Source organism: Gigantopelta aegis, chromosome 9 (genome assembly GCF_016097555.1).
Source record: "Gigantopelta aegis isolate Gae_Host chromosome 9, Gae_host_genome, whole genome shotgun sequence".
NCBI lineage: Eukaryota > Metazoa > Mollusca > Gastropoda > Neomphalida > Peltospiridae > Gigantopelta > Gigantopelta aegis.
This window is the reverse complement of record NC_054707.1, coordinates 82,442,079-82,514,167: the sequence shown is the minus strand read 5'-3', so window position 1 is coordinate 82,514,167 and position 72,089 is coordinate 82,442,079. Positions and strand designations below refer to the sequence as shown.

The 72,089-nt window shown below is 37.7% G+C and overlaps 1 protein-coding gene and 1 long non-coding RNA gene across 2 annotated transcripts; both read right to left on the bottom strand.

Annotated features, from left to right (window-relative positions):
* Positions 1 to 28,409: 28,409 nt before the first annotated feature.
* LOC121381003 lies at positions 28,410 to 29,123 on the bottom strand. The gene is made up of 2 exons (XR_005959030.1): positions 29,045 to 29,123; positions 28,410 to 28,546 (listed from the first exon to the last, which is right to left on the bottom strand). It is a non-coding gene; the product is annotated as an uncharacterized LOC121381003 (long non-coding RNA).
* Positions 29,124 to 47,716: 18,593 nt separating this feature from the next.
* On the bottom strand, positions 47,717 to 68,287 carry LOC121381002 (myomodulin neuropeptides 2-like). Its single transcript, XM_041510074.1, has 2 exons — positions 67,961 to 68,287; positions 47,717 to 48,687 (listed from the first exon to the last, which is right to left on the bottom strand). Exons 1-2 carry the CDS (start codon positions 68,013 to 68,015, stop codon positions 48,113 to 48,115), a joined length of 630 nt encoding a protein of 209 aa, XP_041366008.1. The 5' UTR covers positions 68,016 to 68,287; the 3' UTR covers positions 47,717 to 48,112.
* Positions 68,288 to 72,089: the final 3,802 nt, after the last annotated feature.

Genomic DNA, 72,089 nt, shown 5'->3' with positions numbered 1-72,089 from the left:
ACATTTGATAGACGTGTCTAGGACCCCATTAAGATCTTGCTTACACTGGTCCATAATTCTCTGTTTTATTAATGACAAATGAAAATTATAGTTTAATGTTTCTTGGTTACACCACAGTTCATATAAACCTAATGAACACAGTATTTGCCTTATTTGTCTTGCCCAGTTATTACCTGTATCACATTTTGATCTAAGTTCCACATATGCAGAGTACAAAATACAATTCTTTGTGTTCAATAATTTAAACCAATATTTTATCATACGGTATTTACGAGCATGATACCGGCCTCGGTGGTGTCGTGGTAGGCCATCACTCTACAGGCTGGTAGGTACTGGGTTCGGATCCCAGTCGAGGCATGGGATTTTTAATCCAGATACCGACTCCAAACCCTGAGTGAGTGCTCCGCAAGGCTCAATGGGTAGGTATAAGCCACTTGCACCGACCAGTGATCCATAACTGGTTCAACAAAGGCCATGGTTTGTGCTATCCTGCCTGTGGGAAGCGCAAATAAAAGATCCCTTGCTGCTAATCGGAAGAGTAGCCCATGTAGTGGCGACAGCGGGTTTCCTCTCAAAATCTGTGTGGTCCTTAACCATATGTCTGACGCCATATAACCGTAAATAAAATGTGTTGAGTGCGTCGTTAGATAAAACATTTCTTTCTTTCTTACGAGTATACAAAAGGGGATATGTACCTAATTCAAAATATGACCACAATTAAAAAGTGTTTTCACAGCGGCGTTAAATAAAGCATTCCTTCTTCTCCCTTCTTGTTCGTTATTTGACATTTTTCTTCTTCACATATTGTCACGTGGAATTTATTTCTGGACGTATAAATTCGTCCGGTACTTGTAACTGTTTATGTTCATCGCCAGTGGAAATGTTTTGAATGTAAATCCCTTGACAATGCAACAGAAAGTAGTTCTAAAAGGTAAAACCTTGCATTGTCAAATCATTGGAACTCGTCAAGTTCACTTTTACATCAAAAGAAGGAAGGAAATGTTTTGTTTAACGACGCACTCAACACATTTTATTTACGGTTATCTGGCGTCAGACATATGGTTAAGGACCATACAGATATATAGAGAGGAAACCCGCTGTCGCCACTTCATGGGCTACTCTTTTCGATTAGCAGCAAGGAATCTTTTATATGCACCATCCCACAGACAGGGTAATACATACCACGGCCTTTGTTACCCTAGTTGTGGATCACTGACTGGAACGAGAAATGACCCAATGGAACACATTAGGAAACCCAGGATCTAAATGGACACAATACTTTTCGACCGGAAATACAATACAATGTTTTTGAGAGCCATTCCATTCTGTTACCAAGGACTCCAAAACTCTATTAGATTATTTAGCTTTCTCTTCAAAGAGGGGCGGGACATAGCCCAGTGGTATAGCGCTCGCTTTAGCGCGGTTGCTTTGGTATCTATCCCCGTCGATGGCTCCATCGGGCTATTTCTCGTTCCACCACGACTGGTATATCAAAGGCTGTGGTATGTGTTGTCCTGTCTGTGATATGGTGCTGGGAAAATGTAGCGCGTTTCCTCTCTAAGACTATATATCAAAATTACCAAATGTCTGACATCCAATAGCCGATGATTAATAAATCAATGTGCTTTAGTGGTATCGTTCTCTTCAAAGAGGTGGCAGTTAAACAGAAATTTGACTGTATTTGACATGGTGGTCATTGTAGTCGTGTTTACTCGCACGATTTACCACCGTCTGTCTGTATCTAGAGCTGATGAAGTAACAAGACCCAAAGTCCATGTTCATTACATTAAGGAGAATCCATCATGTGGTTTGGGGCGCCAAGAAGCATAAACCGTTAGACTTTTAATACTGCATCGATAAACACATGAACAGACGATAGCAGGGCTAGAGGGTAACGCTACGATCTAGTTTTATGTGTCTTTGCTTTATTTTACACCTCTTTCTTTACTTTGCGTTTTATATCTGTTACGAAAATATGTCGCCACAAAATGTAGATTGTCCGAACATTTTGATTAATTTAAAAGTGTACTTAGTGTTACATTGATCAGTACGACGGAGCCATTAACTTGAAGACATTCAATGTAGTTTAATGGCAGTTTTCACACTATTGTGATGGTATGTTCACTGTCACTCCCCACGCCAAAACATCTGTCCTACTTCGTCGTTTTGAAGACTGCCTTCTCAAGATTCCTAAACTGCAAAAAAAGAGGAGTTCAATGGATATTTTGGCAGCTGTGGTGGCACGTACCCTTAAATTCCTGTCAAAACAACAATGATATAGTTATGATAACATTTAACTAAGTAGGCCTTATCGTATATATATATATATATATATATATATATATATATATATATATATATATATATATATATCTGTTCAAAACAAAGAAAATATACATTGCAGGTTTGTCTAAAATGTTAGGGAAGAAAGAAGCCTACGGCCGTCACATAGGCTAGTCTTTTCCAGTTACAGCAAGCATTCTTTTATATACACTTTCCCATAAACAGAACAGCTCATACAAAGTAACTTGATATACCTGTTATATACTCTTCAAAAAAGGTAGGGGAACTCTAATAATAATGTACAATTGCCAAAATTGTAAGGTATATTAGCTGTGGGGAATGGTTATACGATAATAATAAATTAATTGGACAAACATTACAACCGGTAGTTCAGTATTACAATAGGTTTTATGACCACCAAAGATCTTGAAGGACGATTGGGGTCAGAAGTGAAATTTGAAAGCTGACGTTTTTTTATCAGTAAATCGCAAATTCAAACAATAAAAATGATTAAAAACAATAACAACTGTATGATCAAGAGAATGAAAAAGATTGACAGAAATAATGTTCCACCGTAATTAATGGACCTTCCTGGAAATTGTCAAAATCGAGAATGACACCCCACGCACGTGTACGGGGCAACTGTGTGATGCACGTGCAAACTATGGAATGTGTTTCGGTGTGTTGATAAACAGACCTGAACGTTCTTTACTAGGATGTCTGTGGTCAAAATGTATGTCCGATCTAATAGTTGATATTAACAATATTTCAGGTTCCCCTACTTTTTTGAAGAGTAGAACAAGAGCTAAGAAGGAATTAAGCCAATGGTTCTAACAAGGGGTCGGTTGTTGCTCCTACTACCCATCGTATTCTAGACAAACGTCAGGGGTGTACGCAGTCTCCCGTCACATCCCGTACGTGGCACATGGGCACCCTCACCACCACCACCATCCCCGTAAGTGAAACCTGGACAGAAACCTGGACATCCCACCCCCACCCCTAGAATACTAAAACAAAAATATCTAACCCACTATACTACACTGCAAGTATTGATATTGTCAAATATTGCTTACAAGCAACAGCAACAGTAAACAAGAGAGTTAAAGTGTGTTTTGTTTAACCATACCACTAGAGCACATTGATTTTATTAATCATCGGCTTTTAGATGTCAAACATTTGATAATATTTGACATATAGTTTTAAAAGAGGGAACCCGCTACATTTTTTCGATTAGTAGTGAGGGATCTTTTATATGCTCCATCCCAGAGACAGGATAGCACATACCACGGCCTTTGATTAACAAGTCCTGGGCCCAATTTCACAAAATATCGTAAGCCTAGTTTTGCACGTAAATGTAAATCTACGACTAAAACACAATTCCTATTACTATCATAGTACAACAAATCTAGTTTTAAGTACACATATTTCATTTTCTTTTGTCATTGAAATGCTCCATCTTCCGTAATGTAATTTTCAGTGTGAAATTGATGCCAGACACGTGTAAACGTATGCCCGGTATAACTGCTAGTTGCAGACGTAAACTTACGATGTTTAGTGAAATAGATGCCAAACACGTGTAAACGTATGCCCGGTATAACTGCTAGTCACAGACGTAAACTTACGATGTTTAGTGAAATAGACACCAAACACGTGTAAACGTATGCCCGGTATAACTGCTAGTCGCAGACGTAAACTTACGATGTTTAGTGAAATAGATGCCAAACACGTGTAAACGTATGCCCGGTGTAACTGCTAGTTACAGACGTAAACTTACGATGTTTAGTGAAATAGATGCCAAACACGTGTAAACGTATGCCCGGTGTAACTGCTAGTTACAGGCGTAAACTTACGATGTTTAGTGAAATAGATGCCAAACACGTGTAAACGTATGCCCGGTATAATTGCTAGTCACAGACGTAAACTTACGATGTTTAGTGAAATAGATGCCAAACACGTGTAAACGTATGCCCGGTATAACTGCTAGTCACAGACGTAAACTTACGATGTTTAGTGAAATTGGCCCCTGGAACAAGAAATAGCCCAATGGGTCCACCGACGAGGGTCGATCTCAGACCAACTGCGCATCAGGTATTAATTCCACAGAAATAAATGGCTCATCTACCATGACATTGTTTGGTGCACTGTGATGAACGTCCATAGGATCCAACCCCGTTGGTGGACCACTGGGCTATTTCACGTTCCAGCCAGTGAACCACAAATGGTGTAACAAAGGCCGTGGTATGTAATATCCTGTCTGTGGGATGATGCATATAAAATATCCCTTGCTGCTAATCGAAAAGAGTAGCCCATGAAGAGGCGACAGCAGGTTTTCTCTTTTAATATCTGTGTGGTCCTTAACCATATGTCTGACGTCATATAACCGTAAATAAAATGTGATGAGTGCGTCGTTAAATAAACCATTTCCTTCTTCCATAGGAGCAACTACAAACCAAGTTTCATTGACCTAGAACTTATAGTTTGAGAGAAACTGATCTAAACGCGAAACGTTAACGTTGAACTTTAACACAAAAGTTGACGCCGTTGTCGCCGTTGACGCCATTGTAACCGTTGTTGCCGCCGTCGGAATAATAATACCTATATCTTGCCTTTTTACTTTGTAAAGTCGAGACAAAAGGTGCACTGGACGTTCATTGACGTTGAGGAGACAAAACGTGTACTGAACTTTTATTGATGATGAAGCCACCGACGTGTCGTCGTGTTAACAGAGTACAACCTTCAGCTATAGTCAGCTAGATTATTGTACAGTCTCAATGCTCAATATTACGTCTGTGGGGGCTTACTAACCCCCATCATATAACTAAGTTATGCTAACCTAAGGCGAGTTTTATCAGTTCTCTACCACACGTTAATACCTCGGCGGCTGCAAGGCTGTCTGAGGATGGTGATAAAAGACTATTCGTATGCCTTGCCAGTATCCGGGCAATATTTCCATAAACTACGTCGCATCGACTCCAGTCGTAAAACAAGCTGAAATAGAAATATGTGGTCTCAAATATTTGCAATATGGCACCACTCATCGTTATTATTCGGGATCAGTATATGGTTGGACAAAACAGAGGAGGCTGGTGTGTGTGTGTGTGTGTGTGGGGGGGGGGGGGGGGGGGGTTGCATGGTAGAACATTTATTCCCCACTTCAAAATAAAAATAAAAACTGTCTTAAAGGACACAGAATGCAGTTTTCGTAAAACCGTGGCCATTGGACCTATCTACTCATGCACCCCCTTCCATTCTACGAAATACCTAAACAGCGTGCGGCCTTATTAATATTTTATTAAAACCGTTATTACTCTCGGTATAATATTTGCAGAAACCAAAGTGAAAATGTGTTTGTAAAAGTGTACCATAAACGGGGTTTTCCCGGGCGTCTGAAATGGTGTAAAAGTCGAAAAAATTGCGGTTTGTGGTTCTTTGAATCAGATTTAAAACAAAACTCGGAGAGAGAGAGAGAGAAAATTTAAAAAAAAAATTAATCTTTAGACCATCCCAGAGGGAACGCTTTTTTTCATGCTATGCAATTTACTATATGTTATTTATTTCTGAGCTGATTGTTTTCCAAATTGCACACAAAACTAGTTGGTGTGTGGGTTTTTTTTTTTTTTTTTTTTTTTGTTGTTGTTGTTGTTGTTGTTTGGGGGTCCAGCTCATTTTTACTTTTCTTCTTACGTCAAACCCAACTGAAATTATTTACGAAAAAAAAAAAAAAATTGTAGGAGTATGTGATGAACTGTAGTAAAATGTGTAACAGTTGATGTATCAGTTGAATTGTGCAGTGTAGCAATAACTCTGCAGTAAGTTCTCTTTGTGGTTCTCATACCCCGGGACGGTTCCGGCAGATGCGGTTGTAATTTTATTTGAACTTTCCAAATAATCGTGGGAGGGAATTGAGATTGCTGTAACAATACTGAGCAAACTGATTAGGCTGTTCGAAATGCTATCGGTCAGATGGTTCGATGTTTATACTGGGTACATTTACGTAAAGGTCTATTAACATTATTATTGAAGAAAAATAGTTTAATTTCACGTTCTGAGGGTACGTCTTTCATCGTGGATTTATGTGTGGTGTTTTTTTTCACTCACGAAAAATAATCCAGAGAAAGTGACGAAGTATTGAATCAGATAGAGCTCATTTCCAAGGCAAGCGAGTCTTATCAGCTCGTATGCAAATCTTTAATATTTTCCAAGCCACTTTGCGTAAACGTTATGGAACGCGGACTGAAAGACGTGGGTGAACTGTGGTAATTAAACAATATCCGGCGTTCTCAGATGTATGTTTCTCGTCGCGTTACGCCAATAATTTACTAATATTAGCTTCATAGCAACGTAGCTTGAGACTGGACTGGCAGGAATTAATACAAATCTAATACTCCTTCGATTAAATCAACAAGTTAAAAACGTATATGGGAATCACGAGTCGCGCGGCGTGTTATTGTTACCAGTATGTTTGTTAGCGTAACAATCGTCTGGGTGCGGGTGTTATCATAAGCCTCATCTATGTCCAAGATAAGAACGGACGTGACTATGCACCAGTCAAAATAGACTGACGCCAAAGTTTATGGCGCATTTATTTCCCTTTCAAATGAATGCACGGCTTCGAGATTGGTATCAAAACTGATAGAGATGTTTGATAATTGCCCTCTAGAATGTACACCATCATCTTCTACTGGAAATTTGCTATTTTGTCCACGTGTTTCGCAGCATTTATGTTCGTGTTAAGTTTCGTAGGAACATCGTTATATTGTCGCATAGTCAGTCTGACGCCAAAGGGCAAACAATAACATGGCGCCTTCTTGCCAAACAATAACAACCACAAGAACTTTGAATTTATATTTTCATTTTCTTTTTTTTAACTTACAGTACATCCCGACCCGCCGTGGTACTGCGTTTCTGTTGAATTTATTGTGTTTATTCGGGGCGAGATGTAGCTTCTAATAGTTCAAATCAATTCCTATAGCCAATAGTGTTAAAGCTGCAGTGTCTGGAATAGTTTTATTATTTAAGCATCTAGAACAGATGATCCAGTTCTGTTTGGTACATAAAAAGCCCACCACATCGCTATAGTTTCGCAATGCTCGCTTTTCTACATTATCTAGTTCAACTGCAAACCCAATGGCCAGCTTGTTTTTCTTCAATTAGCGGGACGCCAGTAGAACTGGGACTTTACTTGATTTGCGCAGGCGCTGAGCTTCTCGCGTGATTTTGAACAAATTTAACTGTCTTGATTGAGGGGTCGTCTCATACCCCCAAAATATATTTATATCCATAGAGGTATGGTACAATACCTTTCCAGGGGTCGGTGGGGGATTTGCCTTGAAATTTTGACAGTGACCAGCGGTTGGCATACGCGTTATATGTAAGGGGGTGTTAATAATTTACTACGTAACGCTCTTGGGGTAGAGGAATAGGGCGGTATGTTCGATATACGTAACATTTATGAAGACTATATGTTATTTCTATTCATTACTTAGACCTAAACATGCGCGGTCGGTCTAGGATCGATCCCCATCGGCGGGATTGTTCCAGCCAGTGCGCCATGACTGGTATATAAAAGGCCATGGTATGTGATATCCTGCCTGTGGGATTGTACATATAAATGATCCCTTGCTAAAAAAAAAAAAATTAAAATGTAGCGGGTTTATATGGGGCCATGTTCCCCCAGAAAATATATATGTCAAAATTACCAAACGTTTGACATCCAAAAGCAGATGATTATTAAATCAATATGCTCTAACACTGATGTCTTAAACAAAACAAACTAACTTTACCCTTTCCAAACGAAATAATATTTATTTGAATATGTCGATTTTACCACACGTAAAATTAAAAAGTGAAAACGGTCATTTTCTACTTTATTATATTTTATTAAAAATATATACATGATCAATGTGTTATACAAACTAAACTTTGAAAGTTCTACTAACACTTTATAAAATATTAATTCTTAAATAGGAAGGTACGATTGTCGATAGTACGTTGTCAAGATCAAAACCGGTTTTAACGAAATAATAGTACGTATCCTCAACCGAACGTTCTTTGTATAGCACAAGAATTCTCATTTCATTTTTTGAGACGAACCCTACAATTTCAAATCCGTAAACACACCTGTTAACTGAAACTGACAACAGGCTGTCGTTTGTGGTTTGCCGAGCAATGGCCGCACAGGCGACGAATCGAGCGTATAGTTTGACGTTCTCCGTTCATAGCGAACACACGATTTTTTTAAAAGTGCAGTTGCACTTGTATTTCATATTTGTGCATAATATTATTATATGGTAACCAGACACTGTAACTTTAACGTTTAGTAATAAAACTGATATAAGCAGCGTATCAACACACCCATGAAGTACAGCAATAAAAAGTGTGGCATCTTACAGCTTTTAAATACTACGACGTATATTTCACTATTAAAGCCGTTTTTGATAATTTAAATTAGATGTATATGTACTTACATTTTATTATTTAAAATATTCCTTTCTGTACACCTGAAGTGGTTCTGGTCAGACAGGTTTTGGTAATACCCCAAAATGCACTGTACATAATTCTAAAACCGCACGTTCGTCTGAGAAGTAATGGTTATCAGGACAAGTTCTAGTTATTTTTAGATTGTATTTTTTCGTTTAAATATCACAGACTTTAGCTTCTATCTGTTATAACCTTATCCAAATGAGTGTTGCAGGCTTGTAGATTAACTACATTTAGTGTCCATTTTCACGGGCTCAAACTTGGGTTTGCGTCTTTAAGAGATGTAATTAATGTTTTTATTAGAAACCGTCATTTTTGCTGAAAATAACAGTTTCATATTTTGGGTACCCTGCAATAATTTCAACCTCTTGTGTATACTTCATAACAACTGTATAACAAATAAAAGTGTATTTATTTATTGCCAATAGATCATAGTATTTGCACAAATAATCAATGTCACATATTACTACCAATCACAGCCATAGCTATTTGTACTCCGTTAATATGTGAACTTTGACACGGAACTCTATTGTTTGGTACCATGCAACCTCTAACTGTCGACAGAGCGCACGTCTGAACTGCTCGTGTTATAGAGTCGAACCCTCTTTGTAGACACTACCACTGAATCACGATTGGTATATCATACGTAATGGTATGTGTTGTCCTACGTAGTGGTATGTGCTGTCCTGTCAATGGGGAAACTGCATATAAAAGAGCCTTTGTTGCTGATGGAAAATGCAGTGGGTTTCCTCTGAAGACTTACTATGTAGTACACTGTAGGTATACGATATAGTTGCGACAATCACTGAAAATGCAGTGGGTTTCCTCTGAAGACTTACTATGTAGTACACTGTAGGTATACGATATAGTTGCGACAATCACTGAAAATGCAGTGGGTTTCCTCTGAAGACTTACTATGTAGTACACTGTAGGTATACGATATAGTTGCGACAATCACTGAAAATGCAGTGGGTTTCCTCTGAAGACTTACTATGTAGTACACTGTAGGTATACGATATAGTTGCGACAATCACTGAAAATGCAGTGGGTTTCCTCTGAAGACTTACTATGTAGTACACTGTAGGTATACGATATAGTTGCGACAATCACTGAAAATGCAGTGGGTTTCCTCTGAAGACTTACTATGTAGTACACTGTAGGTATACGATATAGTTGCGACAATCACTGAAAATGCAGTGGGTTTCCTCTGAAGACTTACTATGTAGTACACTGTAGGTATACGATATAGTTGCGACAATCACTGAAAATGCAGTGGGTTTCCTCTGAAGACTTACTATGTAGTACACTGTAGGTATACGATATAGTTGCGACAATCACTGAAAATGCAGTGGGTTTCCTCTGAAGACTTACTATGTAGTACACTGTAGGTATACGATATAGTTGCGACAATCACTGAAAATGCAGTGGGTTTCCTCTGAAGACTTACTATGTAGTACACTGTAGGTATACGATATAGTTGCGACAATCACTGAAAATGCAGTGGGTTTCCTCTGAAGACTTACTATGTAGTACACTGTAGGTATACGATATAGTTGCGACAATCACTGAAAATGCAGTGGGTTTCCTCTGAAGACTTACTATGTAGTACACTGTAGGTATACGATATAGTTGCGACAATCACTGAAAATGCAGTGGGTTTCCTCTGAAGACTTACTATGTAGTACACTGTAGGTATACGATATAGTTGCGACAATCACTGAAAATGCAGTGGGTTTCCTCTGAAGACTTACTATGTAGTACACTGTAGGTATACGATATAGTTGCGACAATCACTGAAAATGCAGTGGGTTTCCTCTGAAGACTTACTATGTAGTACACTGTAGGTATACGATATAGTTGCGACAATCACTGATGGAAAATGCAGTGGGTTTCCTCTGAAGACTTACTATGTAGTACACTGTAGGTATACGATATAGTTGCGACAATCACTGAAAATGCAGTGGGTTTCCTCTGAAGACTTACTATGTAGTACACTGTAGGTATACGATATAGTTGCGACAATCACTGAAAATGCAGTGGGTTTCCTCTGAAGACTTACTATGTAGTACACTGTAGGTATACGATATAGTTGCGACAATCACTGAAAATGCAGTGGGTTTCCTCTGAAGACTTACTATGTAGTACACTGTAGGTATACGATATAGTTGCGACAATCACTGAAAATGCAGTGGGTTTCCTCTGAAGACTTACTATGTAGTACACTGTAGGTATACGATATAGTTGCGACAATCACTGAAAATGCAGTGGGTTTCCTCTGAAGACTTACTATGTAGTACACTGTAGGTATACGATATAGTTGCGACAATCACTGAAAATGCAGTGGGTTTCCTCTGAAGACTTACTATGTAGTACACTGTAGGTATACGATATAGTTGCGACAATCACTGAAAATGCAGTGGGTTTCCTCTGAAGACTTACTATGTAGTACACTGTAGGTATACGATATAGTTGCGACAATCACTGAAAATGCAGTGGGTTTCCTCTGAAGACTTACTATGTAGTACACTGTAGGTATACGATATAGTTGCGACAATCACTGAAAATGCAGTGGGTTTCCTCTGAAGACTTACTATGTAGTACACTGTAGGTATACGATATAGTTGCTACAATCACTGAAAATGCAGTGGGTTTCCTCTGAAGACTTACTATGTAGTACACTGTAGGTATACGATATAGTTGCGACAATCACTGAAAATGCAGTGGGTTTCCTCTGAAGACTTACTATGTAGTACACTGTAGGTATACGATATAGTTGCTACAATCACTGAAAATCAATGTGATTAGAGTTTGTTTTGTTTAACGACACCACTGGAGCACATTGATTTATTAATCATCGGCTATTGGATGTCAAACCTTTAATAATTTTGACATATAGTCTTAGAGACGAAACCCGCTACATGTGTCCATTAGTAACAAGGGATCTTTTATATGCACTATCCCACAGAGAGGATAACACATACCACGGCCTTTGATATAACAGTCACGGTGCACTGGTTGGGAAGAGAAATAGCCCAATGGGACCACGGACGGGGATCGATCCCAAACCGACCGCGCATCAAGCGAGCGGCCCCCCCCCCCCCCCCCCCCCCCCCACCCCCACCCCCCACCCCCCACCCTACAATGCTCTTTTTACGCTTGCCCCTTATATTTTTACACTGGATAACATTAATACTAATTTGACACAAAAAGAAAAGAAAAAAACCACGTTATTTTATTCTGTGAGTGAAAAAAGTGTTGTTACTCAGTTTTAACCTCATTCTTAATGTCTGTTTTATTTGCAGTGGATGATACATTTCCATGAACAGCGACAACGACGGCTGTCACTTAAAAATGTTCAACTAAAGTCTCAGAACATAAAGTGGAAATCAGACCACCTAATTATTCTTTAAAATAAATTCCCACGTAGGAGGTCGTTGCAGATACGGGGGTGTGGAGTTTGGAATAAAAATAAACTGTTAGTACAGAAATAGTAGAATTGGTAACCACAGACGTGACAGAGATTGATCGATACGAGATTTAAAAAATCTGAGAGTAACCTTTCTCTGTGGGTTGTTTGTTTCTTTGTTGTTGTTTTTTGTGGGTTTTTTGGAGAGGTTGTTGTTGTTGTTTTTCTAAGTTAGGTCAGTTTTATTTCTTCTTGTTGCTCTGAAGTTGTTGCTACTGCTGCTTCTGTTGTTGTTTTTTATTTTTTTTAAAGACATTTTGCCATGAATTTGGCCCCTGAACAATATGATTATAATTCTATAATCTAACTATGTGAAATGATGCGCTTTGAGCTATCGTAAACAGATTCCTATTATCTATTTTCCTACGAAATATGGACAACATCCAGTCCTATATATTCAAATAATCACATTCAGAAGGCGGATAACTGCCGTAATACGAGCTCTGAGTGATCACATTGTGTTACATTACAGGATGGTTCAAATTTTGCTAAATAACGGAAACATAATATTTTACTGCATAATGGATTACAAAATGGGCATTTATTCCCATTTTGTCATTTTCTAAAATTATATTTTAAGGATCTATTACAAAATAAGTCGTCATTACTAATATTTGAACATAATGAAAACGTTTCTCCCGTTCAACAAGACAAGACAAGACTTTATTTATTCTCTGGCCGTTGCACAACGGCGAAGGAGGAATATATACATAATATTTCTATAAACATGTGACAAGATGAAAGAGAAATACAAAAGTTAAATTACAATGATTGTGAATTAATTCCTATGAACATTTGCATACAACATAAAGCTGTGAATATTCATAAAAATACAAATATATAAACTGTTTAGCCGGTAGAACTAGTTAAAATTGTTATTGGTAAATTAATGTTCAATATATATATAAAATGTACTTCTGGGGGTTGGGGATGTGAAATATCAAGGATGTTTAAATGCATTCATAATTACTTTTATAAACTTTGCTAAATTCTTTAGTGTACTGATTCGTTTGTTTTGCATTAGTTCTTTGAATTTATAAGTACTTGGTCGAGTATAGTAATAGGGATGTAACAATTGAGTCCTAGAATTACTAAAAAAGTGGCAAATGAAAAGATAGTGAAACTCCTCACCAATTTCACTTTCATTGCACAGGGTACAAATTCTATCTTCTAATGAAATATTATTCCAGCGTCCTGTTTCTACCGGTAAATAATGGTTTGATGTTCTGAATTTTAAGAGTGGTTTCCACAGTTTTTCTGGAAGTATATTAATGTATTTTTCTAAAATTAGTTGTTCCTTATATAATTGGTAGGTTTTGCCTCTCGAAGATAATGATATGTTACTTCTCCATGTTTGTGAATATTGATCAGTTTGTCTTTGTTTAATTTGTTGCGAGAGACAATTAACTGATCTGAAAGTATGAGCTACCCAGACATTACCCATTCCCAAGTTTTCCAAAATGTTTTTAATAGTAATGACCCATTTATATTCTGTTCCGTTAACAATATAGTCATTTAGCATTACTTTATACAATAACGTCGAAAATTTTGACTGCTTTCCTGATAAAAGCCTTGCCCAGTAACATACCATTCTTCTATAAATTATTAATTCAATAGGAAGTCTCCCTAGCTCTCCAAAGAGCATAAAAAATGGTATTGCTTTCTTAATAGGTAAAATATGTCTTAAAAAATGTATTTGTACGGAATTAAATATATCAATTTTCTCATGTCCCCAGACTTCACATCCGTATAACAAGATTGGAAGGACTATTGAATCAAACATTTTTAATTTACATTTGGTTGATAAATGATTATCTCCAAGATATTTATATTCTTTTACATTCTCTAGAATAGTGTTTCCGATCTTGAAAGTATGTTTATAATCTCTAGTGGTTCCATTAAAAATTAATATTTTCGTTTTGCTGCAGTTTATTTTAAATTTCCATTTTAAAGAATATTGATAAAATATATTTAAGGTGTGTTGTAAGTCGTTTGCGGAGGTTGATAAAAGTGCGGTATCGTCTGGATATAACAAACAAAACATATGTAGTACAATATCTAATGGTGAATTTTGATTATCGGACAATTCCTTGACATCCATGGTTAGTTAAGTAATCTTCTATATCGTTTAAATACAGGGAAAATAAAATTGGGGATAAATTTTCACCTTGACGGATGCCGATATTGCATGGGAATAAAGCCGATTGTTTATTATTTATAAGAATAAGTGATTTTAGGCCTTGGTACATTTCATAGATAATTCGAAAGAATTTACCGTTGATATTATTTTGCAGAAGTTTATGCCAAAGTAGCGTTCTGGGTACCATATCAAATGCCTTCTAAAATCAACAAAAGCGCAATATAGCTTTTCCTTTCGTTTTTTAAGGATATCTATTAAGTGATGTAATGTAAAAATATGATCAGTAGTTGAATAGCCTTTCCGAAATGTGGTTTGGGCCTCACTAATTATATTGTTTTCTTCGATAAATTTATTTAAACGGTTATTTAGTAATGTTGTGAATAGTTTAGAGCAGCAGCAAAGTAATGTAATTGGTCGGTAATTTTCGGGATGTAGTCGACTTCCTTTATTTTTGAATATTGGTATAATAATACCAGTGTGCCATTCTTCAGGTAAAACTCCATTATCAAAGATTGTATTAAAAAGCTTAACGTAAACTGGCAGGAGCAAGGTGGCTGTTGATTTAATGTATTCATTAATTATTTTGTCTACACCTGCCGCCTTGTTTAATTTTAATTGTGATATAGCTTGCATTATTTCATTTTCAGTAATTTTTTCGTTTATAATATCATTGTCGGTTACTACGTTTAATACCTCGTCCATATTAAAATCAAATACATCATCGTTATTGGGCTCTCCTTTATTTAAATGGCTGAAATAATTTTAAAATTCGTCTGTCGAAGGAATCTTTAGGATTGTCTGATCTTAGCTGTCGCATTTCATTTTTTTTTTTTAATTTGTACTGAGAAAAGGCTTTAAAAATCCATTTCTTGTAAGACTTACTGGCATTAATTAATTGCATTTTATTATCTATACTTTTATTTTTTGCATATAATGTTTTAGCTTCATGATACTTCCGTCGTACTTTTTTACACAATGTCCCAAACCAAGGTTGCTTGTTGCGCGCTGACCTTTTATTTCTGTTATTGTGTGCACGCACGTGACCGAATGTCGAGCCCGCAGTGTCTAAAAATAGATTTTTTAACACGTCGGCTGCGTTAGTCACACGTGTTTTCGAATTAATCTTTTCGTCGTCAAGAACTAAGGATATCTGTTGGATTGTGTTCGTGTCAATGTTTTTTATAAATTCTTCACGTTTATTAGGAACCTACTTGCGAACGGTATCTCTATTTAAATCATTATTATTATCAACAGGGTTAAATGGGTCATGGTTGTATTTACATAAATAGGTAAGTGTTACTGCACAATGGATATCTGACAGAAGTGGGTCAAAATCACAGATTTGAAAACTTGTTACATTTTTGAAAATATGGTGAGTAGCTATGGCATAATCAATTAAACTACAGTCTTTGCTTGTGGTTTTGCCAACATGTTTGTCAATTCCACATCTACCATTAAGGATATACATATTATGTACTTTACACAGATTTAAAAGTTTAACACCATGCTGGTTAACCCTGCCTTTATCTTGGCTTGCTCTTTCTCTGGGGATATTAAGATTGTCAAGGTTTGAGATGTCATTCAGGAAATTATTTAATTCTTCATCATCAATATAAACATTATCATCAACAGTAGTGTAATCAGGGGAGCAACTGGTTCTAGCATTAAAATCACCAAGCAGGAGCAATGGGTTTCCAGATGTTACATTTTGAAATATTTAATTCTCAACAGTCTTAAAAGTGTCTTCTTTATAGCAGGGTGAGCCAGCAGGTGGAATATATACAACACCAACCATTAAACTAGTATCGCTATTCTTGGTTTGAGTGTCTGTGATGCTAAACCAGGATATGAACTCTGAATTGTTTGTTTCACTAACTTTTACGGTATTAACTAAATCATTTTTTACACTAATAACAATACCACCAGAGGGTCTAAAAGCTTTTCTATTATTAAAATAACTGGTATATCCTGGTATAAGATCAGGCTTGTTGTCAGTTTCATCAGTTTTGCTTTCCACAAAACACAGAATGTCATATTTTGATATAAATAATGAGAAATCAGGTACAATTAGTGCACTTCTCAAACCACAGACATTCAAACTTAGTATGTTCAGCTTGGTATGGTCACTGTTTATATCACTGTATACTATTTCATCATTAGTTAATGTGTTAACTTCCAGCATGGTATTATGATTGTTAACTGTAACATAGGCCTGGGGATGTAGTGATCTCATTTGGATTTCAGGGGATGGGTTTGTTAAATTATTGTCCGAAAAGGTAATATTAATATTATTTATTAGGGGCTGTTCAATTAAGTTGTTTTCAAATATATGCACATCATTATTGTAGATTTGAGGTGGCTTGTTTGCATTTCTATTTAGGGTTATGACTTTGGGTTTATATGAGTTTGTAATTTGTTCAACATGATGGAAGTTGCCGGTATGGTGAGCTTCACAACTTACAATATATTACTATAATTACACATTGATGACTTACTATATACATTCGTATCTATTTGTACAACATTTTTTGAACTACATGTAGTAACAGGTAGAGTATTAAAGGTCTTATTTAGTACGCTAGAATCTGAGTCACTGTTTCTGCAGTTCAGGTAAGTGGTAGACAGTATCGGTTGCACCCCACCACATAGAACTCCATTGGCAACAATATTATTATAGGTGGCTAAACATACTTACCCGTTAAGACTCCCAGCAACACCCGAGGTAACAATTATGTCTTTGAATGCTCGTAAAATAGTAATATTGCATGACACTGATTGGTCTGATTAGCGGGTCGCCGACTAATAAGCAGAGACCATGTTAATGTTTAGATGGCAGACGTCAGATTACCAATTAAATTTTTTAAGGTTTTCATGTGTTCATTGTTATAATGCTGATACGTTGTAAAACTTAACGCAATAAAAGTAAATTTGTTTTGTTAACGACACCACTGGAGCACATTGATTCATCAATCGTCTGCTGTTGGTGTCAAACGTTTGGTCATTCTCACTCGTAGTCGTCAAAGAAAACCCGTTACATTATTTCCTAATGCAGCAAGGGATCTTTTATATGCACTTTCCCATAGACAGGATAGCACATACCACGGCCTTTGATCAGTTGTGGTGCACTGGTTGGAACGATAAAAAAATCAGCTGAATGGATCCACTGAAGTAATTCGATCCTGTAACGCAAGCACCTCAAGCGAGCACTCACCCGACTGAAGTAAATCCCGCCCCTAAATCCTGTTTAATGTGCATGTAATAATAAATATATAAAGTGTATTGTCACACAGTTGAACGTGTAGCACTGTGGCAGCACTATGAACCATACATACTGTTTAATGTGCATGTAATAATAAATATATAAAGTGTATTGTCACACAGTTGAACGTGTAGCACTGTGGCAGCACTATGAACCATACATACTGTTTAATGTGCATGTAATAATAAATATATAAAGTGTATTGTCACACAGTTGAACGTGTAGCACTGTGGCAGCACTATGAACCATACATACTGTTTAATGTGCATGTAATAATAAATATATAAAGTGTATTGTCACACAGTTGAACGTGTAGCACTGTGGCAGCACTATGAACCATACATACTGTTTAATGTGCATGTAATAATAAATATATAAAGTGTATTGTCACACAGTTGAACGTGTAGCACTGTGGCAGCACTATGAACCATACATACTGTTTAATGTGCATGTAATAATAAATATATAAAGTGTATTGTCACACAGTTGAACGTGTAGCACTGTGGCAGCACTATGAACCATACATACTGTTTAATGTGCATGTAATAATAAAAATGTATAAAGTGTATTGTCACACAGTTGAACGTGTAGCACTGGCAGCACTATGAACCATACATACTGTTTAATGTGCATGTAATAATAAATATATAAAGTGTATTGTCACACAGTTGAACGTGTAGCACTGTGGCAGCACTATGAACCATACATACTGTTTAATGTGCATGTAATAATAAATATATAAAGTGTATTGTCACACAGTTGAACGTGTAGCACTGTGGCAGCACTATGAACCATACATACTGTTTAATGTGCATGTAATAATAAATATATAAAGTGTATTGTCACACAGTTGAACGTGTAGCACTGTGGCAGCACTATGAACCATACATACTGTTTAATGTGCATGTAATAATAAATATATAAAGTGTATTGTCACACAGTTGAACGTGTAGCACTGTGGCAGCACTATGAACCATACATACTGTTGAACGTGTAGCACTGTGGCAGCACTATGAACCATACATGTGCATGTAATAATAAATATATAAAGTGTATTGTCACACAGTTGAACGTGTAGCACTGTGGCAGCACTATGAACCATACATACTGTTTAATGTGCATGTAATAATAAATATATAAAGTGTATTGTCACACAGTTGAACGTGTAGCACTGTGGCAGCACTATGAACCATACATACTGTTTAATGTGCATGTAATAATAAATATATAAAGTGTATTGTCACACAGTTGAACGTGTAGCACTGTGGCAGCACTATGAACCATACATACTGTTTAATGTGCATGTAATAATAAATATATAAAGTGTATTGTCACACAGTTGAACGTGTAGCACTGTGGCAGCACTATGAACCATACATACTGTTTAATGTGCATGTAATAATAAATATATAAAGTGTATTGTCACACAGTTGAACGTGTAGCACTGTGGCAGCACTATGAACCATACATACTGTTTAATGTGCATGTAATAATAAATATATAAAGTGTATTGTCACACAGTTGAACGTGTAGCACTGTTTAATGTGCATGTAATAATAAATATATAAAGTGTATTGTCACACAGTTGAACGTGTAGCACTGTGGCAGCACTATGAACCATACATACTGTTTAATGTGCATGTAATAATAAATATATAAAGTGTATTGTCACACAGTTGAACGTGTAGCACTGTGGCAGCACTATGAACCATACATACTGTTTAATGTGCATGTAATAATAAATATATAAAGTGTATTGTCACACAGTTGAACGTGTAGCACTGTGGCAGCACTATGAACCATACATACTGTTTAATGTGCATGTAATAATAAATATATAAAGTGTATTGTCACACAGTTGAACGTGTAGCACTGTGGCAGCACTATGAACCATACATACTGTTTAATGTGCATGTAATAATAAATATATAAAGTGTATTGTCACACAGTTGAACGTGTAGCACTGTGGCAGCACTATGAACCATACATACTGTTTAATGTGCATGTAATAATAAATATATAAAGTGTATTGTCACACAGTTGAACGTGTAGCACTGTGGCAGCACTATGAACCATACATACTGTTTAATGTGCATGTAATAATAAATATATAAAGTGTATTGTCACACAGTTGAACGTGTAGCACTGTGGCAGCACTATGAACCATACATACTGTTTAATGTGCATGTAATAATAAATATATAAAGTGTATTGTCACACAGTTGAACGTGTAGCACTGTGGCAGCACTATGAACCATACATACTGTTTAATGTGCATGTAATAATAAATATATAAAGTGTATTGTCACACAGTTGAACGTGTAGCACTGTGGCAGCACTATGAACCATACATACTGTTTAATGTGCATGTAATAATAAATATATAAAGTGTATTGTCACACAGTTGAACGTGTAGCACTGTGGCAGCACTATGAACCATACATACTGTTTAATGTGCATGTAATAATAAATATATAAAGTGTATTGTCACACAGTTGAACGTGTAGCACTGTGGCAGCACTACGAACCATACATACTGTTTAATGTGCATGTAATAATAAATATATAAAGTGTATTGTCACACAGTTGAACGTGTAGCACTGTGGCAGCACTACGAACCATACATACTGTTTAATGTGCATGTAATAATAAATATATAAAGTGTATTGTCACACAGTTGAACGTGTAGCACTGTGGCAGCACTACGAACCATACATACTGTTTAATGTGCATGTAATAATAAATATATAAAGTGTATTGTCACACAGTTGAACGTGTAGCACTGTGGCAGCACTACGAACCATACATACTGTTTAATGTGCATGTAATAATAAATATATAAAGTGTATTGTCACACAGTTGAACGTGTAGCACTGTGGCAGCACTACGAACCATACATACTGTTTAATGTGCATGTAATAATAAATATATAAAGTGTATTGTCACACAGTTGAACGTGTAGCACTGTGGCAGCACTACGAACCATACATACTGTTTAATGTGCATGTAATAATAAATATATAAAGTGTATTGTCACACAGTTGAACGTGTAGCACTGTGGCAGCACTACGAACCATACATACTGTTTAATGTGCATGTAATAATAAATATATAAAGTGTATTGTCACACAGTTGAACGTGTAGCACTGTGGCAGCACTACGAACCATACATACTGTTTAATGTGCATGTAATAATAAATATATAAAGTGTATTGTCACACAGTTGAACGTGTAGCACTGTGGCAGCACTACGAACCATACATACTGTTTAATGTGCATGTAATAATAAATATATAAAGTGTATTGTCACACAGTTGAACGTGTAGCACTGTGGCAGCACTACGAACCATACATACTGTTTAATGTGCATGTAATAATAAATATATAAAGTGTATTGTCACACAGTTGAACGTGTAGCACTGTGGCAGCACTACGAACCATACATACTGTTTAATGTGCATGTAATAATAAATATATAAAGTGTATTGTCACACAGTTGAACGTGTAGCACTGTGGCAGCACTACGAACCATACATACTGTTTAATGTGCATGTAATAATAAATATATAAAGTGTATTGTCACACAGTTGAACGTGTAGCACTGTGGCAGCACTATGAACCATACATACTGTTTAATGTGCATGTAATAATAAATATATAAAGTGTATTGTCACACAGTTGAACGTGTAGCACTGTGGCAGCACTATGAACCATACATACTGTTTAATGTGCATGTAATAATAAATATATAAAGTGTATTGTCACACAGTTGAACGTGTAGCACTGTGGCAGCACTATGAACCATACATACTGTTTAATGTGCATGTAATAATAAATATATAAAGTGTATTGTCACACAGTTGAACGTGTAGCACTGTGGCAGCACTATGAACCATACATACTGTTTAATGTGCATGTAATAATAAATATATAAAGTGTATTGTTACACAGTTGAACGTGTAGCACTGTGGCAGTACTATGAACTATACATACGCACAACACAGTTAATGGATTTACCTGAAGAAAGAGAAAACCTTTCATGGAAATAAAAATAGTGTACGGTGAGAGGATTGACAGGTTCGTGATAACGATTTGTTTTACGTTGGTATCTCAATAGACAGAATGGCTGTACGTCTCTCAAAAACTTACAATCAGGCTTTATGTAAATAAATAGGTCAAAACAGCCAGTGCACGTCTTAAACGTTAGATCACTACAATAAAATAGTCTCATTTTCAAAGCAATCCAACATTTCATTGCTGATAGCAAACGTTTTGACTGATAAAACCGTTCACCTTCTCCTTTACTCTTCTTGTTTCTCTTCTAATTTACATACAACTATTTATATTTTAACAGGTTAAAAATACAATACTTTACTTGTTCAACACTAAATGCACATCTTGTATTTGTCTCTACATGTCCATGTTGAACAGTTGTTACTTCAGTTGTATAATGTAGGGAATGGTGTTTAGGCTATACCTGTTAACCAGTCCAATTTCTTCATATACGAACAGAAATAAAAAATGTTTACAATAAACGTTTGAACGACAAACATCGAATTGTCCAACTCACAGAATGGGCCATGCACTTTGCTAGCCCGAGTACTATACTGCCTTTCGAGAGTTAGACGGACAATTGGATGGTTATAATCTCTCTCTCTGTCTGCCGAGTATATCCGTCCCAACTGTTCGTCTGGCTCTAGAACGGCGGAGTGCTCGGGCTAGTACTTTGTATGTGACTAATGCAGTAACGGATCCAGAGGGGTGTTCATGAACTATTTTCCCTTTGAGACATTTTTTAAAACAAAAATATAGAGAATGGTTCTTAAAGGGGCCAGTGGTAAAGCGATCGCTTGATGCGCGATCGGTCTAATATCGATTACCGTCGGTGTACCCATTGGACTATATCTCGTTCCAGCCAGTGCATTACGATTGGTATATCAAAGGCCGTGGTATGAATTAAAAAGTAAAGTTCGTTTTATTTAACGACGCCACTAGAGCACATTGATTTTTTATCTTATCATCGGCTATTGGACGTCAAACATATGGTCATTCTGACACTGTTTTTTAGAGGAAACCCGCTGTCGTCACATTGGCTACTCTTTTACGACAGGCAGCAAGGGATCTTTTATTTGCGCTTCCCACAGGCAGGATAGCACAAACCATGGCCTTTGTTGAACTAGTTATGGATCACTGGTCGGTGCAAGTGGTTTAGACCTACCCAGTGAGCCTTGCGGAGCACTCACTCAGGGTTTGGAGTCAGTATCTGGATTAAAAATCCCATGCCTCGACTGGGATCCGAACCCAGTACCTACCAGCCTGTAGACCGATGGCCTAACCACGACGCCACCGAGGCCGGTAGGCCGTGGTATGTGCTATCCTATCTGTAGGATGGTGCATATAAAATATCCTTGAAACTAATGGAGAAATGTAGTGGGTTTCCTCTCTAAGACTGTATGTCAAAATTACCAAATGTTTGACATCCAATAGCCGATGATTAATAAATCAATGTGCTCTAGTGGTGTGGTTAAACAAAACAAACTTGGGGGGGGGGGGGGGGAATTCATACAAGACGTTACTTAAATGTTATTTAGTACCCATATGGTTAATAAATATCTTGGTTCATAACAAAAGTGTTTACGTCCCGCTAGAACGTAAAGTTGTACTGTCACCTCGACATCACACTACGACATTATTGGGACGTCAGTAACACGAGTTCAGTGACTTAATTAAAATCGATTATGGGTAATAAATAGGATATATAACTCACTACCATTTCGTATCATGTTTATGTTCCTAGTGAAATAATTTACATTGTCATCGCTAAAGAAAGAAAGAAATGTTTTATTTAACGACGCACGCAACACATTTTATTTACGGTTATATGGCGTCAGACATATGGTTAAGGACCACACAGATATTAAAAGAGAAAACCTGCTGTCGCCTCTTCATGGGCTACTCTTTTCGATTAGCAGCAAGGGATATTTTATTTGCGCTTCCTACAGGCAGGATAGCACAAACCATGGCCTTTGTTGAACCAGTTATGGATCACTCGTCGGTGCAAGTTGTTTACGCCTACCCATTGAGCCTTGCGGAGCACTCACTCAGGGTTTGGAGTCGGTATCTGGATTAAAAAGCCCATGCCTCGACTGGGATCCGAACCCAGTACCTACCAGCCTGTAGATCGATGGCCTAACAACGACTCCACCGAGGCCGGTCTTGAAATCGCTACAGATTATAACACTGATTCGTTTAATATTCTATAAACATTGCCAAATTTATCAAGACTGTTTGAGACATACACGCGTGTAACTACATACATCTACAATGCTTACATACCCGCGTTTAAAAAAAACAGGCATTGTAAATTTGGCCCATACTGTCGTCTGACTAGAGATAAGAAACTACCCCCACCATCCTTTGACATCCTCTCCACCCACTTAGTAACAAACCAGGAACCGCTACTGCTTTGGGTAAACACACTGAAGTATCATTAGTGAGATTTGTCTAAATCATTAGAGTTTTGTTCGAGTAATCAAGGTGGAAAGTCCCATCTATCGCATTTCCTGCCCAGATTCCAATATGACGTCAACAGACTGTTCGTGTTTTGAAAGTTAATTAGAGACTAGGAATAAAAGTGTATATACTCTTCAAAAAAGTAGGGGAACCTGAAATATTAATGACCGAATATACGTTTTGTCCACAGACATCCTAGTAAAGAACTTTCAGGTCGGTTTATCAACACACCGAAACGCATTCCATAGTTTGCACGTGCATCACTCAGTTGCCCGTACACGTGCGTGGGGTGTCATTCTCGATTTGACTATTTCCAGGAAGGTCGATTAATCACCGTGGACCATGTTTAAAAAAAAGTTTGATTGGGGTGCCATGGTCCCCGTGCAAGCACCCCCCCCCCCACACACACACACACATACAACATATGCACACACACGCACGCACACACACAACACATACACACACAACATATACACACACACACACATACACAGCATATACACACACACACAACACACACACATATACACACACGTACACACACACGTACATACACACACATACACACAACACACACACATACATACACACATACATACACACATACATACACACAACACACGCACACACATACATACACACATATATACACACACATATACACACACAAATACAAAAACACATACACACACATACACGCACATACACACACAACACATACACAACACACACATACACACAACACACACATACACAACACATACACAACACACACACATGCACACACACAACACACACACCACACAACACACACATACACACAACACACACACAACACAACACAACCACACACACACACACACACCTCTCTATGCCACTGTCCTGATACCAGCTCCCACCCAGGGTAAAAGGCTTAAGACCATTATACTGAATTCCCGCTCATTAAGCACTAGCTCAGCTACCACCAAACCCGGGGTATTGCCGGGGTAATATGTATGTTTATTATAGTCCAATGGGGATCGATCCCAGACCGACCGCGCACCAAGCGGGCGCTTTACCACTTAGCCCCCAGAATGAATAAATGCTGTACTTAGTGGTAGACCACCCGCAGAGGTTAAGATGGGTTCCTGACTGTAAGACTGAGATTCGTAACGAGTACCGACCCAATCGTGACATTTCCCAGATCACTTGGGAGGTGTACGGCTATTGCACCGACACTTCTATCAGTGTGCGTCTGTCTCTCTGTCTGTCTGTCTCTGTCTCCGTCTCTCTCTGTCTCTGTCTCTCCGTTTTAATTCAGGGTTTTGTCATATGCGTTATAACTTTTATACTAAAAAATTTAATACTTTTTACATACATTTACCAGGTGCGAGTGTTCTTAGGTTTAATTGTATTACATTACCTATGGATATACTGACACATGACTAAAGTATACATTACAGTATCGTTTACGCGTTTATGAACGTACGTGTTTGGGTTTTTTTGTTGTGGGGGGGGGGGGGGGGGGGTCTGTGGGTTTTTTGTGGGTTTTTTAACCATTAATGTTCTACACTAAAGCACACGAGAAAGTAATGAAATTTGTGAAATTTAAAACGCGAAGTATGATGCAATGTTTTATGTTCAAGCTAGGGTTGTCAAAAATACATCAAATCTTGAGTTCGAAGAAATAAACGAGTTTGTAATCTTACATTTACCAGCGAATGGGTGGCCCATATTGTTAAAGTTTGTTTTATTTAACGACACCACTAGAGCACATTGATTTATTAATCATCGGCTATTGGATGTCAAACATTTGGTAAGAGGAAACACACATACCACGGCCTTTGATTTATCAGTTGTGGTGCACTGGCTATAAAGAGAAATGGCCAAATGGGCCCACCCACAAGGATCGATCCCAAACCGACCGCGCATCAAGCGAGCGTTTTACCGCTGGGCTGTATTAGTTAATTCATCCTCTTGAATATGAACTGTGTCCTTGAATAGGTTACCTTGGGACTTTAATGTAGGTTGGTTTCTTGTGTATTTTTGTTTGTTGTTGTTTCTTGTTGTTTGTTTTGGGGTGGGGTTTTTGTGGTGGGGGGTGGGGGTGCCTGTGCGTGTTTTGTTCATTTGTTTGTTTGGGGGAGGGGTTAAATTTGTAAAAAAAATTGTTCTTGTTTGTATAATTTGGGTTTTTTATTTTGGTTTGTTTTGTTGTTTTTGTTTGTTTTGTTTCTTTGTTTTATTTCTTTTTGTACCGCAGTAATATAGAGTTGTCGATATTTATTACCGAAAGTGTACGCTTACAATTCTTCTGGTTCTGGAATAAAATAGGAACTAATGTCACAACCAGGTATGACCAAGGGATGATTCAGTTACTACTTGAACTTCTCAACAAAAATAACAACCCAGTTAGATTTAATATAAATATCTACTCAAAAGAATTTAAGGGTCAAAAATGTATAACCAATTAAGTTTCAGAGTATTAGATTGATGATGTAAACTACACCAATTTTTTTATTTATTGTTCCATATTTACAAAAAAAACACATAAACGTCACTGTATACAAGAAAGTCACATGACATGCTGAAAGTTGAAGGTTGTCAAACATGGATAAAACACATTAGAACATTCGTTTAACAGTGTGTGAATCCACCCCTGGCGCGAATACACTCGACACATCGTTGCCTCATGCTGTTGATCAGACGTCTGAAGAACTCTTGGGGAATGGCCTGCCACTCTGCCATAAGTTGACCCAGATCATGAAGGTTGGCCGGAGGGGCATGGTTATCCCGAACTCTCCTGCCTAATTCGTCCCAGGCGTGCTCTATTAGGGCCAAGTCAGGCGAATATGCTGGCCAATCCATCCTGGCGATACCTTGTTGTCTGAGAAAGTCCGTTACCACCCTGGCGCGGTGGGGTCTGGCATTGTCATCCTGCAGAACTGCCCCGCCGCCAATCTGCTGAAGGCCTGGGAGAAACAACGGCCGGATAATCTCATTCAGATAGCGGATTCCATTCAGATTGCCATCCACCACATAGAGGGGGGTCCTGTGGTGGATAGAGATGACGCTGCCACCACCGAACCGGTGACGTTGTCTAACGTTAACGTCAGCGAAGCGCTCCCCAGGACGTCTGTAGACACGAACCCGACCGTCGTTGAACTGAAGACTAAACCTGGACTCCGTGAACATCACTCGACCCCAATGAACACGTTGCCACCGCAGATGAAGTGTGCACCAGTGACGTCTGGCCGTTCTGTGACGTGGTAGGAGTGGTGGTCGAACAGCCTGGCGACGGCAGCGTAGATTATTGGCTCTCGGACGATTGCGTATGGTTTGATCACACACTCGAGTTCCAGTCGCAGTCCGCAGATTGTCACGTAATCGGCGTGCAGTGGTTGTGCGTTGACGTAGAGCCATATTGGTGATGTAGCGGTCCTCTCTATTTGTAGTGCTTCGGGGTCTTCCCGAACTTGGACGATTTCGAACAGAATTCGTTGCTTGGTACCGTTGCCACAGTCGGCCAACGACACTGACACCAAGTCTCAGAGCAACATTTCTTTGCGTATTGCCATCCTGAAGCCAAGCAATAGCCCTTCCTCGATCTTCGATAGTCAGTTGACGTCGTACCATTGTCAAATTTGGAGTGTGCACCGTACACGAACGCAAGCTCCGATTATACGGAAATTCAGCATTGGGAACATGGAATACACGTGCAAAGCGTGCAAATGAAGCGCTTTGTGGAAAAGCAAGCTATGGGCACTTAGCAGACCTTTCGCTTTCGCCCTAATTTACGTGCAAATGTAAGCATGTTTTCGCCATTAGAACTAGTCGACAGTGTCAATGACAGTTGATTTTAATTCATTTATGGGTTGCTTAGACCCACTTTCGTCAAAATGGAACAATACCATGCGTTCCATTATGGTCTAGCTAATATAATTGACATTCAGAAAATAATGTCGAAAATATCGTCTGACCCTTAAATTCTTTTGAGTAGTATATATATTACAATAAAATAAACAAAATCAGGTTTAACAAAGCTTCATGGTACCAAATTACAAAGTTATGTTCCCCTTTTAAATTGACAATTCTACAACATCAATTTCAACCTTTCACAATCAAACATAAATAGAGTTAATTAAATTCAAACAATGCTCTTATTCATAGTTCGCTGGTTTAAAATTAACAGCTGTCAAAAGTTCACGATAAATCCCAAGTGTCCTTCAAATGCTCATGTTGACGTCATGGTCACAAATCTGTTCCACTATTCCATTTTCCATGTTTCACCAAATCAACGACAGTTCTCGTCTCAAACTGCAAAATCACTAATGGCTGTGACGTCTGTTCGTCTCTCGAACTCGTCTACCTCTCATGGCTATGACAACCATCTCAGCCTCAAAACACCAACAAACAAAACTAAAACCTACAAGAAAAATGGGTCAACATACAAATGTTGTGTTAATGACACGACCCCTAAATCAACTGTCGGGGACAGTTCTGCAAATGTGCACACATGAAATAAATTAATTTCATAACCAATAGTTACCTTTAACTATTTATCATACACCTTAAATACTAGCCATATGCTAGTCACAAAACGATTCTACTACTATTTTGTAGGCTAATACACAGTGGAATCTCGGAACATAAATTGTGAACCACTATCCTAACACAAGTTCTTAAAATACCTCATTATGAACATTTGATACCTCCAATATTTTCTATATGTTGTAAAACTTTTAAATACACGCTAATTAAATTCATAATATTTAACTACATATATTTAACTATTACCTAATTATATACAACAACTGGTTTCTTAACTACACCATACAAATGCTTAAAGTGGCACAATTTTGATTAAATGCTATTTACAATATTCTGCCCAATAAACCAATAAAATACAAAAATCAATACTCACCCCAGCTGTCCACGCCAAATCCTACACATCTCTACCACGTTGTCATAACTTTCCAACACGTGCAAAGCCTGTAGCTATCAGGGTCCATCTGACTGAACAATGCAACCCACACTGGTTTTGTCACAGCAGCCAGAAATGGAAAATTCCATGCACGGATTACACGTGTGGCCTTAAACATCAAACTAAACAGCAGGGTATTTTATACTGAGCAGAAAAAGTAACGCACCACTATGAGTAAAACATATATACAAATATACACAAGTAAATCGACTTGTGACAACTAAATGTTTTGTCCTGATTTGTTTCTTATTGTTTTTAATACATGGTAACACGATCATTATAGTATGTACCGTGATAACATAGAGTTTTCTCCGACGTTAGGGTGTTTATCTATTTTTAAAAGACGTAAATGATTTTCATATGATTGATATATCTAATATATTTCTATTTATTTTAAAGGGACATTCCTGAGTTTGCTGCATTGTAAGATGTTTCCGACTAATAAAATATTTCTACGAATAAACTTTTCTTGTTTAGAATATCAGTTTCTGTATATTCAATGTGTTTCTGATCGTCTTAATATTTGTAAGAAGCCCAAACTAGATTTTGTCTTCAAATAATTTCGTACGTACGAAAAAATATTTTTTAGGAAATAAAATGAAAATTAACCTAGTACAAATATTAGAACGATAAGAAACACGTTTAATATACAGCCACTAATATTCTAAACAAGAAAATATATTTAATATGTAAGTTTAATCGTAGAAATATTTTATTAGTCGATAACATCTTAAAACATTGCAGCAAACTCAGGAATGTCCCTTTAAATGTCGATACTTTGTATTTGTATTACGTATAATATGTCTGTATGTTTTATTATTTTAATGTATTTTTAGTCTCTCATAACTGCATGATGAGTGACCTTTATATTGTTTAATAAGAATGTGTCTTATGTATTTTATTGTGTGTGTGTATGTATATATATAATATATATATATATATATATATATATATATATATTACTATTGTTAATGTGATTTTGTAGTCTCTCATAACTCCATAATTAGTGACCTTTATATTGTTAATTAAGAATGTGTGTCGTGTATTTTACTGTGTATATATTGGGTGAAACTTTAATAAAATATCTGTCTGTCTGTATGTTTGTCTGTCTGTCTGTCTGTCTGTGTGTCTGTCTGTCCGATCTATGCCGTCACTGGATCTGTTGATTTAATTTTAATTTCAAACAGTGGTTAAACGTCATTGTATGCGATATTCTGCAGGTAGAATGCTTATAATATACCATTAACAGTGGTTAAACGTCATTATATGCGATATCCTGCAGGTAGAATGCATATAATATACCATTAACAGTGCTTGAACGTCACTGTATGCGATATCCTACAGGTAGAATGCATGTAATATACCATTAACAGTGGTTAAACGTCACTGAATGCGATATCCTACAGGTAGAATGCATGTAATATACCATTAACAGTGGTTAAACGTCACTGAATGCGATATCCTACAGGTAGAATGCATGTAATATACCATTAACAGTGGTTAAACGTCATTGTATGCGATATCCTACAGGTAGAATGCATATAATATACCATTGCTGCTATTCGGAATAAGTATCATATGTGTCTGCAACGGGTTTTTTTCTTCTTCTTCTTCTTTAAGTGTGATCCCCATAAAATCTATAACACGTCACAAACCTTACATTTCAACTTTCTCGATCCGTTGCAGACCCTCTGCGATGATGTATGACGTGTTGCATATTTTACGGGAACCTCTCATCGTTTTCTAAACTTGGTGTCACAATTACCGTGTTTGGCCACTGTTTTAAACAATATGTTAAGGTAGCGAACTTGGTGCTGTTTTGAACGAAACTGTGTTTTGAACTGACAGCAGAAGACGGCTTTTTAAACAGAGATACATGAAGGTTCGAGCAGCGTTTGGAATTCCCTTCATTTTCTTGTATGTTCAAAACAAAATTATCAAATTATCGTCCACAAAATACTTAACCTGATAATACATGGCATTTATTCCTATTAGCATTGCCTATGTATTATTACTAGGCGCGAAGTGGTCCCTCAAAATAAATTCGCCTGCTAGGTGATTTCAACTGCCCTGTACCTAATTGGTATTTTCTATTACAGCTAACCAAATCAGTATGTGATCAATCATGACTGGTAACTGCAGTTCGCTGATTGGTGTCCGGTTTGGCAAGATTGCAATTATTAATTATTAGAAATCGAGTGTGAAGTTCGGCACACCACGCCGGTAAAAGCCGTTTCTTCAGGGTCCTGCTTAGCCCTAAAAGAACGAGGGTGTAGTCAAAGAGGAATCAGGGTAAAGTAATGGAGCCTATAGTTGTTACTATGTACTTTGTTTCAATATGCCCGACTTATTTTGGGTAGTGATTAATAAGCACTGTGATGTGTCATTGGCAAACACAATCATAGGATAAGGACTGTGATGTGTTATTGGCAAACACAATCATAGGATAAGGACTGTGATGTGTCATTGGCAAATAAAATCATAGGATAAGGACTGTGATGTGTTATTGGCAAATAAAATCACATTATAAGCAAATGTGATGTGTTGTTGGTAAAGAAAGTTATATTCCTTTCTTTGAACTAACTGTCCAGAGTTTAGAAGTGTATAAGCCTGATTCGGGTGCAATGCTTCCTCGACATTTTCAGGAACACAGAACCACAGATACACAGGCACACATACATACACACAGATGACCATCACCACCACCATTGCCAACAATAACAATAGCAGTACCAACATAACACATACATATATACATACGCACACAAACTACACATACATGCATACAAACACGCGCACACATCTATCGTCAACGTCCCTAACTGCGTTATGCTTCCAACTCCGTTAAGTTTTTTTATTGTGAACGGTTCGTGCAATCAACGTCCGATTTTTTGTCATCTGCTTGTCGTTCATTTGTGAGATTTTTCTTCACAGTTCATTAACAATAAAGTTCAGACAAGTAAGTACCTAACTACAAAATTATGCAAACCTCTAAAACCATCAATTTTACTAAGTCGTTTTTGTTTATTCCTTAAAATTACCGATATCGGGTGCACTTGACTCGTAGAAATTGACTTGAAATGGAGGTTGATTAATTAACATTTGGTACGTGTCACATAACCTCACACCGTGACACGTACCAGATCAACAAGGCCAAATCATTTATTTTTTATAATTTTTAAGCCCTATCTTGTTAGAATTTATTTTCAATTATTATAATTCGATCTACAAAAGGTTTGCTACATTTTTGTGCCTCTACTGTAGTGAATAGTATTCATAATCCATACACAACAATTGTAAATAATTTTGAGTGTATAAATTGTGTTAATTAAGAATCAATTCATAAAAAAGTATATTTTACAAACTATTCACTGTATGAACGTATTGACACCAAGTGTTAGCGACGGGTGTTGGTAAAATGCGGACCGGACCAGAACGCTTGACAAACTGAATTTTTCCTTTTAAAAACATATTATACAAAGTGTTCGTCAACTGTACATAGTTATGAAGCATATATTTTTCATGTTGTGGCCTTAAAAATGGAAAACGACGAACCGCACGTGCGTGGTACGATAGTTTTTGCAAACGCATGCGTCTGAACGCAGTTAGAAACGTCGCACTCTTTCCTGTTTACTGGAGGGTGTTTTACTTTTGTTTACTAGAATGGATTTGTTTTACGTCCACATTGTTGATTTTTTACTCTATTTTGTTTCATATATTGCAGCTGGAAAATGTAGAATATTATTTCCGTAAATATCGTATTCGTGTTTTTGTCGTTAGACGAATGCAGTTTGGGACGTCGATAGTATACACGTACTCACAGACACACACACACAAACACACACACACACACGCAAATACACATACACATACCCACATTCACTTATACACAATCACATACATACATACATTTTCGCGCTCACGCGCAATTACACAACCTCTCTGTTTCGTGGACTATCCCCGCCACTGGGGCGTAGGCTGGGGAGGGGGAGTTCGGGGGCTTCTGACGACCCCCTCCCCTCGCTGAAGCAAATTGCCCGCTTTCAGAACTAAAACATACACGTTTATACATATGGAGTTTCTGGTGGTGCAAAAACAAAATAGAAAAGGTCCACTTGGTTCATATTCGAACCCCCCCCCCCCCCCCTCCGGTCCAGATCGCGCTACGCCCTTGCACCACCACCTCACCCTTCCCCACTCCCACCCCTTTCAAAAAGCCTCATTTGAACAAGTCTAGCTATTCAATGTTTCACAAATCAGCTTGTTTGAACATCATACACATTGATCGCGCCTCACTTTTGTCACAAGTGCAACTCGGTGCATAAATACCTAGCTTCATTACAGCTAAATCTTATTGTCAAAATAACTGCTTGGCTATCACTAAACTTTAGAATTTGTTTCATATTTCTAATATTTAGCCTTCAAACCTGGATCTATGTAAAAGCAACAAGGGAACTAAAGTTCTGTATACTGCCATCATATTTTTCTGGTTTTACTGAAGTAAGGGCGATAACTCCCGTTTTATTAATACAAACTACTAAATTCAAGAGGTTATGTCCCTGCGAGTTTTTAAGCATTATTTGATCATCTTTACCGGCCTCGGTAGCGCAGTGGTTAAATTATCGGACTACAGGCTGGTAGGTACAGGATTCGCAGCCCGGTACCAGCTCCAACCCAGAGCGAGTTCTTAAGGGCTCAATGGGTAGGTGTAAGGCCACTACACCCTCTTCTCTCTGACTAACCACTAACCAACTAACCCACTGTCCTGGACAGACAACCCCGATAGCTGAGGTGTGTGCCCAAGAAAGCGTGCTTGAACCTTAATTGGATATAAGCACGAAAATAAGTTGAAATGAAAATGATCACTTTACCGGCCTCGGTACTAGCTCCCACCCAGAGCGAGTTTTAACGACTCAATGGGTAGGTGTAAGACCGCTACACCTTCTTCTCTCTCCCTAACCAATAACAGCTAACAACTATCCCACTGTCCTGGGCAGACAACACAGATAGCAAACGTGTGTGACCAGGACAGCGTGCTTGAACCTTAATTGGACATAAGAACGAAAATAAGTTCAAATGAAATGACCACTTCTCTCTCACTAACCACTAACAACTAACGACTAACCCTCTGTCCTGGACAGACAGCCCAGATAGCTGATGTGTGTGCCCAGGAAAGCGTGTTTGAACCTTAATTGGAGATAAGCACGAAAATAAGTTGAAATCAAATGAAATGCTCACGTTTGCCAAAATAATTCTACACAGAGTATAAAAAGTATGTATGTGTCGAAAGGAAACCGATGAATCGGCATATATAGCTATATACTAATAAATGCTACAACATATAAAAACATTTACACCAACGCTCATAACATTTTTTACACACAAAAAAAGGTTTTCTTATCAAATTACCATTAGATTGTATAGATTAATTTTTATTTTAATATAGGTATAAAGACAGCCAAGGTGGGCGGTTTTGCCTGAATTGTTATTAGTAATCTATAATAAAGACAAAACTGGGTGTGCAATAATTAATGGTGACGGTTTTTGCACAAAAAGAAATGTTGATGCAAGTTGGTTTAGGTTTTAACACGGAATAGTGTGTTTTTGTATGAGATTTGACACTATTGGTTGTTAGACTTAGATGTCAGTTTACTTTTGTCGCACATGAACTTATGAATAAATAAATTGCCTATGAAACATAATATCGTGTTTTTAGTGTAATTTGATTAATCGTTAATCGTAAAAAATAGAGGTATTGTGTGTGATATCATTTTCGCCAAAAGGGTTATAATGCTTATGAATAAATAAATTGCCTATGAAATATAATATCGTGTTTTTAGTGTAGCTTAATTAATCGTTAATCATAAAAGTAGAAAGTAAAAGTCTTGTATGTTATAATATCCTTTTGCACCAACCCTGTATGAATTCCAGATTTACATTTATTGCAACGACATTCAGAACAGAATAAATGTATTTTTCCCGAACACTGGTTTCATAGCTTCTTTGTTCCGTCTTTCTCGTCGTCGTCGTCGTCGTCGTCGTCGTCGTCTTCTTCTTCTTCTTCTTCTTCTTCTCTTCTTCTTCTTCTTCTTCTTCTTCTTCTTCTTCTTCTTCTTCTTCTTCTTCTTTCATTCGTATTTGGTTTCGCTTTTATTGATGTGAGATTCACCATTCTTCGTTTAAGCAATGTTTATTATGATTATAACCAAACATTTAAGAATTGAACGTGTAAGTTGTTTTGCTGTTTTGTCAAATGTGACAGAGCTGCGCTCATCTCTCTTTTGATTTGTTGAGCATTCTCTGCTATAACTTGTAATAGAAGCTTCGTTTTTGTGGCCTGTCATATACATTATGCGTCTTAGTCCAAAACCGGAGTCGTTTAAAGCCTGAATTGTGGTGGCTTAATGTAAAGTCTCCACCAAAACTTTCGTGTCTGTAATCCGACATTGTGATTGTCGTCTGTCCGTTTGTCACTGTCACTTACAGTGCAGACGATATTGGGATAAAAATAGAAACGATGGAATCCTCAGGGATTCCGTTCTTGACGTAACTGATACAAAGTAGTTCCAGTAATAACATTCTGTTTTTATTTCTTTACCGAAAAAGTGCAGTTTTCACGTTCATGGAAGAATGAACGGTTTTTTTTAAAATCACGTGATAGCATTTTCAACAGGCATAGTAAAACAATTTTAGATTGTTTTCTTTAACGACGCTATCAAACTAACAATTAATCGTGCGGAATTGTAATTGGTACACTCGTACATTTGAAGAAAAAAACAATTGTATAATAGTCCTACCACAATTAACTGCAATTGGTCTCTACATATTTTCATGAATATTTCAGAAACGTGATTGTGATGAGCGTTGTCGGGTGTATCAGCGTTGAAGAGGATAGTTCAGTTAAAGTTGTTTTGTTTAACGACATCACTAGATTACATTGATTTATTAATTATCGGCTATTGGACATCAAACAATTGGTAATTTTTACTTATAGTCTTAGAGAGGAAACCCGCTACATTTTACCATTGGTAGCAAGGGGTCTTTTATATGCACTATCCCACGAACAGCTACCACGGTAACCAGTCGTGGTGCACTGGCTGTAACGAGAAACAGCCCAATGAGTTCATCGACGGGAATCGATCCCAGACTGACTGCGCAGCGTTTTACCACCGGACTACATTCCGCACCTGATGCCTGGGTGTTAGCGGGATCGAGACTCGGCGGACGAAGCACAATGGTGTGGAAATGCTCGATTTTTTATTTTTTTACACTACACAGTAAATCGAATTACCACTTCGGGAACCAACCAAATAGTTCCCGAACGTTAGCGAAACGTTTGCTGGTTGAATCTGGGGCTTGTATCATCGTCTATCATATGACATTCATCCAACGTTAGGCGCAAAACCAGTCTAGCGAACGACCATAATCGCTCACCTTCTGAAAATGTCTCAAGACTTACTGACATGACATGTCCATCTACCCGACCGGGAAGGCGTGCAGCTTAGTGGCAGAGCGCTTGGCTGAGCTGCGATGGATATCAGGATCGATTTCCCTCAGTGGACTCGGATATCTGTCCGTTCCAAACAGAACCCTACTACTGGTAGATCAAATGTCTGATTCACTTTAAGGGTGAGGGGTGGTAGTATTTGTATTCGTGGTGTTTATTTCGATTGATACGCTGGAGGTAGGAGTTTTAGCCACATATATGTTACTTTTGTCGTTTATGGGATTTGATTTGGTAGTATACATAGTGAAAGTATATATATTAGGTTTATTGAGAAACGTATACGTTTATAAATCAATTCAGTACTAAATATTTTATGGATAGAGTAAAAATATAGTTTAGGTTACCTTTAAATTTAATCTATATTTTTCGGTTTTATTTTTGAAAATCAAATGAGTGCGTATGGCAAATATAATTTGTCGCAATTGTTCTTGGTTTGTTTAATTTGGTGATTATTACGTGTTATATGCTGGTTGTAATTAGTTACTATACTTTTCAAAAAAGTAGGGGAACCTGAAATATTAATTTTAGTATCAACTATTAGACCGAACATACGTTTTGACCACAGACATCCTAGTAAAGAACGTTCAGGTCTGTTTATCAACCCACCAAAAAACATTCCATAGTTTGCACACGCATCACGCAGTTGCCCCGTACACGTGCGTGGGGTGTCATTCTCGATTTTGACCATTTCCAGGAAGGTCCATTAATCACTGTGGAAAATTATTTCTGTCAATTATTTTCATTCTGTTGATCATACAGTTTGTATTGTTTTGTTTTTAGTCATTTTTATTGTTTGAATTTGCGATTTACTGATAAAAACACATCAAATTTAAAATTTCACTTCTGATCCCAATCGTCCTTCAAAATCTTTGGTAGTCATAAAACCTACCGTAATACTGAACTACCGGTTGTAATGTTTGCCCAGTTGATTCACTATTTTCATCATGTTATTTCATTATTCTACCCAAAATATTAGTTGTAACCCATGTAAAAATGCGTGGCGATTCGTTTGCAACCCTATATAGCTGTTTGGCAGTAATGCTAATATGAATAAACGTTGTAATCCAGATTCGGGCACTTTTGTTTAATTCGAGCAAAAATCAGCCTCCCCCCTCCCCCCTCCCTCCCCCCCCCCCCCCCCCCCCCCCCCCCCCCCCCCCTCCCCCCCCCTCCCCCTACAAGAATGGATCCCGTGCGCCTTTGAAGAATATGATAACTGATATAACCCTATGTGAGCGTATTTATTTACAGTTTTCAGTTTTGTTTATATATGTTCAGTATCATAGTTACAAGTGCCATATTTTGCTATTTTTACATTTATTATGATAAATAACTGCACATTAGTCGACTCCACACGTTGTCTTTGCACGAATAACTAGGGAATATTGAAATTGCTTGCACGTTGTGTAAACAGATTTGCGTTTGGTACGACTAGATTCCTATCTGATCACATCGTAACTAATCTTATGAAATCGGCGAATCCACAGAATTTGGCAAATTGACTGGCGGGAGCCAGATAGGACCGTTAGAGACAGATTAATTAAACAAAGACAGACAACTTGTAGGCAACATCCCCCGACATGTGTTGCCATAGGCGCAGGGCTCCCATTTTTGTAGGGGAGCAAGCTTTTGTCCGAATTAAACGAAGAGTCTTAGTGGGTAGGTGTAAGGCCACTCACAATACGATCTTCTCCCTCACTAACCACCACGAATTAACAACTAACCTCATGTCCTGGACAGACAGTCCAATAGCTGAGGTGTGTGCCCAGGACAGCGTGCTTGAACCTTAATTGGATATAAGCTCGAAAATCAGTTGAAGTAAAACAACAAAATCTTCAATAATTGTTTTCTTCTTGTAGATTAAATTATTTGGTAGCATTTTATCTGGACATATATTATACTTGGAGGTATAATCTGCATATTTCAAAGCAAAACATTTTTTAAAACAATTGTGGGAAGCAGCTATGAAACGCTGACTCCATATTAAAACTCAGACTGAGCTATCTTACTGAAACTATCAGTACCTTTTTGAAAATAGTGCAGATTAGAGTTGTCAAACACGTTTTGCATTTTACCTATCACTTGAATTCTAATACAGCTCATCATGCCCCCCTCCTCCCATTCCAACCAGCCACTTCTGTTATATCAAGAGCCCTTTCAGTTTGTCCGCCTGACAAAAAGACTGTCTATGCTAATTTTAAAAGGGTATCTTGTGTGAAGGCAACGGGCTTTTTCTCTCATGATGGGTGAGGTGTGGGTACCTTGTTGACATGATTCCACCAGAGAACTGTTCCAGCACGTCTGTTGTGGGGAAGACCTCTGATTTCGCCAAAGGCTTCTGTCCAATGCAGATCGTATTCTTCTAATTTGATTGAGCTCCTTTTCATAGCTTACATGTACGTCTCACGATTACCGCAATGAACGGCAAAGCAACTAGGAATTTAAGTTATTTTTTCAAATGTTTGAACCCTTTTTTGTTTTTTTATCTTTGCAAAGTTTATGTAACAAAATAAAGAGTAACCAAGAGTAAAATTGTTTGGCTTGGTTTGGTGGAAAATTTGTCAACAGTGTTTCATTTTAGTATTTACTTTGGACATGTCGGAACGTCCAGCGAAACGCCGCCATGTTGAATAATTCGAAAGTGTACACGCACACACATACATACACACACGCACACACACACGCACACACATACACGACACACACACACACGCACACACATACATACACACGCACACGCACATACTCACACGCACACACACACATACATACACACACGCACACATATACATACACGCACGCACACACATACATACACACACGCATACACACACGCACACACGCACACACATACATACACACACGCACACATACACACGCACACACATACATACACGCACGCACACATACATACACACACACGCACACACACATACATACACACACGCACACACATACATACACACACGCACACACATACATACATACACGCACGCACACATACATACACACACGCACACACATGCATACACATACGCACACACATGCATACACACACGCACACACAGGCATACACACACGCACACACATACACACACGCACACATACATACACACACGCACACACATACATACATACACGCACACACATGCATACACACACGCACACATTCATACACACGCACACACACGCACACACATACACACACACGCACACACGCATACACGCACGCACACACATTTATTTATTATTATTATTTGTTTTGTTTTGTGTAATAACACCACTAGAACGCATTGATTTATTAATCATGGGGTATTGGATGTCAAACATTTGGTAATTCTGACATAGTCTCAGACAGGAAACTCGCTACATTGTTCCATTAGTAGCAAGAGATATTTTATATGCACCACCCCGCATACATGACAGCACATACCACGGTCATTGATATACCAGTGGTGGTGCTCTGGAGCGGGAAATAGCCCAATAGCTAGATCGACCATGCATCAAGCGAGCAATTTGCCACTGGCCTTCGTCCTGCCCCTTATTAACAAAACACTTCCATGTATTATGGGGCAGATCCAATTATTTCGGGTAGGTGGGGCAGTGGGGACGGCCTAAGTGCATAGTTATGCACATAACTATTGGTCCAATCAGGCGGAATTCATTTTATTTTATTTTAATTTCTTAAATTTATTAATCCTCAACCATGCAATGCAATAAAAAAAACTTCATCAAATGTAGAATGCTGAAATCAAAAAGTACGTGCGGCCGTATATACTAATAGTATGTCTCGTCGAACAATTCTCTTTTTTCATTTAGATTTGGAAATAAAAAGTATTATTCGTCAGATATTTCAACGCAGGTAACAGTAACTTGAGAATGCTCACGTTTCCCTACGGCACAGTAACGTCATGGCCAAAAGGTAATGGTTCAGCTTGGTTTAGATCAAAGAAACCTGTTCATAATTTTGAAATCATCGGTCTTGTACACGGAAATAATTTTCTATATGCAGAAGCGCTGTTGCAATAATGACAGGAATTTTACTGGTTGATTTCTAATTCAGTGCGGAGCTACTTCCGGTATCTGACAGCTCGGATTAACGGTTGTGGATAAATGGCATAAGGCTGGCTTTGATGTCGTCTGTTGATCTTTATGGCATGCAGTGGGGAATCCAGACGGGCTTGGTTCCTCACCTGTTTAGTTCAAAATTGCAATCCTGATGAATGACAGTAAAGTTTGTTTTGTGACGCCACTAGAACATTGATTTTTAAATCTGTCATCGGCTATTACGTCATACATATATCATTTTGAGACTGAAGAATAAACCCTCTTTTGGCACATGGCTTGACTGTTTTATTTCGACAAAAAGGGATCTTTAATTGCGCTTCCCATGTAAGGATAGCACAAAAATGGCCTTTGTTGAACCAGTCTGGCATCACTGGTCGGTGCAAGTGTTTACCTACCCATTGAGACTGCATGTATCCTCTGTTGGCAATGTCTCTGGATTGTTTTATGGGATCCGAAAACCTACCAGCCTCTAGACCGATGGCCTTCCTGATGAATGACATGTAAACGTTGTGAAAAAGTTATCTTTAAATCTGTCATATTATATACGATATCAGAGACTCATATATCCTCTTTTGGCAATGGCTCAGATACAAAATTATTAATTCGAGCATGTAAAAATAGGTGTGTTCGTAAATCTGATTTTACGAATTACGAGTGTCTGTCTTGGTTTTTATTTCCCGATGCGAGATGTAAACGATATTATAATATCATGATTATTAATCCTCGACTGATTTTACGAAACGAGTGTCTGGATTTTTTTATTTCCCGAGCGAGAGCGAGGATAATACATGAAACCTGACACGAGTTTCGTAAAATCAGTACGACTTTCTTTATTATCCATATTATTATTGGGGTTTTTTTAGAAGGAGACGATGGAATGACATCATATTTCAAATTGCACAGTCTGAACACGGCCTGGGGTAGCAACGTCATGTTATGACGTCGCTTCCCAAAATTACGTCATCACCCTTGTTATTGCACGTGTACTTCGTATGATTATTATTAACTCGGTTATGTTGAACCATATGGATAATAAACTCGTATATCTTCTGTTGGCAGTGGCTCTTGATTGTTGCTGAGTTCAAGCTTCCTTCTTCTTTCGAGGCTTAGTCGATGATTGAAAATTCAATGTGCTCTAGTGGTGTCGTTAAACAAAATAAAGTTTTATTTCGAGGTGTTATCCTGTATGTTAGGAAATTGTTGATGAAATACCCCCTTGCCTTTTTTTGCCTAGATTGTAATTGCATAAAGGTTTGTTGAAAATAATCTGTATTAAAATGTTATCAATTATACTCAAGCCACGTGAGTATAAAGCAAATGTAAATATGGCAATTATTTTTCATGAGGAAAACATTTAGCTCTTTTAGTCTGAAAAAAGACAGAATATGTGGTGGCAGGGGGTTTCTCCTCTCACATCCTAAACCAAATGTTATGATTACCAGGGGCTAGTTGTTAATAGCACTGTTACAGCTAACCAAGAGTTAGCAAAATATACTGGACAACTAAAGGAAAACGCAAATATTTTAATATATATAAATGATAAAATTAATTCCGTAAACAGACTGTCAAAATGGGCTTACAATGCTCACAAGGCATTTATAATGTTCTTTTCTTACACAACCCTTGGTGAGAACACCATGCGCTATTTATGATAACAAATACCCTGTTTACACACGTACTGTGTTAACAATTTCAACACATACGACTTGCTTCTCAGTGACCAGGTTACCAATGCCATATATCCAATGAAAAACAAAACGATGGAAATCGATTACTCTGTGACGTATAGTTAACCTGACAATCATGTGTCTGTGACGCGAAAGTCAGCTACACGTTCAAAGGGTTGTAAATATATTTTAGTCGAAAAATATGTTAACGTTTGCTTACAACCTAGGGTTTTTGTTTTGTTTTTAGGATATGTAAGAAATAGAATAATACATTCGTGTCCGTCAGATGCCATTTATCTCACAACTCGTTGTTTAAAAACGAATCAAACTCGCTTCGCTCGTTAGATACATTTTAGAACAACTCGTTGTGAGATAAATCGTATCTAATGGTCACTCATGTATTATTCTCTATATACACCAAAACTAATGGGATTTGCATTTTTGACTTACAATTTAAAGTATGTTGCTATTTTAACATATTTTACCTATGGGCCTACAGTTTTCACTGAATGTGACAAATATACATAGTGTTAGACAATTCTATATTCAGTAGGGTTATCGAGTTTGGAGGACCATTTACCTTTTGGTTTTAGCGTTGCTTTTTTTTTTTTTTACTTACAATTTTGAATCTGTTGCTGTTTTTCGACGCCATATAACCGTAAATAAAATGTGTTGAGTGCGTCGTTAAATAAAAAACATTTCCTTCCTTCCTGTTGCTGTTTTAATAATATTTGGCCTATGGGCCAAAATGTTTCACTGAAGGAGGCAAATGACAAATAGAGGCAAATAGAGTGACAATTTCACTCTAAAATGCGTTATCGTCACTGTAAAAAATGTTATCTTTACTGTAAGAAAACCGGAACTATTTTGCTGCTGGCATTTTAAAAATAAAGGTAAATTGCCAAAAGTTATATAATAAATAGAAAATGTCATGTTTTTTGTCAAATATGATTTATATCTCATCTTGTGAAGTTTGCAATCATATCACCCTCATCGCGCAAGTGCGGCTCGTGAGATATGATTGTATTCTTCACGAGGTGAAATATAAATCATGTTTGACAAAAAACATGAAATATCCTCTATGTAATAGTCCCTATACTTTTAAAATAATTCTATATTCTGTAGGGTTATTGTTTTGTTTTGTGAGGAGTTTGTGAGATTTTCTTTTGTTTGTTTGTTTTGTGTTTTTTGTTGTTGTTGTTGTTGTTGTTGTTGTTGTTAGCCCCCATACACGATAGCCCTACTGAATATAGAGTTATTTTTTAAATATATAGACTGTAACTTTGATATTTCACACACATATATTACTATATAGATATTTGCCACCTTCAGTGAAAAGTTTAGACCTATAGCTCAAATATTGTTACAATAGCAACATATTAAAAGTTGTAAATAAAAAAATGAGACGCCAAAAGCTTAAGTGCCCCCCCCCCCCCAAAAAAAAAATAATAATAATAATAATAATAAATAAATAATAATCATAATAATAATAATAAATAATAATAATAATGATGATAATAGAAATAATAATAATAAGATAACCCTATTAAATATGGAATTGTCTACAAAGTATGGAGACTGTAATTTTAATATTGCACAGTCATTACTATGAGTATATTTGACACATTTAGTGAAAATTATAGGCTCATAGATCAAATACTGTTAAAATAACAACAGATTCATAATTGTAAGTTTTAAAAAATGCGACTCCAAAACTTAAATGAAAGTTTACTTGAAAAGGAGGTCAGTGAGTTCACCATCTCGCTCACACACTGCCCTCAAATTCTTGGTGTTGTTTTTTCATGAGGAAATCGATTTTCTGATTTCTTCCAAAGCGATTTTCTCTTATTTTGTCCTTTTGTTCAATCTCTGTGAATACTGCCGTACCGTAAACAAAGGTACCGGAAGATAACATTTCACTTGGGTCTTAGCGTCGCATGTTTTTTCACTTACAATTTTGAATCCGTTGTTATTTTAACAATATTTAATCTATGGGCCTACAATCTTCATTGAATGTGACAAATATCCAAGATATTAAAATTACAGTTCCACAAAAAAACCCAGCATTCGATGGCTGTAAAAGCCTTTAGGGATTTAATAGATAGTATTTGATAAAATGACCGATCAATAGATGAATAACATCAGGGTTCTGAGTGATATCCTAGTAGCACGTGTTGTATGACAGTACAGTTTTTTATTGGAACATATAGATAATATTTGTTTTATCTTACACATCCGGTGGAGAGATCACTGCGAGATTTTTGGTATCACACAGTGCATCAACACGTGTGGGAATTGATTTAAAGACACCAGACTCGCGGGTCTTCGGTGATAACCCGGATGTCAATTCCACACCGACCAATAAACTAATTTCTCCGTGAATTGTGCAAGAAAGAAGGCGTCATAAAAAGAGTTGCAGATCGACGTTTAAGTTTGTTGTAGATATTTTTGATGATATGTATGAAGTAGAATACTACATCAGACCTGGTGCTTATAAGACGTTTAGAGTCTAGACTCGAGACTAATAGAGTCTGAGACACTAATGTCATGACAACGCCATACAAACTGTATGTGTGTGACGTCATTAGAGATTGACTCTGGGCCCTGAACGATAACACCGTATTTTCATAGTATAATCGTATCTCTGTACACGGCAGAGGCGAAACGATGTTAGGTAAAGTCGTGATTGCTTCCATGACCCACTATCAGGTGCTCGTCCTTTAGAGGACCGCCACTCCACCAGGAGATCCGTAACAGGATGTGTGTCTATCTATCTCACAGTGTACTTCTCAAATCCGTATCCATCACGCTTTCGCTCGTTAGATACGTTTTGAAACAATTCTTTAAGATGTGATCTTATGGTTGTACTATACCAAATAAAATCTCATAGGCAACCATGTTAACGTGTCTGCTTAAAAACACTATATGCAATATATCAACTAAACTATGACCCATAAATATCAGTACTACAACCCCTACCTCAAAGTATTAAATGAAGAAAATGGTACCTTTCATGGCTCATTTTCGGTATAACTAGATGTTTTTACAACACCCCTAGTTTCGCACAACATTTTAGTACTTTACAGGTATCCGATACATGTTTCAAGCACAAGGCTACTTGACACAGTGATACTAGATGAAATAAAATTGTATACATTTTTAGCCCAGCACACATTACAACCAACACACTCACATTTATAACCAATCACAGAACGTGCGGTGTTAACTTCTATATCAAAAGATCGGTGCACCTCGAACTTTGACCTAGCCGGAAGTTATTTGGTTTAGTGCTACCTATATGATCTTATATCTAATAGCCAACTTATGTTGTAATTTTTATGTACCTAGAAAAATGGTTTCTTGTAGATTTTTCAAATATTAATTGCCTTTTGTGAACCTTAACAATCTTTTTGTTTGTTTCGTTGATTTGTTTGTTGTTTGTTTTTTGGTGGGGAAAGGGGCTTGGGTGTTGGTTGGTTTGTTTGTTTCCTGTTGTTGGGTTGTCGTTGCTCTTTGTGGGGAGTTTTTTTAGGGTTGTGGGGGATTGTGGGGTTTTGTAAATAAAGGCATCATTTAGTCAATAATACTTGAGCTTTTGACTCTTTCAAAGCCGACAATAAAAATATGTACAATAAATAAATAACAACAGTTATATACAAGCTGGTTGATCTTTGTAAAATTGTGATAACCCGCTACTGTTCAGTTGAATGTGTGTGGGTTTGTTTTGTGGGGGTGGGGGTTGCATACGTCAAGCTGTCACCTGGCTTAAGCTAGGGTCACGTGCACCTGTAAAGCTGCAGTGAAACGGATGTGATCCACTACTATTAATATAGTAAAATGCAATGTATAATAATTACAATATGCATATGTTAATTTAACATTTTCATGACTTAAAAGTTTATTTTGAGTTATATTGTGACAATTTATTAATAAAATGGTTTTACTAACCAGTGACATCAAACCATGCATTAAAACACTTTTGACCATGTTGTGGGTTGTACAAAAACGGGCATTCCTCAACGTTATCAATAAAACAAATCCATAAAGCCTGTTGTCACGGTGCTCGATGGAGACTTTGAGCTTTCAGATAGATCTAATTTGGGTCTATCCAAATACATGCATATTACTCACAGATTTAAAGGCGCAGATTCTAGTTTTAACCCGTCAAAATGGAGATTAAGTTTGATCAAGTTACAAACCTGTAACACATTTGGATAACGATACAAGAGAGTAAAACAAGAGTCTGTGACGTTGAAACGATGAAATATCTTTAAAAACAGACTAAATATCGACTCCATAACTGCTATTTCTCAGACGCACGTGCGTTTTTAAAAATATGAAAAATGTATTTTGTGGTATTAGAAATACCAGGATGACCAGAAACACTTCGGTTGCACGGAAATGGATTATCTAAACAATAGTGTATAAGTAATGTTTGATGTCAGTGGTCATAAACGGCCTTAGTGTTAGGGCATGTCCCTTTAATGCACTTTTACGGCTTTCAATGAACGTAGCATTATGAGTGTTTAACAGCAAAATTAGCTTAATGGTGGGTAAATCAAATTCTTTGCTGTAGGCTCTCTTTTCTGTATGTCGCTAAGTAATTATATTTTATTAAAAAAAAAAATTAAAACAAAAACAAAAACAGAAACCATATATTGTTACTTTTTACATAATTGACTTTTATCTGAACTGAATGCTAAATGCAGTGCGCAACCAAAATGTCTCTTTCTTTTCATTCATTATCCACCATGACATATGGAATAAACTTGATCAATTATGTTTGAAATATAGTTGTTTGGGGGTTTTCTTTTTTATGCCTTCTTCTAGTTCTAGACATAAAACACATTATATAGCTTCTTCTTGCTAACCTTTATGTAAAAAAAAAGTTAAAGTTAAAATGTGTTTTGTTTAACGATTCCACTAGAGCACATTGATTTATTAATCATCGACTATTGAATGTCAACCATTTGGTAATTTTGACATATAGTCTTAACGAGGAAAAACGCTGCATTTTTCCATTAGTAGCAAGGGATCTATTATATGCACCATCTCACAGACAGGATAGCACATGCCACCGCCTTTAATATACCAGTCGTGATGCACGGACTGCAAAAATATAGTCTAATGGGCCCACCAACGGGGGTCGATCCCGAAACGACCGCGTATCAAGCGATCGCTTTACAACTGAGCTAAAATACTTATCTAGAACCCTTACCTTTATTCTGCAGTTTGTATCATCTTGATTTATGGCAGGATAAATACACATTAATAGTAGACGCACCAGTGTGTACCCCTTCCAACCATATACACACCATATGAGGATACAAAGTCAAAACAATCTTTAAATAATATATAACTGATACCGACTCAAGTTATCAAAATGATAACATTTTATTTTTTATTTATCTAACCATGACATTGAGTTCTTTTGTTATCTTCACGATATGCTGGACGCACTGAAGCCGATTTCCCATACCATAGAATTTTGAGACTGTTTTTGGCACCAAGGATCGTTAAAATATCTATAGTTTTTTGTTCGTTTGTTTGTTTTGGTCACAGTGCTTAACATCTCATCATTTGAGAAAAACAAATGGAATGAATCCAATTAGAAATCTTGATGCATGACATATGACAAATCACAGCAACCACCTTGATATTTCCAGTGGTTATATTACAACAATTTTTTTTTTTTTTCCAAGTATAATTATTTTAAAAAGGGAGGAGTCCGAAATAATCTTTACATTGCATTCTACCTATGATACGTTAACCAATCCTTGGAGCTGGTACAGCTCTTTCCTTGGACAGACGTCCAATTCTGGGAAGGGCGACTGCTCGCTCCTTCTGGCCGTCTGAAAAACTATAACTGTCTGAGAGTCGGGCCAGTTTGGCTGCTTCCTGTGAAAGTTTTGTCAGTCTCGACTTGAGTGAGCGCCTGAAGCGGACCTTTCCGCCGCGCGGGGATGGCCGTATGTGCGGGTAGCCGTCGTTATTGAGCTGGACGTCCAGGTCGAGCCGCTTCACCAGCTGGTCATCCTCATCCTCATCCTCATCTTTCTTGTAGCCGCTCTGCCAGTCCATGTCTCGTCCGTATCGCGGCATGGGCACCTGTCGCTCGCCCAATTTCTTCCCGTCCAGCAAGGAGGCGAAGTAGCTGTGCAGTTCAGCGTCCGTCAGCGTCTGTCGACCCAGACGCATCATGGGAAGCTGTCTCTTGCCCAATCGCAGCATCTGCAGGCCCCTGCCCAGTCTGAGCATGCTCCATGCGCCTCGTTTCACACGTGGTACTTCGCCGTCATCGTTTTCTGCCTCTTCGTCATCGTTTGTTGGTGATAATGAACCTGGAATGAAAAATGAAAATGAAAATGTATGTCTGTGGGTCATAATGGGCACATTTACTAGTGCGCTTGCTGATCAACTGAGTGTAACATGGGATATTTCAACTATCTTTTTCTGTCCAAGTCATGTATTTCAAATATGAATTAAACATGACCAAAGTTCAGCCAGTTAACGTTTCGCTAACGTTCGCGTTGTATTTTATTGGTTTGCGACGTGGTCACTGTGTTTAACGTGAAGCGTATAAACCAGTCTAGCGGAAGTTTTACTTCTCGGTGTGGCTGAACGTTTCATTTCCCAACAGAATATATCAAATCTGTAAACAGTCTTGGAGTGTAAACATATGATGTAATACTTTGCATTTTGTACTGTAAAAATATTTGTTTTTAGCAAAGTTAGTTGCTGTTATTTATTGTAAAAACTATTTTTCTGTAGAGTAATATACACGTTCAGACTGTCCTGGAATCCAATTAATGTTAGTTGTATTCACCTTTTTAGAATAGTTAAGGTTACCTACAATAATTATTTGTGTATTTACTTTACAAGCAAGATAAAAATTGATGTATAAATAGTCAACCGCTCCAACCACCTCCACCCCCACCCCCACTCAAAAAGGTAAGGAAAGAAAGCATGCATAGGAAACACAACGAAAAGGTTATGGCTAAAGTTTTCTGCCATTCTGAGGTAATTGTTTTGATCGACTACTTTCAGAGAGGTACTGTTATACAGATGAGCAGAAAGGGTTGTGACATATCATTGAAAGGAAGAGCCGGGAAGAGCCGAAACTAGCCGCAATGCTCCTGTATAACAATGCGCCAGCTAACACAGCTCAAGAATATTTCTGTAGCAACTCAGTGTCACTGTAAATTGCTTTTCATCTCTTCTTATTCACCTGGCCTTGCATCCTTAGACGTATTTATTTACATAAACTGAACGCTGGGGAATAAAATTTGGTTCCAGCGAAAATGTCAAAACAGCTGGTGAAATCTTCTTTTTTTTTTCTTTTTTTTTTTGTGTGTGTGTGGGGGGGGGGGGGGGGTCCTAAGGTAAAACATTCTATCACGACGATTTAGCGAAATAAGAGCAGGAAAGTGGCCATGTTGAAAAATGATGATAGAAATTCAAACATAGTACAAATTAAAAGTAGGTCAGTATGTCAGACTACAGACTTTTAAGTGTCTGTGGCACATTAATTTTTTATTTGTGAGGAACGACAATAAATTGTAACGGGAGACATGCATGCCACATACCCGTCAGAATACAGCAGTTGTTCATAATTGTTATATTTTAATTGTGTACGCATGTCGGAGCTGGATAACAGTATCCAATAAACTATAAATAAACCTTTCGTTCTATTTAACAGATCATATTACATGGCCTTCCATATTGATTGTTAACTGCCATGCATAGTGCATATATCACACTGTAGGTGTTAGAGTACAAATTCGATACATATATGCTCAAAACAAAACAACACTGAAATACCATGGAAGACTGACAAGTAGAAAAGTTCATCATCATAAATTAACTCTCGATAGGTCTGTCGCTGAAATGAATCTCAAAGATGGAAACAGAAATGAACAGAATTGTAAGATTTTTCCTTTTAACTCATTCCTTTTCTTGTCATTGATGTCCCGCTGTCCTTGTTGATGTCATAGAACGTAGTCTTAAAATGACTTTTATCTTCCAACTCCACATCGTAGTCACCCATGACGCATATCTACCATCCCCCGTGCTATTTTACTGATGATCTGTTGTCGATTTTTATACTGCGGGTGTGTGTGTACATTTTGGCATACTTCCATTAAAGAACTGTCCAAGTACGCTGGCATGGCCACAACATCTGACCACCAGAGACTTCTGCCCAAGACAGGCTTTTGATGTTAGTAACCACCTACCTACATACCCAAACAACCGGCCGCACAGACATTAATACAACAGAAGAGAAAACCAGGTGGGTGCAGGCGATACTTAAAAAGTGCGACCATGAAAACGTGGGGGGTTTTAACGACACCACAAGAGCAAATTGATTTATTAATCATCGGCTATTGGATGTAAAACATTTGGTAGTTTTGACATATAGTCTTAGAGAGGAAACCCGCTACATTTTTCCATTAGTAGCAAGGGGTCTTTGATATGCACCGTCCCACAGACAGGATAGCACATATCACGGCCTTTGATATACCAGTCGTGGTGCACCGGCTGGAACCAGAAATAGCCTAATGGGCCACCGACAGGGATCATCGGGCTACGTCCCGCCCCGTGCAACAATGGAGGACGCTGAGCGGGTCACTCCTGTCGAAGGATAAGATGGAAAGCAACAGAAAAATTGAATCCGACTGAGATGTCAGGAGAAAATTGTAAAGATTGTTGACGAATTCCTAATGAAAACAGATGAGGAAGATGGGTAAAACTGACGTCCAGCATCTGATGGTATCAGGGTCTGTGATCATGAAACTTTCACATTAGAGACTCAAGTCTGTAGCAAATGTTCCAGATTTGCACTACATGTCATTTTTGTATCATCACTTTGTTGACAGTGATTCATGGGTCACATGATGGATGCATGTGTTCACAGCTATATGTATTCCGTTGAGCACTCCGTCCTGTGCTAGTTTTGAGAAGTGCAGGAAGGGTGTACTGTCCAGTAAAGGATCTCCTCGGAGTGGCTGTCCTCCTACAGACGAGGCACTAGACAGAGATTCATAAAATCAACCACTATTTTGCCAAATGTCCATTCGACTCTCCATGCATAAAAGTTTTGTCGTTTTGATCTTTTAAAGCGTCTCTACTGAGTTTTTTTCTATTGTAAGATCTTCCCGATTTACAGCGCTCTTTCAACGACTTATATATAATGTATTTTCTTGTTTTTATATCGGCGTCTGTATATCCAGTGTGTTTCTGGTGGTCCTAATGTTTGTAGTAGTCAGAACTAGATTTTTTTCTTTATATACGTTCGTACGTACGAACAAATATAAATATATATATATATATATATATATATATATATATATATATAAGAAAATAAAAAGTAGTTTAAGCTACCACAAACATTACGACGATCAGAAACACATATAGAGGCACTGATATTCTAAACAATAACATTTATTTAAGTTATTAAAAAGGCCTAGTAGCAAGAAACATTGTATAATGGCAACAAAATCATGACAGTGCTTATAAAATCTGGAGTCTAGACATTACAATTGCATAAGCACCGAATACGATTTACAATCTACTGTGCTTTGGTCACTAGATCATTGGCATTAAGTTTGGCTATAACAACAAAAAGTAAATCTCTGTATTAAAGACTCCTAAAATAGGCACCAAGTTTAGTTAATCTACAAACCTGTAACACATTTGGATAAAATTACAACAGAGTGAAAGAATCTGTGACGTTAAAACCGGGAAATGTCCTTTAAAAATAGACTAGAACTCGAATTAATAACCTTTACTTCTCAGACGCACGTGCGTTTTTAAAAATATGAAAAATGCATTTTGTGGTATTTGAAACAAAAGGATGACCAGAAACACTTCGGTTCTACGGAAATGGATAATTTAAACAATAAAATATAAGTAATGTTTGATATCAGTGATCATAAACGGCTCTAATAGTGACAAATATGCTGTAGTGTTTAAACACTAGGGCCTGTCCCTTTAAGTGATATTTTCATACACTTAATTAACGGTAACTTTACTAACCCTGATAAACAGGCTTATTATAAATAGTAGTTGAGAATCCAGAGCTGTACCGTAGGCAGGATCACAACTGACGTGAATGGAGAACAACGATGCCTTAATGTTTTGTGTGTGGGTTTTTTTTTTTTTTGGGGGGGGGGGGGGGGGGGGGGGGGGGTGTATCCGAAGAAAGCGCTGCCCATAATTTTGTGGTAAGAAACCAATAAAGTTGACACTGATACCTTTCATTTGACGTTTTCAAAGAACTCTTGCCAAAAGTGCTTTTTACGCCCCTGTAATTCTTAAGCGCATGTCAAAAATAGAATACTATATGATGAATACTTTTCAACTCTGTGACTCCAAAATACACCCGTGTTTGCTGACATAATTAGACCGATATTTATAACAATCAGAACTGATTAAACAAACTACGATAAGGCACACTCAATTAACATTGTGTACCAGAAACAGTGTCGGGAATAACGTCGAATTTCGGACAGGAATTCCATAGAAATTATTCATTAAACGCCATATTTATTTTCCCACGACAGTTCTGGCGGTTAAAGAAATAGTCACCGAAAATGATGAGTCACTAACTATACCGTTAATAAATTAAGGCCCTTTATTCCAGAGTACTGCTATGGGAGAACAAATATTGGAACGTGATACTTGGCGCTGAAATATGGCACGACTTGAGTTGATGTTAGATTAAAATGAATATTGTTATCAATATTTTTATGACAACGATAAACACGGTTCGAAAAATATTGATGTTCGGGAAATTATTATTTATCGGAACTGACTTATCTTTGCTGTATGCAACATAAAACCGTCTTGAAGATAGAGAATAAATGATCATTTTCTTCTTCAAATAATACTTAGTTCTACAATTTTTAAAGAAAAATAAGTAGCTTTTTTCCCATTATTACAGCAAATAAATTAATTACATTAAGTATCACTGGCCCTTACTGGTAATCAACTATAACATTTGTTTACAAAGAAATATGTAAATATAATTTTTCTATAATGTATTGTGCGTGTGTGTGTGTGCGCGCGCGTGTGTGTATTTGAGTGTCTGTATGTCTGTGTGTGCGTGCGCGTGCGTGTTGTGTGTGTGTATGGATGTGTGTGTTATAAGAGGCACAGTAACATTAATGAAAACGAATCGGCGCAAAAATGCCAGTTTGGTCATTAATCATTTCCTTTACTTGATTTTGTTCAATATTATTATGACAATGTTTTCGGTATTATTGTGGATGTAACTTCCAAGTCCCTATATTACTGGCTCTGGTCCTCTTGTGGGGTTTTGTTGTTTGTTTTGTGGTGTGTGTTTTTTTTTTTTTTTGGGGGGGGGGGGGGGAAAGAGAGAGAGCAGGCTAAATCTAGATCAGTGGGTAGAGCGCTCGCCATAAGTGATTTAATCGCAGGATCGAATCTCCTCGGTGGATCCATTGTCTGACTGAGGTTGCTTTTGTGTTTGTCTCAACCAGTGCTCCACGACTGGTACATCAAAGGCCGTGGTATGTGCTGTTCTGTCTATTAGAAAGTGTATATAAAAGATCTTTTGCTCCTAATGGGGAAAATGTAGCGGGTTTCCTCTGAAGACTACAAGTCAAAATTACCAAATGTTTGACATCCAGCAGATAAATACACCAATGTGCTCTAGTTGTGTCGTTAAACAAAGCAAACTTTAACTTGATCCTCCTCCTCCTCACCCTCTTAGACTAAGTACGGCCATCATCGTAGAGGTGTTGCCAAACAATATTTGCATTGATTGTGCAATCATGGCATGACATTGTATCTTCTGTGGAACGTTTTGGGGCGGGACGTAGCCCAGTGGTAAAGTGGTCACTTGATGCGCGGTCGGGCTGAGATCGATCCCCGTTAGTGGACCCATTAGGCTATTTCTCGTTGCAGCCAGTGTACAACGACAGGTATATCAAAGGACGTAGTACGTGCTATCCTGTCTGTGGGACGGTGCATATGAAAGATCCCTTACTACTAATGGAAAAACTGTAGTGGGATTCCTCTTTAAGACTATATGTCAAAATTAGCCAATGTTTGACATCCAATAGCCGATGATTAATAAATCAATGTGCTTTAGTGGTGTCGTTAAACAAAACAAACTTTGGACAATATTTTGCACAGAGATATAATTTTTTTACCATAAGAATTATTTTGATTATTATTTCGCAACGTTTTATTTCATTTCCATTTTCTGTTAGCTCTGTTTTGGTTGAAGTATTTAAATGGCAAGGGGTTCGATTTGCCGCAAATTGCCCGTCATTTCACCCAATGACTGTAACAAAAAGCACGTAATTACTGTCCAATCTCAACTCTGTCTGAACAGATCTCCACACTCCAACAATATTAAGGCGACTGCGCAGCCGGAAATGCATCGTCTATTACGGGAGATAACACGTGTCTCGGTACGAAACGGCGGCTCAATTACCAAATGGCGGTTCAGTATAGATCAGACGGAGAAGAAACGTCGGACTCGTGTCTAAATCCGGCCGTATAATTGTAGAAAATGACGCCTGCTGGGTCTATTATTATCGTAATTAAGCTAGTCTGAATGGAAACATCTTCATACAAGATATACAATTGCGAAGGAAACGGCAAACGAAACGCAACGGGTCGATTCGTTCCTCCGAGTTGTAGGACGTTTAACCCGTCCATATAATAAAAGCGTATAATCTGTGCTGTCCTGTTTGTCTGAAAATGTTTATCAAATCTCCCACTATACATGTCGAAAATAGTTGCCTATTTTGTGACTGGGTTTCCTCTTTGGGCAAAGTGGTGACAGCAGGTTTCCTCTCTCAATATTTGTGTAGTCCTTAACCATATGTCCTACGCCATATAACCGTAAATGCCATGTGTTGAGTGTGTCGTTAAATAAACTATTTCCTTCCTTCCTCTCAGGGCAATGAGTCCCAATTACGGGTGCACATCGCCATTCAGTTTGGTATGAATTTCAATACAATGTTCACCTCAGAATAATTATATTCTGTTAAAAATAGAACAATGTCGAGAGGCCTACTTGACTGCTATTTTTAGGCAGTGCGATAGTTTCATAGCGCATTTAAAAAAAAAAAGCATAGGTTGACGACGAAAATTTCGAGTTATCCGCCCTGATGCCATAGCACTAGCATGCCACTTGCACTGTTGATTAAAGTTAGTACTATACTAACAGTGACAAATAACTTCAAAGCAACGGGTTTTCACATACTAAAGAGGTCAGTCTACTTGTAATTTAAGAGAAAGTTTGAAAAGGCATTTCAGTATTTTATATTATATTTAGTTTTTTAATGAAGAACTATTTCTAAAACTGATCTATCAGCAACAAGTAGCGACACGACAGATGGCCATGCGGTGACTTAACGTATATTATAGGCCTAATAAACCAAATGCTAAGTTTTCCTCCCTTACCCCATTTATATTTGTATTGTATTTAATGTTTTGGAGCTTTCAACTAAATGCACTGACTTATCATCGCTTAATATTTTCTTTAGCTTAAAACAAACATAAAAGAGATATCACGCCTTGAAATATATATATATATATATATATATATATATATATATATATATATATATATATCGTTAAAAGTGTATGTTTATCTCTACATGACAGGCTTGTTTCGTGAGAGTTGAATTGCTCTCACTCATCAGATGTAGATTTAATTACACCGTCAACGGAAAGCTGATGACGTAATGGACTATGTGACGTCGAGGTTACGTCACTATGCAGGTCTATAGGTGATGTGTGGTATGCGCACAGAAGGTATTTGCGTCTGTGTCGACAGAGTGATAGAGATCGTACATCCTATTTACAAGCGCTCCAAGAGATAAGAAGATTTTTTAATACAAGAAAAACCTTTGTTTATGTCCGAGCTATCTTCTCGCCATTATCGAATAAAACACGATTATCAAAATGTCTCTCCTACTTGTATATCTATTAGATCTCTCTGTAACAGGCTGTTAAACCCTAGTATGGCTCGTCTCTAGGTATGATCAGAGATACGATCTTATATAAAGTATATATTATTATAGCACGTTAGTTCTCTAGAAAACACAACAAAAACACAATACACTTTGGAATCTGTATTAATCTACGCTGACAAATGTACAGCCGTAGTAGTTGATTAATAACAGCAATAATAACAACCCAGAACTGATCACTTAATTAGTTAATCTCTAGGTGTCTAGTTACACAATATGCGAATCACTTCACCGTTACACCACACCCACACGTGTGATAATTGAGAAACGCTTCCCGGAGAAGTTAATTAATAAAGGAATTACAACACCATTCCTAACTGGTTAATTTTTAGTTAACCCTTACTACTCGTTCAGTAACGTGTGATAATTTAGAAACGCTTGCAGGGGAACTTAATTAATAAAGGAATTACAGCTCTATTCCTAACGGGTTAATTTTTAATTAACCCTTAACTACTCTTTCAGTAATCTTGTAACACAGAATTAATACTTATCACAATAAAGACAATAACCTACAGTGTACCTAGGTCCGCTAGGATGACTGGCTAAGCTTTATATTACCAAATACTCGTATAATGTTAGAACAAAAAGTCTACGATTTACTTCGTCAGATGACCGAAGACACTGTCTAAAGAATATTGGTATAATACAGTATTAAAATATTTAAAGTCACATCAATCACATCAAGGTTATACACAGAGCAGAAAATATATTTACCAAAGTCCAAACGGACTAACGTTCCCTCGGAGCCTTCCTATTCGTTCTCCTCGATATCTCTAAAACACTAGCTATTTATTATAAATCAGGATTTTGCCTGGGGGTACAAGGCGGTACCTCACGTATCATCTCATATTCCTACATCTACTAGAGTCGTTATTTCTCTCTGATCGTCAGTCTGGCTGTCGCCAACCGCGAGCAATCTCCTGGCCATAAACAGCACTACCGGAGATATTACGTAACTACTAGCCACATGGCCTCCGCACCTGGCTGAGGGTGTGTATTAGGCGTACCGATCGAGGACGGTCGCGCAGAAGTCTTACGTAACAAGTTGCCCATCTGGGCTACGGGCAATAAACTGCACACGGCCCTCTAACACAATTAAAATCGCCACAGGCGAAACAAATTTAAGAGCATGTTCCGTGACAGGGGGACATTAGACTAATCCTAGGCTAAGACTACCAACTGTCAGCACAAAGTTGGCCAACTTTCTGCTGTCACAAAAAGTGTTTGTTTTGTTTAACGACACCACTGGAGCACATTTATTAATTAATCATCGGCTGTTGGAAGTCAAACATTTGGTATTTCTGATTCGTAGTCATCTGAGGAAACCCGCAACATTGTTTTTCTAATGCAGCAATCGATCTTTTATATGCAATTTCCCACAGACAGGAAAGCACATAATACAGCCTTTGACCAGGTGTGGTGCACTGGTTGGAACGAGAAAAACAATTCAGCTGAGAATCCACTGCACTGCGAGCACTCAACCGACTAGGCTCAATCCCTCCCCTACTATTACGACTTCTGCGATGTTAATCTGTGCGCTTCCGTTAAGTCGGTCAACCTTGTCGTACCCGTTGATAGTCTGTGCCTAGCATAAGAAGAAACGTAGAGGGACTATTTCGCTTTTTCATGTCTAGCAACACCAACAAAATAAACAAACACACACACACGCACACACACACGCACACACACGCACACGCACACACACACGCACACGCACACACACACACACACACACACACACGCACGCACACACACACACACACACGCACGCGCACACACACACACACACACACACACACACATATCTGCTTTTCACCTTTTTTCAAAAAGGCTATCTTATCTTAAAGGGACATTCCTGAGTTTGCTGCAATGTTTAACATGTTATTGACTAACAGAGACTTTTTAACGATTGTAATTACATAGTTTTCTGCATAAAATATTAGTGGCTGTATATTAAACGTGTTTCTGATCATTCTAATATTAGTACTAGGTTAAATGTCATTTTATTTCCTAAAAAATATTTTTTTCGTACGTACTAAATTATTTGAAGACAAAATCCAGTTTGGGCTTCTTACAAATATTAAGACGATCCGAAACACATTGTATATACAGACACTGATATTCTAAACAAAAAAATATATTTAATATGTAAGTTTAATCGTAGAAATATTTTATTAGTCGGAAACATCTTACAATGCAGCAAACTCGGGAATGTCCCTTTAACGTGTTTTAAATATAAAGCATGATGCGGATAAATACATTTGGAATGACATTTAGCCGAATTATTGATATCCAGGAATGTTGTGTTTTTAATACATATATTCATATTCTAAGCAAGAAAATGTAAGTAAATTGTTATTTTAATAATGTAAAAAAACTAATTGTCGATAACCTTTCAAACCCGAAGTTATATTGCATTTTTTTCTCAGTTAGAAAATGCCCCTATGAATATTCTGTTGACCGCGTCTTGCAATAAATTAGTAATAACAGAGTCAGGCAATAAATTAAGTTACTTTCTATTACCCTCTCGATACCAATGCTTGATAACATTGCGACGCCATCTGGTGATACTTAGTGAAAATAAAACAATTTCAGTCAAGTTAAGGAAAGGAAAGGAATGTTTGTTCAACGACGCAGCACATCCAATTGTAACTACGACCATTTGGTGTCTTAACACTTACTGCGTAACCAAGATCAACATATCAAAGGCAATGGTATGTGCTATCCTATGTGTGGGATGGTGCATATCAAAGGCAATGGTATGTGCTATCCTATGTATGGGATGGTGCATATCAAAGGCAATGGTATGTGCTATCCTATGTGTGGGATGGTGCATATCAAAGGCAATGGTATGTGCTATCCTATGTGTGGGATGGTGCATATCAAAGGCAATGGTATGTGCTATCCTATGTGTGGGATGGTGCATATCAAAGGCAATGGTATGTGCTATCCTATGTGTGGGATGGTGCATATCAAAGGCAATGGTATGTGCTATCCTATGTGTGGGATGGTGCATATCAAAGGCAATGGTATGTGCTATCCTATGTGTGGGATGGTGCATGTAAAAGATTACTTCCTACTAATGGAAAAATGTTTCTCTCTGAGACTATTACGTTCCCCCAAATGTTTGACATCCAATAGCCGATCATTAATCAATCAATGTGCTCTAGTGATGTCGTTAAACAAAACAAACTTTAGCGTCACTCGGTCTAGATATTGATTTTTTTTTTAAACGCGCAGAAGCCACATAGGTTACGCCTACCGAATAGTAACAAGTGACTTTTTACAGACGTTTTAACACATGACACGGTCTTTTGGTTGGGAGCCATTAGTTGGGACGAAAATAAAAATCATGATGGGTCCACAGATGTGTGTGTAGGGGGGGGGGGGGGGGGGGGTCGAACTAAACCTGGGATACATCTCACCGAACGCCAGCTGAGGTATCAGTCCAAACATTTTTATTAGATATTTTATATATTTGTTCTAGACAGTCCCTCGAGCATATGACAACTCACCATCAACGTTGTCAAGCAATATGTGGTATTGTACTGCTCGCTTGGGTGCGGTGGGTCTTAGGCGCCAATTTCATTTATTCGTAATCCGTAATTTAATCACTTTCTATTCAGATACATTCAGTAGATTCCAGTGATGCATCTCCGTACGCGAGTGCGCATGCGCCTGCGTATCCTACCACTCTATGCATTATGGATTACGTATTCTCAAACACATACGAATTACGAACAGATACAACCTGCCCTCAGTAGAACAACTGAATTATTTCCTGTTCTATGATCGACCTGGCCCTGAGTGTAACTATTGGATTATTTCCTGTTCCATGATCGACCTGGCCCTCAGTGTAACTATTGGATTATTTCCTGTTCCATGATTGACCTGCCCTCAGTACTATTGGATTATGTCCTGTTCCATGATCGACCTGGCCCTCAGTGTAACTGTTGGATTATTTCCTGTTCCATGATTGACCTGCCCTCAGTGTAACTATTGGATTATTTCCTGTTCCATGTTTCACCTGGCCCTCAGTGTAACTATTGGATTATTTCCTGTTCCATGATTGACCTGGCCCTGAGTGTAACTATTGGATTATTTCCTGATCCATGATCGACCTGCTCGTAATAAACTATTGGATTATTTCCTGTTCCATGATCGACCTGGCCCTCAGTGTAACTATTGGATTATTTCCTGTTCCATGATCGACCTGGCTCTCAGTAGAACTTTTGCATTATTTCCTGTTCCATGATTGACCTGGCCATGAGTGGAACTATTGGATTATTTCCTGTTCCATAATCGACCTGCCTCTCAGTAGAACTATTGGATTATTTCCTGTTCCATGATTGACCTGGCCATGAGTGGAACTATTGGATTATTTCCTGTTCCATGATTGACCTGCCCTCAGTGTAACTATTGGATTATTTCCTGTTCCATGATCGACCTGGCCCTGAGTGGAACTATTGCATTATTTCCTGTTCCATGATTGACCTGCCCTGAGTAGAACTATTGGATTATTTCCTGTTCCATGATCGACCTGGCCCTGAGTGGAACTATTGGATTATTTCCTGTTCCATGATTGACCTGCCCTGAGTAGAACTATTGGATTATTTCCAGTTCCATGATCGACCTGCCCTTAGTAGAACTATTGGATTATTTCCTGTTCCATGATTGACCTGCCCTCAGTAGAACTATTGGATTATTTCCTGTTCCATGATTGACCTGGCCCTCAGTAGAACTATTGGATTATTTCCAGTTCCATGATCGACCTGGCCCTCAGTAGAACTATTGGATTATTTCCTGTTCCATGATCGACCTGGCCCTGGGTGTAACTATTGGATTATTTCCTGTTCCATGATTGACCTGGCCCTGAGTGTAACTATTGGATTATTTCCTGTTCCATGATTGACCTGCCCTCAATGTAACTATTGGATTATTTACTGTTCCATGATTGGCCTGGCCCTGAATGTAACTACTGGATTATTTCCTGATCAATGATTGACCTGGCCCTCAGAGTAACTATTGGATTATTTCCTCTTCCATGATTGACCTGGCCCTGAGTGGAACTATTGGATTATTTCCTGTTCCATGATTGACCTGGCCCTGAGTGGAACTGTTGGATTATTTCCTGTTCCATGATTGACCTGGCCCTCAGAGTAACTGTTGGATTATTTCCCGTTCCATGATCGACCTGCTCGTAATAAACTATTGGATTATTTTCTGTTCCATGATTGACCTGGCCCTCAGAGTAACTATTGGATTATTTCCTGTTCCATGATCGACCTGGCCCTCAGAGTAACTGTTGGATTATTTCCTGTTCCATGATCGACCTGGCCCTCAGAGTAACTGTCGGATTATTTCCTGTTCCATGATTGACCTGGCCCTCAGAGTAACTGTTGGATTATTTCCTGATCCATGATTGACCTGCCCTCAGTGTAACTATTGGATTATTTCCTGTTCCATGATTGACCTGCCCTCAGTGTAACTATTGGATTATTTCCTGATCCATGATTGACCTGGCCCTCAATGTAACTATTGGATTATTTCCTGTTCCATGATTGACCTGGCCCTGAATGTAACTATTGGATTATTTCCTGATCCATGATTGACCTGCCCTCAGTGTAACTATTGGATTATTTCCTGTTCCATGATTGACCTGCCCTGAGTAGAACTATTGGATTATTTCCAGTTCCATGATCGACCTGCCCTTAGTAGAACTATTGGATTATTTCCTGTTCCATGATTGACCTGCCCTCAGTAGAACTATTGGATTATTTCCTGTTCCATGATTGACCTGGCCCTCAGTAGAACTATTGGATTATTTCCAGTTCCATGATCGACCTGGCCCTCAGTAGAACTATTGGATTATTTCCTGTTCCATGATCGACCTGGCCCTGAGTGTAACTATTGGATTATTTCCTGTTCCATGATTGACCTGGCCCTGAGTGTAACTATTGGATTATTTCCTGTTCCATGATTGACCTGCCCTCAATGTAACTATTGGATTATTTACTGTTCCATGATTGGCCTGGCCCTGAATGTAACTACTGGATTATTTCCTGTTCCATGATTAACCTGCCCTCAGTGTAACTATTGGATTATTTCCTGTTCCATGATCGACCTGGCCCTCAGTGTAACTATTGGATTATTTCCTGTTCCATGATTGACCTGGCCCTGAGTGGAACAATTGGATTATTTCCTGTTCCATGATTGGCCTGGCCCTCGGTGTAACTATTGGATTACTTCCTGTTCCATGATTGACCTGGCCCTGAGTGGAACTATTGGATTATTTCCTGATCAATGATTGACCTGGCCCTCAGAGTAACTATTGGATTATTTCCTCTTCCATGATTGACCTGGCCCTGAGTGGAACTATTGGATTATTTCCTGTTCCATGATTGACCTGGCCCTGAGTGGAACTGTTGGATTATTTCCTGTTCCATGATTGACCTGGCCCTCAGAGTAACTGTTGGATTATTTCCCGTTCCATGATCGACCTGCTCGTAATAAACTATTGGATTATTGTCTGTTCCATGATTGACCTGGCCCTCAGAGTAACTATTGGATTATTTCCTGTTCCATGATCGACCTGGCCCTCAGAGTAACTGTTGGATTATTTCCTGTTCCATGATCGACCTGGCCCTCAGAGTAACTGTCGGATTATTTCCTGTTCCATGATTGACCTGGCCCTCAGAGTAACTGTTGGATTATTTCCTGATCCATGATTGACCTGCCCTCAGTGTAACTATTGGATTATTTCCTGTTCCATGATTGACCTGCCCTCAGTGTAACTATTGGATTATTTCCTGATCCATGATTGACCTGGCCCTCAATGTAACTATTGGATTATTTCCTGTTCCATGATTGACCTGGCCCTGAATGTAACTATTGGATTATTTCCTGATCCATGATTGACCTGCCCTCAGTGTAACTATTGGATTATTTCCTGTTCCATGATTGACCTGCCCTCAGTGTAACTATTGGATTATTTCCTGTTCCATGATTGACCTGCCCTCAGTGTAACTATTGGATTATTTCCTGTTCCATGATTGACCTGGCCCTCAGTGTAACTATTGGATTATTCCCTGTTCCATGATTGACCTGCCCTCAGTGTAACTATTGGATTATTTCCTGTTCCATGATTGACCTGCCCTCATTGTAACTATTGGATTGTTTCCTGTTCCATGACTGACCTGACCTGCATATAAAAGATCCCTTGCTACTAATGGAAACATGTAGCGGTTTTCCTCTCTAAGACTAAATGTCAGAATTACTCACTGTTCGACATCCAATAGACGATGATGATAAATAGAGGATAGTTCTCGTGAAGTTTGCAATCATATCACTCTCGTCGCGCAAGCGCGACTCGTGAGATATGATTGAAAATATCACTCGATGAGATATAAATTATATTTGACAAAAAACATGACATTTTCTATTTATTATTTAACTTTTGGCAATTTACCTTTATTTTTAAAATGTCACTGAGTGACTGATAACATTTATTTCACTGATATTTTAAGATATTTCACCAAATGTTACATAATAAATCAGGTGAGCGTTCTACCACTGGGTTGGTATGTGCTAAGTTCGCATCCATGTACCTGATCGAATCCAGTTTGAGTGGCAGTAATTCATTTTAATGCTTCAGTTCTAGTTGCATTAAGCTAGGAATCGACCTGGCATATTATTATTTGTTATTCAGTGAAACATGTGAAACTATTACTAAATACATATCGATATCACTCATTAGTGATGCTAACAGCAAAATGCTGTTGACGTCACCGTGGGCGGAAATTCATATCTCCGTTTCCGTAAAGGGATAGTCTAACAGTAACCAAGCCAGGGATTTAAAAACTAAAGAAACTTGATATTTTAATTATGGAGCGAACAACTGCAAATCCATTATATATTTCCTAATACTAGATACAGGTCTATCCTGAGTTATTATGTTTCTCTTCCATTTATGTGGGGTTTTTCTATTTATCTAATACTTGGGGGAACAAATCTGTATTAAAGGTGAAGAATCAAAGTTGCATAAATATTTATTCATTCTTCTTGCGAAATGTAAAGATTATACTGTGAATTACATGCCCACAAAACATTACATCTATATAATTTCATTTCCTACTATTTTATACATTTATATTATTGTAAAATCCAATAAGGGTGGTTAACAAGTTCACAAAAGACGTCACAGTATGAATTTGAATTGCATCTCCATGTTGAAAAAAAAGAACTGGCTACTACTGCAATGGACACGCGGTGAATATTTTTCTTCATGATTTTGTCAATAGTTGTCGATAAAAAAACCCCAAAAAACACTGTTAACGCTTTTTGTTAACGGTGCAAAGAGAAGACATGAGGTGATATCGACCAGTCTAATTTGCAGTTATTTATCTGTTTGATACACATATTGTTGTTTCATATTAACTGATTATGGTGAATCCAAGAGTAGTCTTTTAGAACACCGGTGATAGCATATGGGTGGTGATTGGCTGAGAAAGTTTTATATCATCATACATTCAATTGTGATTGATTGAGAAAGTGTTATATCATCCTACATTCAATTGTTACCTTGGCACATGTAAACAACATTTGTCTCTTAGTTTCATTAACATTTTCTCACAACATATGATTAAATTATTATTATACTTAATTAGTCTTTTGTTTAATTTTTTCTTTTAGTTTCATTTACATTTTCTCACAACATGATGTGATTAAATTATTATTATACTTGATTAGTCTTTTGTTTAATTTTTTCTTTTAGTTTCATTTACACTTTCTCACAACATGATGTGATTAAATTATTACTATACTTAATTAGTCGTTTATTTAATTATTCTATGATTTTAAATCTATTGTATTAAATTAAAAACATTCTTAACAACATCTGTATTTGAGCCTTGATTATAAACTTACTTAACTTAACAGAATCATTTATTTAAAAGATTATTTAAAGGGTTTAGCATTAATAAACACAATCTAAGGTTGTCTTGGATGGCAATATTTGGCTTATGGTTACTTTTAATGATTATGTATTTTATGAAATTTGTTACAATTTAGTTAAAAGTGCATTTTTGTCTGAATTATGTTTGGATAAAAGAGCCAATATCTTTCTCTTGGCGGTTTTGGAATTTGTGTCTTTCAGTTTCAATGTTTAAAGAGACATACCCTAGTTTTTAAACACGAAGGCATACTGTTTAACTATTAGAGCCGTTTTTGATAACTGAAGTCATACTTTACTTATATTTTGTTGTTTAGATTATTCATTTCCATACATTCGAAGTGTTTTTGGTCATCCTGGTGTCTTTAATATCACAAAATGCATTTCTCATATTTTTTAAAACGCACGTGCGTCTGACAAGTAACTGTTATGGAGTCGAGTTTTAGTCTATTTTTTAAGGTTATTTCAAAGTCACAGACTCATGTTTCACTCAGTTGTAACTTTATCCACATGTACTACAGGTTGGTAGATTAACTAAACGTAGTGTTAAATTTGAAACACGGGTTGAATCTAGAGTCTGTCCCTTTAAATTCTGTGAGCATATTCTCAGTTGTTGTTTTTAATTACAGAACGTTTATAGTTTTCAGTAGCAAATCGAAATACCTAGCTCTTGTCAAAGTAGTATTATATAGGTTGTTACATATTGCCAACTTTCTATCTGGGGTCAGTTGTATGTAAGATATATCTGTTTTCAAATTCTCATTGATAGTATTTTCTAATTTTGATTAATGTATATATTTTAGTTGCTTAAAAACATTGCCATACCACGATTGACAACTGTTCATATAGTTGATCAGACATAAAAGCGTTTTATTCTAGAATTCTATTAGATGGAATTTGTTCATGCCTTTGGTAGTATCTAAAATGTATTTTATAAAAACAAATTGTATATTTCCAAATCTACAGGCAATATTACTATATTTTCATAGTGTGTATTTTAAACAGTTTATACGTATTCTAATGAGTGTTGTCATTGGTTTAATCTATTTTGTAATCGGATATCCAAATTTCACTTCCGTAAATGAATGAATGAATGAATGAATGTTTAACGACATCCCAGCACAAAAATACACATCGGCTACTGGGTGTCACAAAAGGTAAGTATATGAAAATATTATGTATATAACCATGCAATACCACAGTGTAAGGAGCTGTGGGGGGATTAATATGAAGGAGTCAAATTCTAATATCTTCCAAAATGTATCAACTTATGTTTCTTTATATTCCTTTAATTTTGACTTTGAAGAAAATAATGCTTTCAATGATTTATTTCTTAAGCTACATCCTAGATATTGATGGAGTATTTTATTACAGGGTGAAATACACTTCTTTATTCCTTAATGCTATTTTTCCCCAATTGTGAATGTGTCGATATTTCCTTTTAAAGAACGACCACTGTCGACTTTCTCATGAGACAGTCCCATGTTGAATATTTCTTAGGCTTGCACTCTGGGAACGTAAAAAAGACATTTCGAATTGCTGGGGGATAACACTCAAAGAAATAGAAAAATGTATGGGATGTGTGGAAAGAAAATGGTTCACCAATCGTTATCAGTACGTACCATAGTTGACTACGTTTTCACTGGTATACCATTTTTTTTACAACAGGAGTTGCATGGCGCATCATTTAAAAGGAAGCTATGTGTCGAAATGAACATGTCATTATCAATACACAATATAATAAACAACCTTTGTGCAAACCATCAATGTTCTGCATCACAAACTTTTCCCTATATTCAACTTTAAAAGTGAGATGTGTTTTAATCGCCCGATATATGTATGTGCAGGTGTGTGTGTGTGTGTCTGTGTGTTTGTGTGTGTGTGTGTGTGTGTGTGTGTGTGTGTGTCTGTACATGTATGTATGTATGTATGTATATATGTATATGTGTACATACATGTATATTTTATATATATATATATATATATATAGCTGTAAACATATATTCACGGAGTCTGTCTTATGAATTTATCTAACAGGTCAGAATGCATTGTCATCCTGGGAAATGGCAGTCCTCCTATAGGCAAAGCACGTGGCAGTGCGTCGTGGTAGTAGGCATGACTTCGTTAAAACACCCCTTTGACTCTGCGTTGTGCATATATGCGAACTTATTATTCTGGTATTATGGTAAGGGTTTTGTCTTTCATGCATATATATATATAACATAAACTGAACTTGTATTCAGTTATAAATTCACCAGCTACTAGCAAATATTTTACATTGATTTCGTAGAGACCCACTTAAGTTGATACATTTATGCAGAAATCTTTTGTATATACTTAATATTATATAATATATTAAAATTATGTCATATAAAATCATTGAAATAAAGAGTTTTCTTGCCTCTTTCTCTCTCTCTCTCTCTCTCTCTCTCTCTCTCTCTCTCTCTCTCTCTATCTCTCTCTCTCTCTCTCTCTCTCTCTCTCTCTCTCTCTCTCTCTCTCTCTCTCTCTCTCTCTCTCTCTCTCTCTCTCTCTCTCTCTCTCTCTCTCTCATCTGGGTGTCTGTCTCGCATACTGTCCCTCTCATCATCTCTCTCGCGCTATGTTCTCACTAAGTGGAAACACTTCAAGACATTTCTTAAGTTTACTTACCTGAATGCACAAGGAGAATAAGTCCAAAGCCTAAAATGTGATAAAAGTTCTTCATTCTTTGTTGTATTATACTCTTGTCTATACTTTCACACACTCCCACTTAGTACCGGCAAAATGGACGAATTTTCTAAAAGTCCGCTTTTAAATGTACCACAGCACCTCCGCGGTGCGGCTCGTTAAAAATCCCTTTAGTTGGAAGCGGTATTCTTCATATTAATACGCTGATGATAATTCCTCCATTTCCGGCAGAGTACCGTTCATTCGGCGTTTAGACTCGACCCACGCACACGGTTGTGTGTTTTGGGCAACAGATTGATACGTGTGTAATTGTTTCTCCGCCAATTTAGCGAAATACGGCGAAATTGATTGGTTAACTCTGTGGGACGCAGGTAGGAAAAGCGTCAAAGCGGCAGCAAAGGATGCCGGGTAATGCTGCGACGTCAAATACTTAATGAACGCCGATTTGCGATGTTGGGGGTATCGGGTTAAGGGCGGAAATTTGGTATTAAAATAGAGCCAATTGCCTCTATCGGGTTGTAATAACTTTGACACTAAGCTCGTCTAAAAGTATTCATCCACCCAAGGGGTAAGACTGCAGCGACTGTGACTGGCTTAGGAAACGTTCTTTTATTGCGATTTTAGACGTAAGTGACTAATTCTGTGACGTAGGGTGACATCAAGAGAGAACGGGACGGGCGGTAAACGTGCATTGGATTAGCCGTGGCCCGGGATAGACAAACCGTGTGACGAAATTGCAATTTACGATTGTAATTACAGTAATAGACGCAGATCGATGGCCGAGACATGATCTTCATGCCAAACTAGTGGATATCTCGCTTCCCGCGCGTCAAAGAACTGGCCATTCCTTTGAAATGTCAACAATCACGGGGCGAGTTATCCTGGACAGAAGAGACCAAAAGTCACATTCCGGATTTAAGACATCTTACACTTCATTTCGGTATAGAGTAGATTGAGGATTTAGATTTTAGATTAAGTTTCCCAGTCGCAGATCAACGTGTTATGTATTTACGTGTTTTAAAATTAAAGACGAAAACTAAATATAATGTTTAAAATCAAACAAACCAAGAGTGTTGTTTTAGGGGTACGAGAGGCTAAAATATCTAACCCCCGTTAGCAAACCGAACTCACCTTTAACCTCGAGTTAATTTCAACTAGCACTCTAGAACTAATAATGTCAAGTAGAAAATATTGTATCGTAAGAGATCGTAAAACGTTTTTTTAATTTATATTTTTAACGTAAATCCATACATTTTAATGTCCCAAAATGTTCAAGTTCTTAAACCGTCTAGCCTATATGATAATCAGTGTGATTCCAACATAATATGACAGATGGTTCTTTCAGCTGAAATTCGGCTAAATTCATTTTATTATAGTACAAATACTTTGAGCAGCTGCAATTCCTCAGAGTCCATTCTCTAAGATAATTATCTAAGTATTAAGCAGCTGTTTTCATAATTAGATGGAAGGAAATATTTTATTTAACGACGCACTCAACACATTTTATTTACGGTTATATGGCGTCAGACATATGGTTAAGGACCACACAGATATTGAGAGAGAAACCCGCTGTCGCCACTTCATGAGCTACTCTTTTTCGATTAGCAGCAAGGGATCTTTTATATGCACCATCCCACAGACAGGGTAGTACATACCACGGCCTTTGATGTACCAGTCATGGTGCACTGGCTGGAACGAGAAATAGCCCAATGGGCCCACCGACGGGGATCGATCCCAGACCTACCGCGCATCAAGCGGGCGCTTTACCACTGGGCTACGTCCCGCCCCTTATAATTAGAATGCCAGTTCTAAACTTAGGCTGTTTTAGCAGAGCTTAGACTGTAAATATAGGGATCATCTCATCCATGCTTTGATTGTTTTAGCAGAGCTTAGACTGTAAATATAGGGATCATCTTAGACTGTAAATATAGGGATCGTCTCATCCATGCTTTGGTTGTTTTAGCAGAGCTTAGACTGTAAATACAGGGATCGTCTCATCCATGCTTTGATTGTTTTAGCAGAGCTTAGACTGTAAATATAGGGATCATCTCATCCATGCTTTGGTTGTTTTAGCAGAGCTTAGACTGTAAATATAGGGATCATCTCATCCATGCTTTGGTTGTTTTAGCAGAGCTTAGACTGTAAATATAGGGATCATCTTAGACTGTAAATAGAGGGATCGTCTCATCCATGCTTTGGTTGTTTTAGCAGAGCTTAGACTGTAAATATAGGGATCATCTCATCCATGCTTTGGTTGTTTTAGCAGAGCTTAGACTGTAAATATAGGGATCATCTTAGACTGTAAATAGAGGGATCGTCTCATCCATGCTTTGGTTGTTTTAGCAGAGCTTAGACTGTAAATATAGGGATCATCTTAGACTGTAAATACAGGGATCATCTCATCCATGCTTTGGTTGTTTTAGCAGAGCTTAGACTGTAAATATAGGGATCATCTTAGACTGTAAATAGAGGGATCGTCTCATCCATGCTTTGGTTGTTTTAGCAGAGCTTAGACTGTAAATATAGGGATCATCTCATCCATGCTTTGATTGTTTTAGCAGAGCTTAGACTGTAAATATAGGGATCATCTTAGACTGTAAATACAGGGATCATCTCATCCATGCTTTGGTTGTTTTAGCAGAGCTTAGACTGTAAATACAGGGATCATCTCATCCATGCTTTGGTTGTTTTAGCAGAGCTTAGACTGTAAATATAGGGATCGTCTCATCCATGCTTTGGTTGTTTTAGCAGAGCTTAGACTGTAAATACAGGGATCATCTCATCCATGCTTTGGTTGTTTTAGCAGAGCTTAGACTGTAAATACAGGGATCATCTCATCCATGCTTTGGTTGTTTTAGCAGAGCTTAGACTGTAAATACAGGGATCGTCTCATCCATGCTTTGGTTGTTTTAGCAGAGCTTAGACTGTAAATACAGGGATCGTCTCATCCATGCTTTGATTGTTTTAGCAGAGCTTAGACTGTAAATATAGGGATCATCTCATCCATGCTTTGGTTGTTTTAGCAGAGCTTAGACTGTAAATATAGGGATCATCTCATCCATGCTTTGGTTGTTTTAGCAGAGCTTAGACTGTAAATATAGGGATCATCTTAGACTGTAAATAGAGGGATCGTCTCATCCATGCTTTGGTTGTTTTAGCAGAGCTTAGACTGTAAATATAGGGATCATCTCATCCATGCTTTGGTTGTTTTAGCAGAGCTTAGACTGTAAATATAGGGATCATCTTAGACTGTAAATAGAGGGATCGTCTCATCCATGCTTTGGTTGTTTTAGCAGAGCTTAGACTGTAAATATAGGGATCATCTTAGACTGTAAATACAGGGATCATCTCATCCATGCTTTGGTTGTTTTAGCAGAGCTTAGACTGTAAATATAGGGATCATCTTAGACTGTAAATAGAGGGATCGTCTCATCCATGCTTTGGTTGTTTTAGCAGAGCTTAGACTGTAAATATAGGGATCATCTCATCCATGCTTTGATTGTTTTAGCAGAGCTTAGACTGTAAATATAGGGATCATCTTAGACTGTAAATAAATATAGGGATCATCTCATCCATGCTTTGGTTGTTTTAGCAGAGCTTAGACTGTAAATATAGGGATCGTCTCATCTCATCCATGCTTTGGTTGTTTTAGCAGAGCTTAGACTGTAAATATAGGGATCATCTCATCCATGCTTTGGTTGTTTTAGCAGAGCTTAGACTGTAAATACAGGGATCATCTCATCCATGCTTTGGTTGTTTTAGCAGAGCTTAGACTGTAAATATAGGGATCATCTCATCCATGCTTTGGTTGTTTTAGCAGAGCTTAGACTGCAGGGAAATAGCTTAGACTGGGATCATCTCATCCATGCTTTGATTGTTTTAGCAGAGCTTAGACTGTAAATAGGGATCATAGGGATCATCTTAGACTGTAAATATAGGGATCATCTCATCCATGCTTTCATCTCATCCATGCTTTGTTTTAGCAGAGCTTAGACTGTAAATACAGGGATCATCTCATCCATGCTTTGGTTGTTTTAGCAGAGCTTAGACTGTAAATATAGGGATCATCTCATCCATGCTTTGATTGTTTTAGCAGAGCTTAGACTGTAAA

Excerpts from the sequence above, each read along its gene's own strand:
- LOC121381002 (XM_041510074.1), bottom strand. The coding sequence starts at position 68,015 with ATGAAGAACTTTTATCACATTTTAGGCTTTGGACTTATTCTCCTTGTG. Across the intron at positions 48,688-67,960 it reads TATTCTCCTTGTGCATTCAG|GTTCATTATCACCAACAAAC; the intron begins GTAAGTAAACTT and ends TTTTCATTCCAG.